This window comes from Kogia breviceps, chromosome 3, assembly GCF_026419965.1.
Source record: "Kogia breviceps isolate mKogBre1 chromosome 3, mKogBre1 haplotype 1, whole genome shotgun sequence".
In the NCBI taxonomy this organism is placed as follows: domain Eukaryota; kingdom Metazoa; phylum Chordata; class Mammalia; order Artiodactyla; family Physeteridae; genus Kogia; species Kogia breviceps.
The window spans coordinates 101,380,990-101,450,402 of NC_081312.1; the positions used below are offsets into that span (position 1 = coordinate 101,380,990).

Genomic DNA, 69,413 nt, shown 5'->3' on the forward strand with positions numbered 1-69,413 from the left:
GCACTTCCTCCAGCCCAATTCCTAGAGGCAGCGGCTGGGGCCTGCAGGGTCCAGTGCTGGCTGGGCTGAGGCTTCCATCCCCAGTTCAGCACAAATCCCATCAGTGGCCTTTCCTGAGCTGCCCACCCAGGTGCCAGGTACTGGGCTCAGCAGCCAGGGATCAGGGTGGGTGGGGGAGACCCAGGCCTGTCCCACGTGGGAGCTTGCCTCATCGTTTTCCCCCAACCATAGAAACATTCTGACCTACAGTGGGCCTCTTGGTCCTTTCCTCTGCAAAGCCGTAAGGCGTCCCATTGCTCCTATCCTTTCTCGGCTTCCCAAACCCTCTACTGATTGGGTCTAAGGCCTCCTCATTCCCCCACAGATTTTCCAGAGCCTAGAGTTCTAGCACAGGGTCAAAGGACACTGGCTGTCCTATGGGAAGCCCAGCAGTAGAGCAGCCCGGTCCAGAACATATTAGATTCTTAATAAAGTCACACACTACCAAAAAGCTATTTCAGCCCTATACCCCAGCCCTCCAAGAACCCTTGAGCCTGGTTCCTAATGCCAGGGGCTGGCAACAAGCCTCAACCACATGGCTGGGTCTTAAAACTGTGGGTGTGAACACAGCCTGTAGGGACTGGGCCTAGTAAGGAGCCACCCACCACCCCATCACCTCCAGACAGCTCAGGCCCAGCCTAGCCTGGTGACTGGAAACCCTCATTTGACCTTAGCTCTGCATCCTTTGCAGCCTGCCCAGGTCTCTCTCAGACCCACACTCTGAAGCTTCCAGTCAAAGGATGCCAGGACACCTCCAACTACTTGGGCAAGGCCTTGCCCTGTGTGTGGAGAGGTGGAACCAGGCAGGCTCCCCTGGGCTCAGAGATCTGAGGGGGTGTTGCCAGCAACTTTGGGAGACCCAGACTGGAAGAGAGAAGGAGGATGAGGGAGGGAGTGGAGAGGAGGGAAGAGGACAGGCCCCAGGGGTTCACCCTGAGCTGGGCACAATGAAGGATGCTGAAGACAGATAAAACATGAAAGGGACAGAGAAAATGGGGAAGGGGGGGAACACCTTTGGGGATGAACCCCTTCCTTCTCTCACCAGTCTAGAGGAAAGAAAAAATAGTGGCCACATGCCTGGTACTGTGCTGGGTACTTTTCATAAACCTCTTATTTCATCCTCCCAAATATACCACAAGAAAGGTATTATTACCCTCAAGTTACAGATGAAGACTGTAGCTCCGAGAGCCTAACAGGCTTCCCCGGGGAGCATCTGGAGGCCAGGCCAAGACCCCAGGTCTCCAGTCTCAGCAGAGATGGCTGGCAGGGCCGCAGCCCTGGCCTCAGCAGCCTGCGCAGAGGCCCAAGCTATGTTCAGAGCAGTTTATTCAAACAGAGCCTAACAGGAAACTTGGCTCCTCTGACTCACTCTGATTCGACCTTATTAAGAAACAAGAAAGAGCAGCAAGAGCCAGCATTGGGTAGGGTTTCACGCCAAGAGCTGGCTCCCAGGCAGAGGCCGGCTGAGCACAACAGGCTGTGCCCTGATCTCCCCACAGCTCCAAAGCCCTGAGGCAGCCCCTGTCCCCTGCCTGGCTCAAGAAGAAGGGTTCTGCCTTCTCCACTCTGCCAGTGGGGCTCCCCTACCTCACAGCCATCCTGTATCCTTCCTCTGTTCCTCCTCTTCCCTTCCCCTCCCTGCCTGGGGGTACCCTGAGGCCTGTTTCCACTGTTCCTCCTCCTCCTCTCCTGGCGCTGCTGCCCATCTGGCTGCGGGGAGGGCCCTACAGGACCCCAGGGATTCCAAGCAGCTGAGGCCAGCACTGCAGGGGGCAGGCGGGAGGGAGGGAAAACTTAACCCTCCTGGTCCCGGCCCTCAGCATCTGGTTCAATGTCCTGAACCAAACCAGTTGCTCTTTGCAGGATTCCTGTCTGGAGTCTGAGATCAAACCCCATACGGGGAGCTGAGGGGCTTGTGTTGAACGGCTGCTGGCTGGACTATGAGGGTAGACAGATGCACCGAGTCACCGGAAACAAGCCTCATCCTGAAGCACAGTGGGATGGGGGAACAAATGCCGGCTGGCAAGGATGAGGAGGCAGGGGTCCAGGGTGTGTGAGGAATGTCCACTCTGGCTGTCTCCTCCCAAGGTGGTCTCCAGGCATTTCCAAAGTAGAAGGGGAATCTGGAGAGACCAAAGTAAGGGCAGGTTCTTCCTCCTTAGTGTATAAGCACAAGAGGGAGATTTCTGTCTTCCAGTTCCCATGACCAAGGTTGGAGAAGGCAGTCCAGGGGAGGCATTCAGAGTGATTTCTTGGATGTCAAAGTGTTCAAACTTCTGAGGCCCCTCTTGTTTCTGCTGAGAGAATAGAGAACCTGCCAAAGCACTCTTGGGGACCATCTTGTCTAATCCTCCACTGATCAGATGTGACTGGATCAGAATGGGGAAAGGACTTGCCCAAGATCACCAGCAACCTAATCACAGCAACTGGACTAGTCCCATTCTCCTGAATCCCCCTTTCTGCTATGTGCTTACAGCACATAGTGCCTCCCAATGACGCCTACCCCATAGCAAAGACAGCCCCTGAGTTTCACTTTATCTATGTGCACACTCAGGTTATTTCTAGGTTATACAGGACAGAAACCACACAGTATGGGCAGGAAGTTGATCTCTCCCATGATTTCACAAGTTCTGTTCAGCACAGGGGCATACTTCCGTTCTACAGACTGGGAGAGTAAGGCCCAGGGATGTGCCAAGAGCGAAAAAGCTGAAGCTCCATGTGCTTTGTGCTCAGGCCCAATGAACTAAGGTACACCCGAGGTCCAGAATTAGAGAGTGGCTCAGCTGGGATTCAGCATCTTGCCCAAGAAGGCCCACCAACAGGGAGGGTGTCCAATCACTGGCTTTGGAGAATGGGAGCCCAGGAATCCTGGGGAGAGGCCGGAGTGGACACGAGTCAGGGGCTTATTCAAGCCCAAACAAGAAGCCAGTAAGGTGAGACCAAGGATGCTAGGTCCAAAGCAGAGAGAAATGGTCAGAGTGGTGCTGACACCTCAGCCCCGTTATGACTGCCAGGGCCCCACTCACCGGGCCTGAGTCCCCAGAGGCCCCCTCCTACTCCCTTCTTCATTCCCTTCCTCAGAGGCAGGTCTGGGGCTTGGCTGGGAGCTCAAGGGACTGAGGGAGCATGGCAGCTGTGGGACAGGCCACATAGCTAAAACCCGGCGGGCCATAGGGCCCCGCGGAGGAGGCCCCAGCAGGCGGACCAGGCTGCCCGAAACCTCCCTACGCTCCCAGCCTGTTGCTTATTCATTCAGAGTGGGAAAGCGCCAGCCCCGCGGCCAGCCAGTGCCGGGCTGGCCATGTAAGGCCCCCAGGCGGTCCTGCCTGCCCGGTGCCCTGCAGAGAGCCTCGTGCAGCCCTGGGCACCACCCCTGCCCTGCCCTGACCCCTTGGCCTCGAAATGCTGTCATCGGAGGAGCCGTCCCGCTCGGGACAAGGCCAGGATGGACAAAGCTAGAGCTGGGGCAGGCAAGGAGCCGTCCTGTCCTCGAGGCCGTGGGAGGAGAAGCACGCACAGGGGGCCACTCCTGAGAGCCTCTCAGTCCTCCAGGCCTCTGCAGAGGGGCCACCATGGCTCTGGCCCCAGCCGGTTGGCAGCTGGGGGCCCTGGTGTGGGGCGCCTGCGTCTGCGTCCTGGTGCACGGGCAGCAGGCGCAGCCAGGTCAGGGCTCAGACCAGGGACGCTGGCGGCAGCTGATCCAGTGGGAGAACAACGGGCAGGTGTACAGCCTGCTCAACTCGGGCTCAGAGTACGTGCCCGCGGGGACTCAGCGCTCCGAGGGTAACTCCCGGGTGCTGCTGGCGGGCGCCCCCCAGGCCCCGCATCGGCGCAGCCATGGGGGCCTCCGGCGTCGGCAGGCCCCGTCGCTGCCCCTGCCCGGGCGCATCGGCTCGGACACCGTGCGCGGCCAAGCGCGGCACCCATTCGGCTTCGGCCAGGTGCCCGACAACTGGCGCGAGGTGGCCGTCGGGGACAGCATGGCCATGGCCCGGGCCCGCACCTCCGTCTCCCAGCAACGGCACGGGGGCTCCGCCTCCTCGGCGTCGGCCTCGGCCTCGGCCTTCGCTACCACCTACCGCCAGCCGTCCTCCTTTCCGCAGCAGTTCTCCTATCCGCAGGCGCCCTTCGTCAGCCAGTACGAGACATACGACCCCGCGTCGCGGACCTACGACCAGGGCTACGTGTACTACCGCGGCGCGGGCGGCGGTCTGGGCGCAGGGACGGCGGCCGTGGCCTCGACGGGGGTCATCTACCCCTTCCAACCCCGGGCGCGCTACGAGGAGTACGGCGGCGGCGAGGAGCAGCCTGAGTACCCGCCGCAGGGCTTCTATCCGGCCCCGGAGAGGCCGTACGCGCCGCAGCCGCAGCCGCAGCCAGCCGACGGCCTGGACCGCCGCTACTCGCACAGCTTGTACAACGAGGGCACCGCGGGCCTCGAGCAGGCCTACCCCGACCCGGGCCCCGACGCCGCGCAGTCCAACGGTGGCGCCTATGGCGGCAACCCCCGCCTCGGCTGGTACCCGCCCTACGGCAACATGCCACCCGAGGCCTACAGCCCGCCGCGGGCCGTGGAGCCGCAGCCCCCCTTCCGCGTGCTGGAGCCTCCCTACCTGCCGGTGCGCAGCTCCGACGCGCCCCCGCCGGGTTCGGAGCGCAATGGCGCGCAGCAGGGCCGCCTGAGTGTGGGCAGCGTGTACCGGCCCAGCCAAAACGGTAGAGGTGAGTACGTCCCGGCGCCCAGGCCCTCCTCCATCCTTTACCGAAGGCCTCTCCCAGCTGCTAAGTAAGGACCCCCACCCTCCTCCCCATCAGCAGCTCCAGTGCTTCCCACCTCCCAGCCTTCACCCTCTCCACGCATCATCATCGGTGCCAGGATTTGGCCAGGCAGGCCGGGGCCTTGACTTGGGGGGTAGGGGGTGGAGGGACTCGACAGGCTTTGGAAAGAGACACCTTCCAGACCTGGCTTGGGTCATCTGAGGACAAAGTAAAGGAGCCCCTCTCCCCTCCTCTCCCTCATACCCATCAGGGCATGTCCTCCACTCTTGGAGGTGCCCCTCTGCCAGCCTCACAGGGTGAAGCAGGGAGCATCAGGGTGAGAAAGGCCTTAGGGGACGCCTCTGGAGGTGTGGCAAGTTCCCGGTCACTGGGCATCTGTGAGCTTGTCCTGAATGAACAGGAGGTTAGAAGAGAGATTCTGGGCTGACAGGAGTGCAGACTAGACAACCCAGAGTTCCTTCAGGGGCACACTGCAAGGCCCAGACTAGAGAGGCGAGGGGGCACCAGCCTGGGCACCGAAAAACTTACTAATCGAGATAAGTAATATTTTAATGCATTTTTAAACCAAAAATAATGCAAAAAAATGAACAAAATATTAAAATTTTAAATAGAATCTGTTATGGTGCCATGCCAAACTGTATTCAAGCCTGAGGCAAACTGAAAAATCAGCAATACTGATCGTCTTTATTTGAAATTTTGATGTTTTGTCCATCACAGATTTTTTTTTGTGTGTTAATTTTGATTTTTAAAAATATTGCCTGAAATGTTACTTCTCTTAGCTACTGAGTGTTTAGACACCCTCTTAAATTTTGCACCCCAGGCCAGGGCCTCAGTCACTTCACTCAGTTCACCCTAGTCCTGGCCCTGGGGGAGAGTCCCAGGAGGCAGCTGTGGACAGTGGTGCAGGGGGGCGTTGAAGATATGACCTAGTCTTGGGAAAGCCCAAGCCATCTACACACGAGGACTCAGTGGAAGGGGCAGCCTTCCTTCTTCAGATGAGCAACTCCACATATGCTGATAGCAGGCGGGCTACCTTGGCAAGGGCCCACTAGTGATCTGGCCAGGGCTGAACGGCCATTGGTCCTGCTGTCCTAGAACTCCCCTTCCTGCTTCTGTCTCTGCAAGTCCAAAGTCAGCTTTGGTCAAGGTTTTCCATTCAGTCCCCAATGCATATGTGTTCCACCCCAGCCTTGCCTCTTTCAGGCTGCAATTAATACCCTGATTCTTTACTCCTGACTCTCTGCTCCACAACAATGTTTCTGTGCCAGGTGCACCAGGTGAGGGCTGAGCACTGCAGGGCTCAGGGGCACAGGTAGTGCACACCCAGCCTTTGCTCCTCTGCCTCTGTCCGCACGGGGATGCTTCCTTGTCTCCAGCCATACTGACCTTGGGTGAGAGAGGCTGCCGCTGGGGTGCAGGGGTGGGGACTCCCATCTCTCTAGGGGCTGCTGGAGCCCAAGGCTAGGGGAGAGGAGTGTCCACACTGGCAGTACTCACTCCCTCACATTCAAGGCGTAGCACTCAAGTTGGGTGCTGAATCCCACTTTGAGAACCTGCAGGAGCTCAGGACAGGAGCTAGATGGAAGGCCCTTCTGTGATGTGATGAAGGATGCATCCTCCTGCCACTGTGGCCTCACCCGTATCTGATCCTCAGGGCTTGCAGCATCCCTGCTGCAGGGTGTGTTACAGCTCTGCATCAACTGCTCCCAGAGCTCCGTAGAGGAGAGCATGTTTTACCTATAGGCTAAAGTTTTTTGTTGGCTTTTCTTAGAATGCAAGACCGCAGAGTGGGGCTCAGCCAGAAGCGCTCCACCTCTGGGCAGAGGAGAAAACCGAGGCCTCAAATAGCACTGCTGGCAGAGCCAGGCCTTTTACTTGACATCTATGCCCCAAGCCAGTGGGTTTTCTAAGGTCCTTCTTTAGCCTCTCAGTTCTTAAGGTTCAGAGAGGGACTGGCCAGAGCAAGGCTATGTTTGGAGCGGGAGGTGCTTGGTGCTTAGCAGGGCCTCTGGCCATTGCCCCTGAGCCCCAGTGTTCAATTGGGATTAAAGACATTTCTCCCAGGAACGCAGTATACTAGATGCCAAGCTGAATCCAGGCCCTGCCCTGAGGAAGGAATAGAAAAGGGGACACCTCAGTGCTGTGATTGGGCAGGCACTGGGGGGATGGGTTAGGGGACCCAGGGGAGGGGCCTTCCCAGTGGGGGGGGCGCTAGGAACTCAGGGAGGACTTCCGAGAGGAGGAGGTGCCCAAGCATTGCCTCAAGCTGTCAGCACCCTCCAAGTGCCCCTTCCCTCGTCCTGGGGGGGAAGGTGTGTGGGGGGGCAGTGCAGGCTAAATCGGGGCTCACAGAGAGGCCAGAGAGGGAGCAGTACCTTCTCCCCCATCGCTTGTTCCCCTTCCCACCCTGCTAGGCTGGGATCATGGAAAATCCCGGTTTGGGGAAGGCCAAGCCTTGTGCTTGAGATCAGACCCCCAGGCCTGGTGTGGGAGTTCAGAGCGGATTCTCTGAGACTGACCTCATTCCTCCTGGCCGCACACCCAGGGGTCTGAGGCTGGGCGCTGGCAGCCTGCGTGCGTGTGGGCGTGGACGTGGACATGTCCTCTCAACACCAAACACGTGCGCACCACCCACGTCCTCCACGTTTGGGCAGTTTCCAAGCGCCTGTCCAGAGCCTGGTTTCTTCCTTGGGTGCCTGCACCCCCTTCCCTCCCACCCCGAGGAGGGGGGCTGCCCAAGGCCTCCTGCAGTACAGTTGTCTCTGAAACGTGTAACAGGAGGGAAGGCAAGGAAACAGAGGCCCAGGTCACATACCTGGTCTGCCTGTCACAGCAAATCCGTGCAGAGGCCTGGAGGGTGGCTGCCTGCTTCCCAGCCCCCTGCGCTATGCCCCTCCCTCTCGCAAGCCGGGCCCTCTTCTCCTAGCCTCCTTGTCCCTGTTCCTGCCTCCTCACAGCCTCAGCTTCTCTGAGCTGGTGGTATCGGTGCAGACTAAGATGACTTCTGGCCCTAGAAGACCATGGCTTTTCTCTCAGGGCCTCCCCCTTACACCCTCAGCCTGATTCACTGCCTCTGGCCACCCTATGAAGGTAACATGGAGCAGCCACCCTGGCTGTCCTCCCAGGGCATCTCTGATGGCTATGCCCACCTTGCCTGGCATGGGTCCTCCTTCCCTGTCCTCACACAACCAATCAGAGCTGTGACTGCCTCCTCCCTGGTTCCTTCCAGTCCATCCTACTCATGGGGCAGATACACCCTTGCATTGCTGACCATATTACTCTCCTGCTCAAGAAGGCTCTGTGGCTCCCAAAGCCTTCAGGACAAAATCTCAGTGCCTTAGCCTTTTGCACCAGAACCTGAGGCACCTCCTTCCTCTCTTCTCCTGCTTCTCCCTCTCTCGGGCCTCCACAGCCCCCATGAGGACAGTGCTGCTCCTAGGCCTAGGTGTTGCATGTCCCTGCACTCACACAGGGGTGTTTCTAGGGTACGTCCCTCTCCATCCAGCCTTCTGTACCCAAGAGGCCAGACGGGGCCCCTTAGTCCCTGAGAGCAGCCCTGGCTCCCTGCTGCACCCCCTACTTCCTGCCCCCCTGACTCAGGTTGCCCACCCACCTCCACAAGGCTTGGAGTAGATGCAGGGAAGGACAGAGCAGGCCTGGCCACCCAGAGCATCCAGAGTTAGAGCCCCCAGGCGAGGAGGATGATGACAACCTCAGCCATTGCAGAGGAGCACTTGCTGAGCTTTGTGGCTTGAATGTGCAATTTCATTCACCTGCACAGCCTCCTAGAGAGGTGGGGATTATGGTCCTCTGGTACAGATGAGAAAACTGAGACCTGGGGAGGTCTCACAGCTGGATACAGCCGAGCCAGAATTCAAACTGAGCCTGTCATCTCTGCATTGCACTGAGTTGACCCAGGAGGACCCTCACACCACCTGCAAGCCAGTTGGGGCAGGACTTGAGGCTGGACCTCAGTTCCCCGAGCCACCTCCAGAGGGATAATTCTGTTAGCATACGTTGGACATTTTATACATCATCTCTTAATTTCCACAGCAACCCCACCAGCCAGATGCTGTTATCCACCCCATTTCATAGATAAGGTGACAGGCTCATTTGCTGATTGTCACACGACCTCTTAGTAGTGAAACCAGAATTTAAGTCTGCCTGACTCCCCATCCTGAGTTCTTAACCCTCATGCATTATTTTTTTTTTCTAAATTTTCATGTATTAAGTCTTACCTTGCACATCCATTTGGTCATTCAGCAGATACTTGACTCCTTCCATGTTCTGGGCACTGGTTGCGACAGAGTGAGATGAAACAGAGAGAGTGCACAGCTTTGAGCACCTCCCCAGTGAGGTGTTAGCATGAAGCCTTGTCATTCCCACTCTATAGACTCCAGAACATTTGTTTAACAAGCACATCTACAGCACCTGACACTGTTCTTGGAGCTTTACAATTAGTCACTTAATCCTCATAACAACCCTCGGTATTGTTATTACCCCCATTTTGCAGATGAGGAAACTGAGGCCCTTGGAGGTTAAGCCCAAGGTTGCATAACTGGTAACTGGTGGAGGCAGAATCACAGCTCAGCATCCCTCCTTCCTTCCCAGAAGTTGTCTCAAGTTGCTCCTTCAGAAAGAAAGAAATGGAGTCTTCAGGCCGAGGAAGTTGGGGTAAAGGGTCAGACAGCTATGGAGATAGAGGGACCTGGGTCCTCTTGTTACTCCCGTTTGGCAATGGAAGGTCACTAGTGTCGGAACAAACAAGTCGTGTCCGGGGCAGCCTCATCGCAGGCAGATTTCCTGTCTCCTCTCGTATCATTTAGTTGCAAGGCCACATCCTCTCTCCCCTGTTCTCAAACTGGACCATCCCTGCAAGAAGAGACAGCTCCCATTTTAAATAATCATAATTGCAACTGATATTATTGAACGCTTAATATGCACCAGACACTATGCCAATCATTTTATTTTTATTTCCTTGTTTAGTACCCACAAGGGGGAGGGCCTCGTTTATCTCCTTGTTTAGCAAGCTTGTGAGGTAGATGATATTATACCCCCATTTTATAGAGGGGCAACTGAGGCTAGAGAAGTTCAGTAACTCATCCAAGGTCTCAGAATTCATCAGCAGCCAAGCTCGGACCCAGGCTGACTCTCTCCCCCACTGAACCATCCCAGCCTTCCCTCTGCTTCTGCACCTCAGGGAAGGGCATGTCTCCGCGTTCATTGTTTCTCTCAGGTCTGAACCCCCTAGGACACAAAAAGTTGGATTTTTTTTTGCCTTGAGTTCATAGGTCCCACAGAGCCTTTTGGGATGGTGGCTGAGCAGGGTGGGGAGTCCTTCGGGACTTACAGGCACCAAGCTACTGCCGCACTTGGCCGGGGAATTCTGGTCTTTCGCCTCCTCTCCTTCCTCTCTCCCCACCCCAGGGACCCCATCTCAATCTCCTCTCACCTCCAAAGGGGCACTTCTCCCTAGTAGTCCCAGCCCAAGTCCACCCCACTCCTGTCCAGCCAAGAGCACATGGAAAACTCCCCAGGGCAGTGGCTGGAATGGCAGGACAGGAAGGGCGGGAGGGGGGGGCATGGGGGGGGTGGGAAGGAGCGGGTGGTCCGCCCAGGCAGCCCACACCTGCTTCCAATTCTGTGCCCGGCATTCCTGCGGAGTAGCAATCCGCTTGGGAGGAGACCGGAAGGAGAGGCTGGGTCTCTTGCCTCCCTTGCCCTGCCCTAACAGCCTCCTCGCCACAGGCGGCTGGACCCAGAGGGCCTTTTTTGTCTGGATTCAGGGGGGCTGCACCTGGGTCCCTCTCCCCATTACTGATGGACACCCAGAAACTGGGCATTTAGGTATCACCTGAAAATGGGAAGAGGGTGTCAGAACACCAGAGCAGGAAGGTACACGAATGCAGAAGTCGAGGCCTGAGGGGCCTTTGCCACCAAAGTCTCAGGAGACAACCCACCCTTCCTCCCCTTTGTGGGCCAACTGGAACCATGGGTTTTCCAACCCCAAAGCTAATCCTTTTTCAAAAGAAAGGGCTTTTGGATCTGTCCCAGCCTCTGCCTGATAATGAAGGCTGTGCTCACACAGGCAGTGCCAGCAGACCCTTTGTTGGGTGCCAGTATTTGTGCTTGTGCTTGCTGAGGACGCACAGGTGCCAGGCCCTGAGCTGGGTACAGGGAATTCAGGGGCGCCCTGGACCCATCCCTCTTCTCACTGAAGTCTCAGCCCAGCAGCAAGAGACCAGTCAGGCAGGATGCCGCGGCCCAGACCCACTTCCATCTCACCCAACTTGCCAGCTCTCAGAACACGCTGTGCACCAGAGACCTGGTCCAGCAGCTGGTCAGCAAGCAAAGGACAATCCCACCCTCCCCTTCCCCCAGGGGCTCTCGCTTGGCTGAGGAGAGCAGATATCATCTCATGAGGAAATTCAACCATTCAACAAATATTCATGGAGTGCCTTACTTTGTGCTGATGCTGGTCTAGAGCTGGGTATTTATTAGTTTTAGAAAAGAGACAAAATCCTTGTCCTTGTGGATCTTGTATTTTCATGGGTAAACATAATAAGTAAATAATAGAAGGGGGTAAGTACTGTGGAAAAAATAGAGATAAGTCAGGGAGATCTGGAGTGTTGGGAGAGGTTGCAAAGGTAGTCAGGGTGGGCCTCATGAAGGTGACATTTGAGCAAAGACTTGAAGGAGGCAAATGAGTGATCCATGCAGCTATCTGCAGGTGGAGCATTCCAGACAGAAGAAACAGCCAGTGCAAAGGCCCCAAGGCAGGAATTCCTTGGGGTTTCAAGTGTGTTCCAGAGCAGCGTGGCATGGGTGTGGGTGCATTACGGGAGACAGGTCAGAGAGGCAACTGGGTCCAGACCATGGAGAGCCTTTAGGCCACTGTGAGGACTTTGGCTTTTACTGTCCATGCATTGGGGAGCTCCTACAGTGACATTTAAACAGGGTCTCTGACTGCTATGCTGGGAATGGACAGTGCGGGGGCAGGCAGGGGAAGTCTGAGAGGAGGCCGGTACAGAGATCTAGGCAGAGATATCGGTGGCTGGGCCAGGGGTAACAACGGAGGTGGTGGGCAGTCAGTTTCGGGATATATTTTGGAGGTAGAGCTGATGGGATTTCCTGATGGATTGGATGTGGGGTGGAAGAGAAAGAGAGGGGTCAGGCATAACAGAAAGGGTTATGTCCTGTGCAGTTGAAAGGATGAAGTTGCCATAAGCTGAGATGGGAAGGCCGTGGGCCGAGTGGGTTTTGTAAGAAAGATAAAAAGTTCAGGTCACTGTGAAGGGTCTGAGGGTCAGGGAGGGAACCCAGGAGACCGTACGATCCTCAGGGGCTTCTGGAGGTGGAGAGAGGGGCGCTAAGCAGGGCCTGCAAGGGTGGGATGGCCGGAAGGTAGGGGCTGTCTTCACACTGGGAAGAGTGTGAGTGAGTGAGGTGTGCAAGGACGTGGCAGAAGGCTTGAACAGAGAGGAAGGTAGCTTACCTCCTCAAAGGTGAGCGGCAGCCTCCTCCCAGCTCAGCCCCAGCTACTTCCTGGGCAGTTTGCTCAATTGAACAAACATACATCCCCTCCTCTGAGTCTGGTCCTGCCACTCAGAGAAGCAAGGCCATTGCTGCCCATGGACTGCCTCTCCCAGCCTGGTGGGGGCAGCAGGCCCGTGCTGGAAGAGGAAAGAGGGAGGAGCACCGGGTGGTGGCAGAGGAGGGCCTACAAGCTAGGCTTTGGGGCCTAAAGACTGTACCCGATAAGGGTGTGTGTGTGTGTGTGTGTGTGTGTGTGTGTGTGTGTGTGTGTGTGTGTGTGTGTGTGTGTGTGTGTATGTGTTTGTGTAGCAAGGAATTCCAGGACAAGGGCACTTTGGGGCCTAAAGACTGTACCCGATAAGGGTGTGTGTGTGTGTGTGTGTGTGTGTGTGTGTGTGTGTGTGTGTGTTTGTGTAGCAAGGAATTCCAGGACAAGGGCACTAGGGGTCAGAGGCAAGGGGCAGAAAATGTCAGTTGTGTTAGGAGCTGCCTGCTGATCCTTAGGGTTAAGAGATCTGGAAGGCCAGACCACAGAAGGCTTTAGCTGCCACTCTGAGAAGTGTGGGCTTGATTCCATAGGTGATGGGGAGCCAATGAAGGTTCTGGGCCAGGCTTTATGACCATCCTAGCTCCTTTGCCTGGGCTGTATTGCCCTTCATGGTGGACCGCAGCAGATCCTGCAGCCACCTTGCCTGCCTGCTCATCACTCAGATGTGGCACTGCCAGGCTGATGCTGACAATTTAATGTCCTGATTATTAGATAATAATTTCTCAGGACCCAGAGCGCTGGCTCCCGCCCTGGAGGCCCTCCCAGCTCATCTTTATTCAGGCCATGTTCTGTGAGCTTTCCGCTTTCCCCACCTAAGGTCTCCTCTGGAGTCTGGCCACTGGAGCCAAAATATCCCGCTCTGCGCATATTTCACAACCCACTGACCGGTTCCTGCTGGACATTGTTTATCCTCCAGCCCCAGGCTCAAGAGATTAGGGCTCTTTTGCATTCTATTTTCCTTCATCTGCTTCTTGTGAGCAGGAAGCCTGGGGAGGAAAGATTTCAAAGGAGACGAGGTTTAAGGAACCCACAGAAAAAGGGAAGCCAAAAGGAAAACAGGTGAGGTGTGGGCAAGTAGCAGGAATGTAACCTCAGACCCTCCACTCCGGGCAGCCGCCAGGAACTGCTGAGCAGAAGGGAACAGATTCCTCCTAAAGCAGGAAGGATTTAGGTCAGACGGTGGGAGAATTTCCTGGCAGCTAAAGTATCGTCTGCAGAGGTTGTGAGAGGTCTTGGGCTCTTGCCCAAGGATGGGGAATGGACTGAATAGCTCCTGAAAATATTTTAATCTCGAAGTGCTTATGGAGCCATCAAAACTGCACTCAAGGGGCAGTTAGTCTAATCTTCCCATCGTCCACATGGGAGACTGAGCCTAAGAAAGGGAAGGGACCTGGACAGTAGGGCGTTGGGCGAGATGGCAAAATTGTCTGCTGGAGTCTTTCCCACAAGAAGGCCCCGGCTGAGTCCTGCCAGGGAAGGGGAGGACAGTCCTCAGCTTCCCACGGGCAGGCATGTGGGCCAGCTGGCAGCTCCAGGCCCAGCCTGGGTGAGGTGGGAGGACATCGGCCCCGAAAGAGGCCTTGTGAAGGGGCCCTGGATTCCCCCACAGAGGAAGCTCCAGGGGCAGAGCAGGAATGCAGAGTGCGGGTGCTTGTCCCTCAGCTCTGTGTCTTCAGTGCCCTGGAGGGTCTGATGGGGCCCCCCAAGGCTGAAGGGCTTCCTCCAGACCAGAGGCTGCCTGCAGAATGGCCTTGGGAACCGATTCACTCACATCCAGCCCCTCCCCAGCCAAATAGCCTGGCTTTGGTCATCCCAGGGGTCTTTTCTACCCTCTGACTCAGTGTCCCCCAATTCCTGGTCCAGGCTCTGTGCAGCCTGAACCCCCGTGGTCAGCACGTTGCTTCCGGGGAAGAGTTCTCACAGAGGACCGGCCCCAGGCTCTAGGGCATGAGTCAGGTGGAGGACAATCAGTCTGCATAAATGGAAGCAGTGAGGCCTAGAGAGGGGCCAGGCCCACCCAGGTCCACGCAGAAGGTCTGTGACAGCAGGGTAAGAAGTCTGGCTCCTGCCTGCCTCCTGGGCATGGAAGGCAGGATGCTGATGGTGACCAGGCCTCCCTGGGTAGCCTGAGCAAGACCATCCACCCAGCCTTTGAGTGGTCGGCCCCATCCACAGGGGTCCATCCCTGGGAGACTGGCTAGATGGGCCATGGTGGTTGCATACTGTGGAATCCTACTAGCAATGACAAGCAATGAACTTGACATATCTTAAAAGTTTACATTGGAAATCAAGAAACAGAATGAGACTATAAGACAATGTCATTTATATACTCCAAGGATACAGACCCACTTCCAACACACTGCAGATTTTACACAGAGACACAGATACTCAAAGATATGTCTGAGGGTCAGGGTGAGGATAAAGGTTAAAAAAAATTAATTACAAGAGGGGCCTTGCATAGACCAGTTTAGTTTGTTAGTTTGCTCTGAAATGAGAATTATGATCAATTCAGTTCTCTGCATTTATGAAAACAGGAGTCTCTGGGAAAACTTCCCACTGGAACCTACGTTATAATGTCTCCAGTGCCGGGTCCAAGGGCTGGATGACTCCGTATATTCTGGATAAGAGATCCCAGCCCCCCAACACACAAAATTATATCCCACGACTGATGGTTCTCCCTGCCTTTGAGTAAGCTTTATCCTCTCTCCAGGATCTTCCTTTAAAATGCACACTCCTTGGGATGGTGGGGAGGGGAGGGGAGCACAGGTCTGGTTGTAACCGGACTTCACCCAACATTGGCCACCCTGCCTGGAGGGCCTGGCTGTACTACTCCACAAGCCAGAGACAGCAAACTGGTACCCTACATCCACAAGCCCCCACTCAAGCCTTCCCTCATCCTCCTTCCAACATCACACAACCCACCCACACACCCAAGCCCCTATGGAGGGGCTGAAAGCCCAAGCCTGCAGGCCTGGCTGCTGATGGAATGCCTCCTGGGAGAGCAGTGGAGAAGGAGGCATTGTTCCTTCCTGGGAAAACATACCAGCGGAGGGAGGGGGTCTGCTGTTCCCAGGGACCTCTGCAGGGATCCTGAAGGGGGTGGGGGGGACCCAGCCTGAACTCCCAAGGCTGCTCTCTTTTCCAGCAGCTTACCCCAGGGCAGTGAGGGTGTGACAGGGGTGGAGGGCGGGCCAGGGGGAGCTGATTAGGGGAGTCACAGGATTCCTGAGATGGTTAGAGATGCAGAACAAAGAACATAAAATAATGATCAGGGTGATTCCATTTAAGTTCTGGAAAAGGCATAACATCTAAAGTGACTTAAAAAAAGATCAGTGGTTACATGGGGAGGAGGGAGGGGGGATTTACTGGGAAGGGGCTGGAGGGAACCTTCAAGGATGGTGGAAATAATCCATAGCTTGACTGTGGTGGTAGCTGCACCATGTATACATTTGTCAAAACTTATCAAACTGTATGCCTAAAATCTTTGCATTTGACTGTATGTAAATTATAACTAAAAGAAATCATTTTTATAAAAATAATAACAGTTGGGACCTAAGAGCTCCTCCTGGGGCTTCCCTGACCTGCTGTGTGACTGTGGGCAAATTCATTGCCCTCTCTGAGCCTCCGTTCCCTCCAGCACCTCTGTGTGCCCTGGTGTCCTGAGGGAGACAGGGTGAGGAGCACGATCGTGGATGATTGGCACAGTAAAGTATGAAGCCATTAATCATTAAAGAAGCCTGCCTGACAGAGACTGACTGCCTAACGGTCAGTCAGCCCTAAAGCACGGTGGGTTGCCCCACTGAGGGGGTGAGTGGGGCCCAGGCCCTGCCCTCAGGGAGTGCATAGTCTGGAGGGGAGTAGACACAGGTAAATATGATAGAATCTAATTATAGATCAACACAGATCTAGTAGTGAGACAGAAGTGTGTGCAGCTTGGTATGTCACTGCCAATCAGGGAAGACTTCCTGGAGCAGGAGGCACCTGCCTGAACCTGAGATTTCTCCACAGTAAAAGGAAGATGGTCATCTTTGGCTCAGTATAGGGCCAGGATCAGGACTCAGTATGTGATCATAGCCGGGGTGCAGTCAGAGGCCAGGAGTGGTACCAGCCCTTGCTGGCCCTGAATACCCCTGGCCTCTTAGCTGGCTCTTCCAGCTTCCCTGGACTGCATAGCCAGCTCATGAAATGGCCTAGAGAGGAAGGGTCGGGCCAGAAAAGCTTTGTAGAGCCATCTGTGCAGTGTTTATTGAAACCGGGCCTGGGGTGGGGGGTGGTAGGCCATCTGGTGCCAAATGCTGGGTGTCATGAAGGTTCAGGCCCAGCTGACCCACCGCCACATGTTGCTGAGGGAAAGGCTCTCTGGTAATGGGAAAGGGGACCATTCCTGTCTTCTTCACCTCCCCCCTCCCCCCCCCAACAAGCTTCTAGGGACCAGAGGGTGAGAAACAGCTTGATACAGAGGTGGCCCTTGCTTTCAAGGCCTGAGGATCCCTTGGGAAATGACTGCAGGCATTCCTGGGGGCTTGAGTAATGGGGCCTAGGCTGGCCAGGACAGCCCCCATCAGCCAGGAGCCACCTCATCCTCACCCACCCTTGTGTTCCAAGCTTCCTCTTCATTCCGAGTAGGTGAGATCACACCGGCTGCTCCTGCATGAGGCCGGGGCCCCAGGGCGAGCAGGGGTAGGGTCTGGGAACCCCAGGCATGTGTTTGTGAGGGGTGGCGTGTAGCAGACACCTCTGGGAAAGGCTTAGAAGCCAGAGTTCCCCTCCTCTGCCTCATCTTCTGGACCTATAAGCTGACAAGAGGGTTTTGGCAGCAAGAAGGGGCTAGAAGCCTGTCTGCATGACTCAAGCCCCTTCACTGTGCCTGCCCCCCAAGAACAGAGGGCTTGAAAGAAGCTAAGAGGAACTTACAGCTTCATTTTATCATTTATCTGCCAGAATCCCTGCAGCCTGAGAGGGGAGTGTACATGGAGGTCCAGGCCCATTCCCGTTTAAGCTGGTGGCTGAGCTGAGATGGAGCCCAGGGCTCTGGAGTCCTGCCCGCCTCCCACCCCACCACGTGCCCCACCCCTTCCACACACCCAACATCAAGATCTTTCCTTCTTTATTCCATGTGGATAGGGTCTGGACACCTGAGTTCGGTTTCTGCTTATTCCTAATCATTCTCACTGGGACTAAGTTATGTACGGGGACGGGGTCGGGGTGGGAGGAAGAATGGACAGACCCCTGGCTCTAGCATAACCTGGGGAACAAGTGATCCAGGGGCTGGAGCAGACTCCAGACTTCCCCTGGGCACTGGGCCCTGGGCCCTGCAGGGCAGGGAGCCAGGCCCTCCTCAGATTGGAGGCCTGAGGCTGCAGACAGGGGAAGGTGTGGTCAGGTCTGGGGGCCAATGACAGGATGAAAGGAATCCTGAGAAGGGCGGGCTGGGTGCCCAGGCTGAGAATCCTGCCCTGTCAGCAGCCTGCTGTGGGGACATGTTTTCCTGTGAGCCCCTCCCTTCCTCATCACCCCCACTTCTGTCAACCACCGTTCACCTGGCTCTGCCCAGGAGCCTTCTGGGACCCACTTGGGGTCAGAAGCCCAGGGTTCTCTCTTGGCGGTTCACAAAGAATGCCAGCTGCAGGGGTGAGAGGAGCAGAGGGTGTCTGGGGTCTGGTGAGCAGAGGCCTGGGAAATAAGGACACCAGGGGGAGTGTCTCTGCCAGAAAATTACTTGGTTCATTCAGACCTCCCTCCAGACGCTTGTTCATGCTACTCCCCCTGCCGAGAATACCCTTTTGTCTTCTCCTGCTCTCCAAATTCCACCCAGTCTCCCAGATCTGGCTCATGTCCCAGGAGACTCAGCTGTCCCAACAGCATGGAATTCCAGAGGTGAGCCCCTGCTCCCTGACCTCCCTGACCCCACACCTGAGCCTAGGGAGAACGGTTCAAATCACACACCTTGCTCACATTGGGAGGCTTCCAGGAGGAAGTGACAGCCTGTGTACAGGAAGGAGAACAGCACAGGTCATTTGGGGTTGGGGAGGTCTCTGGGCTTTAAACCTGACCAGCCTGACCTTCCTCAATGCCAACTATTACTCCCTCCCCCCTCTCTCCCTCTCCCCACTCCAGGTCTCCCTGACTTGGTCCCGGACCCCAACTACGTGCAAGCATCCACTTACGTCCAGAGAGCCCATCTGTACTCCCTGCGCTGTGCTGCAGAGGAGAAGTGTCTGGCCAGGTAAGGAGATGAGGATGAAGCGTGGACAGTCCCCAGGAGTCACCCAGGACCTGTGTTCATGGCGGCCAGGCTGCCCGCAGGTTGCACGACCCTGGCCTCTTCATCGGTGGGCCTTGCCTGCCCCAAGGCAGTCAGGTGGGGAAGGGAATGAGAGTGATCCAGCATTTCTGTATACATCACTATATGAGGAACTTAATGGTATTTAATCTTCACACCAGCCCCAAAGGTCTGTGTTGCCCTGTCAGTAACTGAGGAGCAGTGAGAGGAACTAAAACCTTCAGATCTGAGGTGTCTCATGAGAAGGTTCCTCGTGGGGAGCCCAGGGGAGTCTTATAGACGCCTTCAGGATAGAGGGCAGGATTATGGAGCCATCTCCACAGAGGACAGGTGTGGGTTGTCCAGCAGGGGCTGTGGGCATGGGTGACAATGAGGCCTCAGTTATGTGTTGCACTAGAGAGAAGGGAAGGACACCAGTTTACTTGAACCCGGGAGGTGAGCACAGCCAACTCTCCATTATTCCTGGGTTATTCTGCCTCCTGCAGAGCTTGCCTCTGAATTTATTGACAGGGAATGTTCTGTTCAAATATGTATGCTTTGGGGACATCTCCCTGTGCTAAAAGAACTAGTTAAAGATTATATTGACCTACTTCTTTTGTTGACATCTGTCTATGTTGAAATGTCCTATTTTTCTTAATTATTTGCTTTTTTTAAACATTTGAACTCTATTTACTTTCACTTTTGAGTATCTGGGAAGCCCTTTAGAATCTCAACATTTTCTCACTAATGAAACCTCATTCACTGCCACTCAGAATAGCTGACCACAAATTGTTATCCATCTGTAACAAGATAAGGAGCTTGCACTGGAATGTAACTCAACTCACTGCTTCCTTCATCGAGAAAGTCTTGCTTCAAAAAAAAGAAGTATCAACTGAACTAAACAGTGTGGTTCGTGATGTAGTTGGTTTACATGCTGGTGCAAGTTCCTTATCTCACAACAGACTGGCGACAGACAGTGTGTGAACTGGCACCAGTCCAGGGACCACACGTGAGTTCCACTCAGTTGGCCTGCCCACTCAGGTCTTGTCCCTGGAGAGAGAGCATAACGTACTGCTCCTGCTACAGTTCCTCCAGTGGGGAGGAGCTCAGCCTCCATGGCCGTCCATTGAGGCTGAGTTTTAAGGAGTTTGAGTCAAAACCAAACTGTTATTCCATTTTCATGGAATACCCCGTGTGCCCACACCTGAGCTCCCAGATGGGCTGGGGCTCCATCCCAGGGCTATCCTGGTCTAGCTGGAGAAAGTGGCCTCTTACCCAGAACCAAGTGACAGGGAGTGGAAGGAGAGCTAGAAGGAGCAGTTGGCAGGCTGGAACTGTGGGCGGCCAGAGGAGGGAGAGGTTGGCAAGGGCTGAGGCATCAGCGGAGGTTGGGTGTGGGATACAGACCTAGAAAATGCAGCAGAACTGAAGCCTTGGAGCAGCAGAGCCCTCGGAGATTATCAAAAGTGTGGACTGCAGACCGGTGCCAGTTCACAGACAGCAGGCAGAACTCAGATGAGGGAAGGGACTTGCTCCAAGTCTCACCACAAGTTTGTGGCCAAGCTGGGCCTAGAACCCAGACCCTAATGGTTTCCCACGGTGTGCTGAGCCCAACAGAGGGGTAGGACTTAACTGAACAGAGGGAAGGAGGATGTTTTGTTCCAACACAGACAAAGACAGATTCCAAGCCTCCTTCAGACAAGGCCAAGGGCCTTACGTCCTGGCAGACAGGAGCCTACACTGCCTGTTGTCCAGACATCCTCTCAGAGAGAGCTAATCCCCATAACTGGCCACCTCCTGCTCTAGCCTTAGGGCCCAGACCTTAATGATTGCCAGGGAAGTGCCCCTGAGTCTGGCCAAGACAGCTGTCCACAGTCCACTGAAGAGGAAGGAGCCTTCAGCTAGCCCTCGTTCCTACCTATGGGATGTGTGATGTGTGTCCCCTCACTGCTGCCCTTCAGTTTTCTCTCTTTTTCCTTCTCTCCTCACAAGGCCCATCTCAGTTGGCAGTTGGGGGTCAGCAAGTGAATTATGAACAGGCAATCTACACCAGACCAGTGCTTCCTGAGCAAAAAAGGGCAGGTCGCTGGCCCTGAAACCACACAATCAGGGAAAGGTGGCCTACTCACACTGACCCAGCTCAGGATGTGTATGGTATCAGGGTGTGTTGTAGGCAGCACTGTTAGATCTCACAGGCAGTCACGAGTCCTCTAAGTGGGGCAATCAAGGCAGACTTCCTGGAGGAGAGGACCCCAGTTGGGTCTAGGAGGCTGGGCGAGTTCTGGGTCAAGTAAACGGCACAGGCAAAAGTACAGATTAGTGAAAGAGTTAAGTCTGTTTGGGAAACAGTGTTTGAAGCTGGAACCCAGGTGTAAGGGGAGGGAGAAGGTCAGAATCTCCTGAATAGGGCTATTTTATAAAAGCCCTCTGAAGATTTTGATTTGCCCCCACCCTCAGGGGCTGTCCCCAGCTGAGAGTCACCTGCAGGCATCAGGGACCCTCAGAGGGTCATTATCAGGCCAAATGCTGCTTTAGAAAGACTCCTCTGGCAGCTGCCAGCCACATGGCAAAGGCCAGAAAGGAGGGGATGGCCCGCAGAGAGGAGCAGAGGCCTGAGCCTTGGCTGCAGGGCAGGGGTCAGATGTGAGAATCTTCAGGAACAAGCCGACCTATGCTGGGTGTTTGCGTCTGGTACCCAAGCCCACTCTGGTCTCCCCGCCTGTCCCCACAGCACAGCCTATGCCCCTGAGGCCACCGACTACGACGTGCGGGTGCTGCTGCGTTTCCCCCAGCGCGTGAAGAACCAGGGCACCGCAGACTTCCTTCCGAACCGGCCGCGGCACACCTGGGAGTGGCACAGCTGCCACCAGTGAGTGGGCTGCCTGGCCCGCCCCCTCTTCTGGGCCAGGGCCCTGGGCCTGAGTGTCCCTCCCCAGGAGGACTCCGGAGGGGCAGTGCTGGTGGGAGGGCCCCGTGAGTTGTTTTCTGCCAAGGATCCATCACTGGGGCAAGGATTTCTCAGAGGAGCCTTAGCAAAAGCCACAATGGAAGATGGGACACAGAAGGATCAGTCTTGATAGGGGACGGAAGTATCTAGAATACAGGGCATCACCCAAGGGAGGCCGGTACAGGTGGGAGCCCAAGAGGAAGTGAGGGGTCCTGAGGAGGTGCCCTCCTAGGGTGACTGGCTCGGTGAGGACACCAGAGATGCTGCCTGTGGGACACAGTGACCAAGGAGCCCCAGGAGCCCTCAGGAGGTGGTGTCACAGCAGGGTCACCTGGGCCCATCTCAGGAGGGGAACAGGCTGGGAAGCCAGCGGTGACTAGGCCCTCTTCTCCCTCTTCTCCTGCCCCCAGGCACTACCACAGCATGGACGAGTTCAGCCACTACGACCTGCTGGACGCAGTCACAGGCAAGAAGGTAGCCGAGGGCCACAAGGCCAGCTTCTGCCTGGAGGACAGCACCTGCGACTTCGGCAACCTCAAGCGCTACGCGTGCACCTCTCACACGCAGGTTGGGCTGGAGAGGCAGGGCAGGGGCTCTGAAGGACGGAGGACGGAGGGGAAGCCCGCCAGGGATGGGGGCGCTGAGCCAAGCTAAAGACGGGCTAATGCCAAGGCTCCTGGCCGCTCAGCTCAGAGAGTGCAGGTCTTCTTGCCAGTCCTGAAGCCACCAGAGAGCCCCTCGGGGACTACCCTCCACCTCCATTCCCAGGGGTGTCTGCTCATGGAAGGAGAGGAACATTCCAACGAATTCTGGCTGGCATGATATTCCATTTGCCTGGCTGTCCACCCAAATCCATCTTTCTGTCCAAACATCCAGAGAGTGTCCCATCTATCCTGCCTGTCTCTCCATCCATTCCTCCATCTGTCTCTCCCAGGCATCCCCCCACCTTCATTTCATCCCTCCATCTGACTATTAATATCTATCATCTCTCTGGTCCATCCACCCAGTGGGCTTAGGACGGGGCAGACCCACTCTGAGCAGCTACCCCGGGCCAGGGTCAGGATGAATCACAGAGGAAGGAGGGCCCCAGGCTGCTGAAGTGGGCATGGGGTGGCTCTGAGGAGTGCACAGCATCCCCAACCTCTCTTCCTGTCCCTTTTCCTAGGGCCTAAGCCCAGGCTGCTATGACACATACAATGCAGACATCGACTGCCAGTGGATTGACATAACCGATGTGCAGCCCGGGAACTACATCCTCAAGGTGGGGCCCCTGGTTGGAGGCACTCCTCCAACCTGATGCTCACCCTCGGTGTCCCCGCCTCTGACATAAGCTTCACCCTCTGGGCATATCAGCTGATGATGTCCCTGAGGTCTGCACTTCCCACCTGAAGGTTTTAGCCTCAGGCAGACACAGCCTCTTCCCATAAAAACACCGAGGAACCTTCAGCCCAAGTGTGGTGATCCTAGAGGAGGTGGTGACTCTGTCTTCCCTGGGTGGCGGAGGACTTGGAGAGCCATGGGGTCCATTCCCCTATCTGTGGGCAGGGCCGGCTGTGTGTCATCTGGGAGAGGACACTGCCCTCCCTGAGAGAGACCCTCAGCTCCTCATAGGACGCCTGCAAAGCCAAGGGCACTTGTGACCCATAGTTCCTTCTGGCCTGAACCCCTCCTCCATGTACACTCACTCCAGTGCCCCATCCCTTGCGGAGACAAGGAGAAGAGCACGGTAAGGACACACAGCCCAACATGGAACATCCATGCAGGCTGAGCGGGGGCCGGGTCATCACGACCTCACCTGGGGAAGACAAATCTAAGCCTCCTCTTTGCAGGGGCAAAGCGAGGGTGGGGCTCACTCTACGAGGCCCCCTGGGCCCACTGCTCTATGCTGGAGTAAAGGAAGAGCAGAGAAGGTGGGCCTGGGAGGTGGCTTTAACCTGCATGAGGACGGGCTGCTGGGTGGCTGCATTCAGAACACGGCAACCTGGAAGCAGCTGGTTGCGCCCCGTCCTGAGCACTTCTCAGTGGGCTCGGTGGGGCCTCACCCAAGGGCCAAGATTGTCAAGGGTATTCTTTTCCTTCCCTTATTATCCACTCTCAACAAACTTGTACAAAGGCCTTTCTGAGTTCTAGGTTCCGAAGATTCAAGACACATAAGTAATGCACGGTTCCTGCCCCTAAGGAATGTAACTTAAATATAACATCATTTCCTCTCTTCTTAAATGTTCTGCAAATAAGGCTGGGTGTAGCCCACCCCAGCAAAGCCCTCCCCTATCAATCCAGCATTTAAAGGATTTCCTTGTGTCCAGACAGCTCCTTTTCAGACAGGTTATGCTTGGGTCATCATCTCAATGAGTGTCAGGTGCCTTGGGCTCCAGGGCAGGAGATGCTACCTGGCGTCAGACAGGCCTTCCACGGGTCATCTAGACAGCCATGCGAGGTGGAATGGGTGCAAGCCTTGGAGTCAGGGAGACCGGGCATGGGATCCCTGCTCGGCCCCTCACTCACTGCTGGGCTTCCTGGGGCAGTGGCTCTGAATGCCCCATGCGGGGCCCCCTGGCCTGGGCTCTGACTCAGGGGAAACCTATCTTCCAAGAAGGATGATCCAGTGATGCTTCCTTTGACTATGAGCTGTCTCTCCATTCCTCTCTCTGTCTCTCTGCATCTTCCCCCGTCTCTCCATCCGTATGTCTCTGTCTCTGTGTCTCTTGGTCTCTCATGGTCTTTCTCCATCTCCCTGTCTCCCTCTCTGGCTCCTCTGTGTCTGCCTGTCTGCCTCTCCAGCTTCCCTGGTGACCAAGTGAAGCACAGCCTCATGACCAGATCCCTTTTCCTTCTGTTCCTTTCCTTATTCAGGTGCATGTGAATCCAAAGTACATTGTTTTGGAGTCTGACTTCACCAACAATGTGGTGAGATGCAACATCCACTATACAGGTCGCTATGTTTCTACAACAAACTGCAAAATTGTCCAGTAAGTGCTCTTCCCCCAACTCTCTGTACCCCAGCTCCTCTCCTACCTGAGCAGGCAGGGCCATGTGAAACACGTAGGATACCTGCCCTGTGGGTCACCTTGATGGCTGCACACAGCTGCGGCTGGACCAGCCCCCAGGCTGAGCGGGAGGAGCCTTGTCCGTGCCCACCCCAAGCGGAGTGCTCAGGCTGCGGGCATTGGTCCGGGGCGTGGCTCCTGATCTCTCCTCAAGTGGAGACCAGCAGCAGGCAGCGCCGTTGGGTGGAGGTGCATGGGCTCTGCATTCCTAGTTCTGTGACTCCCTCACTCTGTGACATCGGGCACTTCACCTCACCTCTCTGAACTACTTTTCTCTTCAACACTTCCCACGCCGACTTGTGAGGAGGATTTAAAGGCCTGACATCTGTGTGTGTTTCAGGACCCTTCACACTGGTGCTCAATGAATGGCAGCTGTGTGATCGTTAGTGTCCGTATCAGGTGGATTGAATGAAACAGTCTCAGATTAGAACTGATTCTGGTTGGAATCACTTCTAACAGTCATCAGTCTCTGGGCCCAGATGTGGAGGGAGTTGATAAACTCCCAGGCCTTTGGCACGTGGTGCCTCAGCTGTTGCTGCCCCGGACTGGCTGTCCTCAGCCTCTCTCCTGATTCCTCACATGAAGTACTTTGCAGTGGGACCCCCAGCTTACGAACTCATTAAAAACCCCATCCCACTCCATGTGAATTTTAAATGCTTGATCAGGTCAAAGCAACTCTTTTGCATTTAAACAATAAAGAAAAAAAGAGTAGTCTCCTAGAGCTTTAGTCCATCAGCTGAGGAACAAATGTCAGGGATTCCAAGGCCCAGAGAACCATCTTTCCCCAAACATGTCTGCTTGTTAATGGTCGATAGGTATGAGAGGTTTAGGCTAACACCAGGGTCAGGGCTCAGTGTGTGACCAGGATTAAAGCTCAGCATGAGACCAGGGTCAGGGCTTAGCATGTGGCCAAGCTCAGAGCTTGGTGTGGGAGGGCTCAGTTGTGTTTAGAGATAGCCCTTGCACCCTTGGCTGCTATCACTAAGCTAATTTTCACAGCCCTCCACCACACTGTGAGAACAGTAGCCTCTGGTTCAATTCAGAGATTAGGTTCCTCATTCGCAGAATTAGATCAGAATTATCCAGGTCACAGAGTATGTTTGAAACAACTGACTCCCGCCCCATCCCTGGCAACTTAGCCCTTCAGCAGGTCTGGGTTTGCAGCACCTTCTTGCTCCTCAGGGCTTGTCTTGTTCAGCCATTAAAAATCCAGGAGTCACCTAAACTGTAGAGGTTTTCTGGGAAGCAATTCTAGGGAAGGAGAAGGAGGGCAGGAGGAAGGGAGGCAGGGCATACAAGGGCTGAGGGGTGCAAGGGAGGTGGGAAGCCTACATGCCCTCTTGTCCCCCCTGCTGCTGGGAAAGGTACATCCAAATAGCCTCCCACTTCCCCAGGTGGCACCATGAGCTGGGCCCCTCAGCAGGGCGGACAGAGAAGTTGCCCTGCACCCCCCTCCAGCTACCCTGGGGCCTGTGGGCGCAGGGCATGCCGAGGCCCTTCCTCCCGAGCCCTTTACATAAGTGCTTGGAGAGGCTTAGGTCTCATTAGTGCGTCTCCTCGACCCTGACCACAGGCGGGCAGCTGGGCCAGCGCACAGGAAGCCGGACAGAGCATTTCCAGAAAGGCCACGGGACTGACGCCTGTGGGTTTCAATCATGTTTCTGAAGAGGAAAAAGGAGGCCTTTTTTTTTTTTTTTTTTTCAAAAGTACTGAGTTAGAGAAAACAAGAAAGTATTTCCAGACAGTAGCAGCTCTGCTAATAGCCTAGAAAAGAATCTGGAACTCAGGGCATGGGGAGGGGTGATGCCAAGACTGTGCCCTGCATGGGAGTCCATGAAACCCCTCTTTTTGGAGCCCCTTTTCCTGATCCCAGATTACTGACGGAAATGGAGGCCCGTGCCTGCCCTCCCACTTGGGATCCAGGCTGTGGAAGGGAAGCACTCAGCTAGGGAGGCAGTGGGAGCCTTGCTGACAGTTGAGCGAGGGGCCCACGCCTCAGCCTGCCTTTGACCTGCTCTCTTTCTTTCCTTAGATCCTGATCTAGGAGAGGGTGTGCAGATGGCCAACCTCCCCACCTCCCAAAGCAGGCCCTGCTCCCCAGGCAGCCTCCTGCCAGGACAAGCCCGGCCCAAGGGGCCCAGCCACCAGCCACAGGCAGGGGCAGCTGGACGCTGGGAGCATCCTTCCCTGCCCGCCTCAGGGAGCGAACGTGGACCAAAACCACAGGGATTCCGGATGCCAGGCCCAATTGTGTACTTAACTTTCCCCTACAACGTGATTTTGTTGGTTGTTGGTTTTTATTTTTTATATTTTGGCCATACCACAGAGCAAGATTGCCCAGGCCTGGGCTGAATAAAACAAGGTTTTTCTACTCTGTGGTTCTGCACGTAGCCTGCCAGCTGGGTTGGCCAAAGCTAGGTTGGGCTCAGAGGACATCCTTGGGCTTTGTCCTTCCCTAGCAGAATGTGGAAAGGGCAGCCACCACCGTCTGAGGACCACAGCTTGACCAAGAGGGCATCAAACCCACTGTGGAAACCCCACAGGGTTTATCTCAGGGCCCAGCCTGCTGTGTGGGAAGAAGCCCACATCCTGCTGGGGGAGGGGCCCTGGGTATCTCACCCTCCACCACCACCCACCCTGCAGCCTCCCACTCCCACCCCCCCTGCTCACTCACACAGTCACCCACTCCACCTGCCGCTTGCTCCCTTACTCTCCTATTGAGCACCTACTGAATGCCAGGCCTGTGGCGGGACTGAGCACACACAGGAGAATCAGACACATTTCCTGCTCACAGTGGGGCGGGTGCACCCACCAGTGTGAACCCCATACCTAGTGAGACAGCCCCTGGGGGCAACCGTGGAGCCTTCATCTGGGAGGCAGAGTCTCCCAGGAAGGGAAGGGAGAAGAGTTTACTTGGGAGAGGCTGATGGGGTGGTGGCCCTCTAGCCCCTGTCCTGGTAGTGGTACCCCGAGCTCCTGGACACTGGATCAGGGCAGGGAGAAGCAGAAGGGAGGCACCTCCCCTGTTCCTTCCCCTCCCAGAAGCCCTCAGGACAACTTTGCACCCACCTGACTCCTGCCAGCTCCCTTCCTTCCCAGGGGAGTAACACTAGTGAGAAAGGGAGAGAAACTTGGTCCAAGAACCAGGGCTCTGGGTTCCAGGGCCAGTTCCCCTGCTCACTGTGTGAGCTTTGTGACTTTGGGCAAGGCATACTACACCTCTGGGCCTCAGTTTCCCCATCAGTAAGACAGGAATGCTCTCCTGCCTGGCCCACATGCTGACCTGGAGAGCCGGTGAGCTACTCCTGCAGAGGCAGGTACTGGGTGAGCTGCAGGGTGTTGGACCCACCCCTCCACATCACCGTGGTCTCCCCAGCCTGTTGCACTCAGCACTCAAGAGTCCTCCAAGGAGAAGGGGGGCCCCCCTTTTGGCTCTCACACTATTCATGCCTCAGGGTCCCTGGCAGCAAGTAGGTACTCTGCTAGGGTGGAGAGGGAGGGCTTCTTGGAGCCATGCTGTGCCTCCAGAAGGACCTGACCCCAGCCTACTGGAGCCCCTGGGCCACTCACCAGCCCAGGCAGGGGATGAAGTGGAATGTGGCTACAGCCCCTCTAGCCTTCCCTCACTGAGTCTGTCCTGGCATGGGGTGAGTGCTGTGGCTCTGGCACTCTCCATCTGGGCCCGGGTGGCAGGACTGAGAAGGGGTGCGGGCAGAAGCCTGTCATCCAGAGGTCACCGTTCTGCTGCACCCTGCACCCATGTGTGCCTCAGAGATGCTGTCCTGATTCCAGCCCCACCCCTCTCCTTTCTAGGTGGCCCCAGGAGGGAAGGGGAGGGCTGAGACAAGGTCACCAAACTCCAGACTGTCTACCTATGAGGTAGAGCCAAAAGTCCCCAGTTCCCAGGTCAGAAAGCTGAAGCCTAGAATGGGAGCCTATCCCACTGAGGCCACAGGCTTCAGCAGATGCTCAAGGGAGGCTCCTGGGGAGGCACCGTGCTCTTGGTTTGGGGAGGAGGTGCTCTGGCTCTGGAAGGGCTAGAGGGTGTGGATGAATGAGACCACAGCAGGAGGAACAGAAGGGGAGGAGGAGCAAACCACCTTTGTGCCTGAACCAAAAAAGGGTTGTTCCTTGGAAGCCATCTTCCAAGAAAACAGTATGGGGCTTTCCTGGGCGGCAGGGGGCTGGGTGCCAAAGAGGCTCTCTCTTGGTCCACAGCAGTGCCTGTGCGCCCAGCCCCTCCGCTCTGTATGGGAGGTCCCTCAGCCTGCTTCCACAGCACCTGCACCGGCCCCGCACCTGCACCGGCCCCACACCTGATGCCCACCCTTAGGGCCAGCCTCCTGAGGAAGGTTCCTGCTTGCCCTGCTGATTCAGGCTGAGTGAGGTTAACAACATCTGCCCTTCCAGCTTGGGGCAGGGAGATCACGCCCCAGCTCCCACCGGTCATCTCCCCTTCATGGTCAAGATACCAAGGCCGTCCTCCAAAGCCTCTGAGCCCTGCTGGTCATGCCCAGGGATGGGGCCTCCCCAGCTGCTCCTCCCTGTGGGTGCATCAGGTACACACCCAACCACAGCATTTGTTGGGAAACCCTGCACGCCTCCCCACCAACCCCTGCCGTCCCCCAGATTTAGTCTTACAGGCAGTGTCTGCGGGCAGGGTTGGCACCAGCTGGCCAAGGAGAATGAGAGGCAGTGCCCACACCCTGGAAACCTCACTGAAATCCAGGGATTTGTGTGAGGAGAGCAGCCAGAACCCGGGACCCAAGGGTGCATCTGACACACATCACCCTGGAAATAGCAGCAGAACTTTCTAAGAGTGAGAAAGTCCTGAAAAAGCTTTAACAAAGAAACTCAAGGTATGGAAGGCAGGGGAAGCAGGCATGAATTTTGGTTCCCATATGCCCTGGCTATGTGAAATCACTTATTTTTTTAAAATTTCTAAATAAAATTTAATCCACTTTGAGCCTCTGGCTACCAGGTGGGAAATTCAATGTCCTGAGTAATTTTACTCCCACCCTGGAGGCCTCAAAAGGCCCAGAACATCAGAGAGGGGCCCTGCGGTCTTCAGTCCCATCTACTCACTGCATGCAGGCTCGTTGACTGAACCCCCGAGGGCGGGTGTCTCCACTTCCTGCAAAGCTTGGGCACAAGGACACCCAAGTAGTGTGTCCCTCAAAGTTCATACCTGCTCAGGGCACCACCAGGAGCAGGACATCCTCCTTGCTACTAGCAGAGCCATGGCCCCCATCTCCCAAGTCTGGGGGAAGCTGTCTCGACCTCTTTCCTCTGCCTGCTTCCACCACAACCTCCCTAACTCCTCACTCCTTTCCTCCTCCTAGTTGGGGCAACCTTCCATCACCCCACAGTGTGCCTTGGCTCACCAAAGCCACCTCAGATCTGGCCCTTGGCGTGGGGAAGCACAAGTACCTCCTGGGGGTGGAGGGAGAAAAAGAGCCAGCAGGAGAATACCACTAATGATGATGATGATGATGTTTAACTTCTTGAACAGTTAGCCATGTGCCAGACTCTGCCCTAAATGCTATACAAAGGTTATCCTATTTAATCCTCACAATGACCCTATGAGGAAGGCACTGTTATTATTCCCATTTTGCAGATGGGGAAGCTGAGGCATAGAGAGTCATGTAACTTGCCCCAGTTCCCTCAGCTAGTAAATAAGAGAGCCAGGGTTCAAACGCAGGCAAATTTCTGGAGACAGGGGTGTGGCTTCCACAGGATCCTCAAAGGCATCTGAAACCAGACAAAAAGCCACATGCCGGTGCTTTGAAGCACAGCCAGGTCACTGTTCAAACTTTCATCTCCTTCCTCCTCAGCTCTCTGGATTCATGACTCCTGGAAACAGCAGCTCAAAAAGTGGCTGGGCAAGGAGAAGCATAATTCCTCCTAGAAGTAGTGGAATTCATATTTAGATTGTTCTTTATGGGAAGAAGCAAATTAAAATAGACAGCCCATCAACTGGTCTAATCAAGAAAAATAATACAGAATGTAAGGTTGGAAAGGAAATATTAACACAGCTATGGAGATGACTTTTGTTAATGTACTTTTAAAAAATATTTATTTATTTGGCTGCGTCGGGTCTTAGTTGCGGCACGCGGGATCTTATTTGCCCCGCGGCATGTGGGATCTTATTTCACCGACCAGGGATCGAACCCGTGTTCCCTGCATTGGAAGATGGATTCTTAACCACTGGATCACCAGGGGAGTCCCTGACTTTTGAAATTTAAGAGGATAGTACATACATTCTCCATGCTTATTAATTAGTGTTTCAACATTAAATAAAAATATTCTAGGAATATATTTGTAAATTGCCAAAATGGACTCAGTGAGTGAAACACCTATAACTACAGAAGAAATTTTACGGGTCATCTCTAAAATAGATCCGAGATGTAGAGCGTATTCGCATGAATTCTTTCAAACTGGAAAAACAGGTCATTTCTACTTCTCTATTTAAACTTTTCCCAAGCATATGGAGGAAATGATAGATGGATTTTATGCTTCTGAATTGATTTTACGAAGCTCACGTAATCTTGACACTCAAATCCGACAAAGATAAGCATACTACCCTACCCACCTTCATGATGATAAACACAGACCAGTTTTACTTTGGCAATTGATATAAAACCCTGGATAAAAGGCCAGCGAATGGAACCCTGTATTATGGTGTTGCTTAATGCAGTCAGCGTTGCCCACAACTGTCCAGCACCCAGTGTTTGGCATGCTTTCCCGTGCCCCAGATCTGTGCTGGGGCAAAACTGGACCCGATATTTGGATCCAGGCAATTTGGACACAACATCCCCTTTTTATGGTCCTAAGTGCCCCTCTCAGGAAGCAGAGAAAATAAAATGGAGCAGGTGTGCAAAGCTTGCAAAAATACAAATTCAAGGTTACAGCTTGAATAATTGCCACTTGTTGGAAACTCGCGGTCTGCTAGAATACTCCTGTTAGGTTGATAATTTGTCATTTCTTTTCCTTTTTGAGAAGTTCTTAAGTGTTTGTTTGTTTTTAAATGTTACATTCTCTGCTTTCTCCCTGCTGGGCTTGGCAACGTCTGATTAAATAGTAAGTCCTGGTGGAATTCCCTCTTTGCTGTATCAATATGCATACCCCCAAAAAACTTGGGGACAGTGACTGTGGGAACCTGGGCAACAGAACCCTGGGTCCAAGGGGCTTGATCCAGCTGGCAGTGCACCCCTGGCAGACAAGAGAGGTGGGTCCTTGGCCTCTGTCTGGGGTCCCAGTAGCCTGGGAGTTTCTCAACCAGCAAATAGGACTGTCACTGCCCCTGGAGGCCACCAGATAGGGCAGGACTCTATTTCCAGAATATGTGACATCAAAGGCCATCTTATTTCTTTTTTTTTAGAAATATGATTTCTTTAGGATAATTTTTTTAAATTACTTTATTTATTCATTTATTTTTGGCTGCGTTGGGTCTTTGTTGCTGCACACAGGCTTTCTCTAGTTGCAGCGAGCAGGGGCTACTCTTCGTTGTGCTGTGCGGGCTTCTCATTGCCATGGCTTCTCTTGTCGTGGAGCACAGGCTCTAGGTGCACGGGCTTCAGCAGTTGTGGCTCGCGGGCCCTAGAGCGCAGTCTCGGTAGTTGTGGCGCAGGGGCTTAGTTGCTCCGCGGCATGTGGGATCTTCTCAGACCAGGGATCGAACCCGCGTCCCTTGCTTTGGCAGGCAGATTCTTAACCACTGTGCCACCGGGGAAGCCCCAGGCCATCTTATTTCTGATTCACAGCTATTGTCTCTTTCACTTTTGAAATATAATTCAGGCATTTTAAGGAATAATCCGTATCCAGTAAAATTCACCCATTTTAGGCATACATTTTGACGAGTTTTGACAAGTATGTGCAGTCGTAGAAAACCCCCCACGATCAAGATGTAAAATATTCCATCACCTTAAGTTTTCTTATGCCTCTTTGTAGTCAATTTTCTACCCTCACCCACCATCCCCTGGCAACCATTAATCTGCTCTCTGTCCCACCAGTTTTGTCTTTTCCAGAATCTCATATAAATGGAATCATTCAGTATGTGGCCTTTTGTATCTGTTTTCTTTCTCTTAACATAATGCTTTTGAAACTCCTCCATGTTGTTGTATGTATCAATAGTTTGTTCCTTTTTATTGCTAAGTAGTATTCCACTGTGTGGACCACAATTTGTTTTCCCATTTATCAGAAGATATCTCTTTGGGTTGTTTCCGGTTTGGGGCCATTATGAAAAAAAACTGCTGTCAATATTCACCTACAGGTCTTTGAGTGGACATACATTTTCATTTTTCTTGGGTAAATACCTAGGAATTAGGTTCTTAGTCATATAAGTGTTATGTTTAACTGTACAAGAAACTGCCAAACTGTTTTCCAAAGTGGCTATTGCTCCACAAAGTGGCTATTGCCAGCACTTCGTATTGTGTGTGTGTGTTTTTAAACCATTTTAGTAAGTATGTAGTGGTATTTCATTGTGGTTTTAATTTTCATTTCCCTAATGATTAATCATGTTAAGCATCTGTTCACATACATATTTTCCATCATATCTCATGCTTGATTTAGTTTCTGTTCAAATCCTGTGCCCATTTTTAATTGACTTGTCTGTCATTATAGAGTTGGAAGAGTTCTTTATCTATTCCGGATACAAATCCTTTATCAGTTATATGTTTTGCAAATATTTTTTTCCCAATCTGTGGTTTGTATTTTCATTTTCTTACCAGTACCTTTGGAAGAGCAGAAGTTTTTGATTGTGGTGAAAGCCAATATAATCATGTTTTTTATTTCTTTTATGGATTGTACTGTTTATCTTATCTAAGAAATCTCTACCTAAAGTCATATTTTCTTCTATTGTTAATATAAAGCATGTAATGCTATAATTTCCCTCTAAGTGCTGCTTTAAATTTTGATATGTTGTGTTTTCACTTTCATTTAATTAAAATGTTTCTAATTACTCTCATGGTTTTTTCTTCTTTGAATCATGAGTTATTTAAAAACGTTGTTTAATTTGCAACTATTTGGGGGTTTTCCAGATATCTTTTGGTTATTGATTTATAGTTTAATTTTAATATGATGAGAGAACTTGCGTGATTTTTATTATTTTTAATTTGTTGAGACTTGTTTTATAGCTCAGCATATGGTCTAACTTGATGCAGTTCCGTAGGCCTTGAAAAGAATGTGTATCCTGCTGTTGTTGGGTGGAGTCAATCCTATAAACGTCATTCGGATTAAGTTGGTTAATAGTGTTATTCAAGTTATCCATAGCCAGGCTGATTTTCTGTTTAGTCACTCGTTCTATCAAATATTGAGAGACAAGTGGATTTGCCTATTTCTCCTTTCAGTTCTATCAGTCGTACTTGTATGTATCCTGATGGTCTGTTCTCCAGTGCATATACTTTGAAGTTGTTTTTCTTCTTGATGAACTTGACCTCTTTATCATTATGTATTGCCCCTCTTTATTCCTGGAAATATTCTCTGTTCCGTAGTCTACTTTGTCTCGTGTTGATATGGACACTTGAGCTTTGGATCAGTGCACGTCTTTGTTTCATTCTTTAACTTTTAACTAGCTCTTTATATTTAAGATGGGTCTCTTGTACACAGCCTTGGGTTCTGGAGAGTTTTTCCTCCCCGCTGTTTGCCTTCACAGGTCCCTGCCTGCCTCCACCTCGGAGCGGGTCCCTCTACATGCTCTTGCTCGCCCCCTGATGGTAGACCGCTGTTGCTCTCTCTCGGTCCTCCTGGCCCAGCCTCACTGAGCCTGCGCACCTGAGTCTCTGAGGGTGGGCCTTGGCAGTGTTCCTGACCGTCGTCTGTTGGTCTTGGACAGGAGAACCTTTCCTGCCCCTCCCACAGGGACAAGTGGGTGCGTTGACTTACCCTTACCCCAGAAGCAGTGGATCTTAGTTTCTGCCTCTCTTTCAGCAGCCCTGGGACCAAGTTGGCTGTGGCCTGCCCTGGCCCCCCTCTCACACAGTGGCTTTGAGAGAACTTCCTTCAGGAAGAAGGTGAGGTTGTGAGGCTGCCCTCCAGCAGCAGCCAGTCACCTCTTCCACGTCTGTGGCACCAAGGGGGTCTCTTCCCTCTCCCACTACTGCTCTGCCTCCAATCCTCCTCCTGGGAAAGAGCTGGGAGGTGGGGAAAACTCCCCACCCCCATACATGCTCTCCCCAAGGCAAAACCTTGGGGCTCTTTGGAATTCAGTTCTCTTGGTTGTCTATGATGACCTAAGTTCTCTGATGGGTTTTAAAAATTATAGTTTTGCAAATTACCTGGCTTCTTCTTCTTGTCAGAAGGGGAGTAACATTTTCTTGTGGCATTCTACATCCTAAGAGGAAGCAAAACTCCTCTTTCACTTCTAGGTGCAAATAATCAAAGGGGTTTCTGTACACTAAGTGCCCTCTGAGTGATTCCTATCGCTTTCTCAGGCGACATTTGTGGTGTATATCTCACGAGTTTTTTTTATTTCCCCACGGTTTGGGTTGCATTTGCTGTCACTTGTGTAGCTGACTGACATTTACTGAGCCCTTACTATGTTCCAGCACTAAGTGCATTAGCCCATTTCAAACCACCCCTCTCTTTTTCTCTCACGCCCACATCCAATCTATCAGGTGATCCTTTGGCTCTATCCTTAAAATATACCCAGTTCAAAACTAAAAACAGACTTAACAAGGGCCCAGCCACATGCCAGAGAAATGAAGACTTATTTTCAGGAGCTTGTACACAATTGTTCACAGCAGCTTTACTTGTAATAGCCCAAACCTGGAAATTACCCAGACGTCCTTCAGAGGGGCAAAGGTGAAACCAACTGTGGTGCATCCACACTGTAGAATAGCACTCGGCAATAAAGGGGTGAACTTCTGACACAGGCAACACCCAGGAAGCATCTCCAGGAAATTGTGCTGAGTGAAAAAAACAACCTCAAAAGAATACATACTGCATGATTCCATTTATGCAACAATCCTGAGTAACATAATCACAGAGATAGAGTGCAGATTAGTGGCTGTCAGGGTTAGTAACAGGAAGGAGGGGTGTGGCTATAAAGGGGTGACACCAGGGATCTCATGGTGATGGTACCATCGAGCATCTTGATTGCTGTGGTGGTTATTCCAGGCTACACACGTGACAAAATTGTGTAGAGCTACACACACACACACACACAAACACACACAAATAAGCGCACGTATAACCAGTGAAATCTGAGTAAACTTGACTGATTATGCCAATGTCAGTTCCTTGGTTTTGATGCGGTTCTGTGGTTATATGAGATGCTAGGATGGCTGGGAGAGGGGCACATGGGACTTCTCTGTGCATTTCTTTGCAACTGCTAGTGAATCTATAATTTCAAAATAAAAATAATAAAACATGCATAACTATAATCCAACCCCTTCTAATTGCCTGCCCTACTACCAGTCTGGTCCAAGCCACTATCATCTCTTGCCTGGATTATTACAACGGCCTCTTAATGGGTCTCCCTATTTTACATACAGTCTGTTCTCAACAGAGCAGCTTTTATAATGTAAGGCAGTTTCTGTCATTTGTGGAAATAAATGAAGACCAGCCAAATGAGAAAAGCAAAGGCTATTTTTCCGGAGCTTGCAAGGGAGTCAGCCACTATCGCTCTGTTTGGGCAGAGACTCAAAGACAGGAAGAGGAGTGGAAAGCTCTATAGTGGAAAACAGGGAAGGCTTCAGGTGTGCCCTAACTGGAGACTGCGAGACCCAGGAGCCTGAGGCGGGCTGACCAGAAGGAGACAGCCTATGTGATTGGTTAGGGATGCATATTTGGCTTTCTCTGGTTGGTCCCAATTTGGAAGCAGGGACAAAAATTAGTGAAGCTGTGAGTTATTAATCGAGTCCTGACCATTGGAGGCTGATTGCTACGGAAGTTATTGTTTTGCTTCCTGGATTGTCACTAGAGATATAGCAGGCTGGCTTCCTGCAAGTCTGACTTCTGGCAGGCTGGCTTTCTGGGCTGACTGTTGCATATAAGGGGTTGGTTTCCTGGCAGGTTGCTGCAGGTTGCGGATCAGAGTTGTTTTTATATGTGGTCTGGCCCTGGTCTGTTTGTACAGTCAGTCCCCCACGTTTCCTCTCCTAGAATTCTCCACCAGCACCCCACTGCACAGAGTCCTTACAATGGCTACAAGGCTCCACAGGAACTGGCCCCATTTTCACCTGTAGCCTCATCTCCCACTCTCCCCCGCTGTCCACTCCAGGCACGCTGGCCTCCGTGCTGTTCCAAAACATGCCAGGCCCTCTCCCAAGGTACCGGTGGCCTTCTAACATAGTGTATGACTTTTTAAAAAAAATAATGTATATTTAGGCGAAGCGGCAGTGATCAGGGGAGCTGGTATCAACATAAGCGGCCCTCCGGAACCTTCATCCTTTGTGCCAGAGTCGCAGACTGGGCTTTTAAGGTGCCAAAGCTGAGTTTGGATAATGGAGGCTGTTTTCAGTTCTTCTCAGCCCAGTATACCGATCAGCATGGGTGTAAAAATCAGTTCCGGATGAGCAGGCCCTCATGCGGTACCCATGTCCTTTCTTATTCTTAATGCTTGTTGTTTATGTCTGGCTCTCCAAACTAGAATGTAAATCCCACAAGGATAGGCATCTTGGTTTATTCGTTCACTACTATGCCAACACCTATGACACTGCCTTGTCTAGCACAGAGTGAGTGCCCAATACAATTTTTTAGAATGAATGATTAAAAGAATAGGGGATTATGCATGTGTGCAGATATATTTAATGACATCAACTAATTCTTATTGGGTGCTTGGAGTTTATTGGGCATTGTGCTTAATGCTTTCATATATTATCCCATTTTTATTCTTTATAGCTCTCCTATAGGGTAGGTATTATCAGGGCCACTTAATTGTTCAGGTAAGGTAGTCCCAAGGGACACAATGCCCAGAGTTCCAGAGCTTCTCAGGAACCTACATAAATGATTATAACCTGAGAAAAGTCTGACTCCAAAATGCAAAAACTACAGAATAACCCAAATTAATTAATAAGTGTTTAATCAAATGTCTACAAACTGTCATCAATTGTTAATTTATGTCATTAATTCTGTGTCAATTTAATTATTAAATGTAATGTTCATAAGAATTTCATTCTATTTGAAAATAATTTGTAGATTAGATTTTTTTAAACTCTGCGAGTACTTCCAGAATGCAAACGAATGCCCACAGAGTGCTGAGAACTTGCAGATAATTATACTGTGAATGAATTACTCTTAGCCAAATAATTTCCAAGGCAAACTTACAAAAATCACTTAATATTATTTTACAGTAACATATTATATTTAATGTAGCAATTCTGTGCATTTTAATAATTGATTTGGGGGAGGAACCTCCAAAACTAATAGCACCTTATCCTAGGAAGGTCTTAAAATGGCCTTTGATATAATTAGCCCCATTTTGCAGATTTAGCTCCATGATCTGCAGTTTCCTGGTTATGCTGGTCAACCTCCCCCAATTCTCCTGGCCAAATTCTCACACTTTCCTGTCCCTCACTTCCCTCCCTAACCCCATCACCACTCAGCCCGCCCTGGGCCTGGGTGCACAAAGGGATGTGTGTATGTGTGAACGTGTATGGGAACAGTCAGGCAAGGTGAGCATCTCCTAGGCCTGCACCTCAGGCTCTGGTTCTGCTCTGCACTTTTTCTCCACAGTGGCAACTCCTCTGTCCCCAAGATCCTTCCCAGTCCTTGAAAGCACATCTGGAAAGAGAAAACCAGCCATCTCCCAAACTGCCACAAGATGGTGCCACAAGCTCATGACTGGGCTTCTGTGAGCTCCCTTCAAGGAGAGGAAACTCAGACCAGGAGGACAAGCCACCCGGGACACCACTTGAGTGCCCTCCTCACAAGCATCTTCTGCTCATCAGGGGTGACTCTAGCCCCTCCAGGGTGATTCTCAGGGCCCTGTTCTGGGCCCTATGACAGGCACAGTGGTTTGGCTCCTACTTCCTCTTGCTGTCCCTGTCTCCCTGTTGTTTTGTCTCTCCTTGTTCTTCTTCCAGCCTCCCTCTCTATCTTTCCCTCTCAGTCTCTCCCTCGTCTCTTGCCTCTCCCTATCCCCACCTGTCTCCCTCTGTCCCCTGTCTCTCTCTCTCTACCTCCATCTTCCTCGGTAAATCTAATGCTGCTTCATCTTATTCAACAAGTCTATTTTAAAAACCAGCTGCCGGGACTTCCCTGGTCATCCAGTGGTTAAGAACCCGCCTTCCAATGCAGAAAATGTGGGTTCAATCCCTGGTCGGGGAACTAAGATATCACATGCCGTGGGGCAACTAAGCCCGCGCGCCGCAACTTCTGAGCCCGCAAGCTGCAATCTACAGCGCCCTGGAGCCTGCGTGCCACAACTGGAGAGAGAAAACCCACGCGCCACAACTAGAGAGTAGCCCATGCGCCACAACGAAAGATCCCACATGCCTCAACTAAGACCCAATGCAGCCAAAAAAAAAAAAAGGAAAAAGAGAGAAATAACTATTAAAAAATAAAAATAAAAACCAGTTGCTGGTGGCCATTATGTGGCGGACACTGTGCCAGGCTCTGGAAAGTCAATGACAGCACACTGGACTCACAGTCCAGGGGAAGAGGCTCCGAGCAGAGGACTGTGCTGGGCAAGGCAAGTCCCTTTTATCCTCAGCCTCCTCCCTTTCCTCTCTGTTCTTTTCCCATCTTCTCTCCTTTCCTCTCTCTCTTTCCAGCCTCTCTCCTGGATGAGTGGCAGAGAATCTGGGGCAGCAGATGGGGAACGTGCCCCTCTCTGTCTGCCCCTACACAGTCCACACCCATCCCAATACAGTGGAGTCGGGCTTAGCAGAGCAACACAAAGCCCCAGGATCTTGAGACCCCCTTTATGCTAAGACATGCCCACCACCCCATGGCCCTCACTGATGCAGAGGGAGAGTCATGGGCTAGGAGCTATGAGACATAGGTTCTGGGGCCAGCCATGCCACAATCCCTCTGGGAAGGCTTTCTTTGGGCCTTGGTCTTCCCATCTGTGGACCCATCATTTCCTGCTCCCTTCCAGCTCTGCACCCTAGTTCTCCAGGACTGTCCCTACCTGGCCACCTTCTAGGCTCACCTTGCACTCCCAGCTTCTCTTTGTCAGTCTTGAAGACATTGGCCTGTGGCCATCACTAAACGACTTGCTGTCCTAGCTGGGGAGCTGGACTCCACTTGGCCTAGGATGGGAATCAAGAACCACTCACCAGGATGAGCCAGAAAACTTCTCCTTCCAGCTACCCCTCCAACACACAAATCTCCCCGAGTCCCCACCCCCTCAACACTCTCATTTCATGGTTTTTGGCTTGGAGGCCCCACCGAAAGGCTAACCCTGTGAGGCCTGTGTGAATGACCCAATGACTAAGATTTTACCACTAGCACTTCTTTCCCTTGAAATTGTTAGTTAATAAATATCCCAGAGCGGCACCCCTACCCCACCCTGTCCCTATGTGCTAGGCTGTGCGTGGGGGAGGGGTGGGGTTTGCCCCCATCCTTATTTCCTCCCTTCTTTCTCCAGGGTTCAGGGAGGTGTCAGTCTTCGTCCACAGCTAATCCCTCCATCAGGGCTCAGGATACCATTCTCTTCTCTTCCTCTAGTCTCCCTTTCTCTCTCCCTACTGGATCTTTCCCCTCAGCATAATACCCTCTCACTTCCACCTTAAAAATACCCACCTCTATGCTAACCAATGCAATTACACAAGAGAAAGCATTTTAAAGCACTGAAATGAGGTGACGTTTGCAGGTGATTATATATTGAAGATGAAGTACTATGAATAAAAATCGTTAGTAAGAATTAAGTTAGTACCGTACAGAATTCCTACAGAGCAGTAAATTGCATTCTGCTCAGATAATATCATGAAAGGAAAGACCTTATTTATAGTATCAGAAAAGGTAAAGTACCTGGGAATAAGCTTGATAAGAAATGTTCAAGACCAATATGAACACTGTAAAACTTCTGAAGAACATTTTTAAAAAGACATAAAAACATGCCAAGTTCACAGATAGGAAGAGTATCATAAAGATTGCAATTTTTTGAGTTACTTCACACATTTAACATGATCTCAATAAAGATATAAACAATTTGTTTTAACTAGACTGGGTAATTCTAAAGTTTATTTTTAAAAAAACAAAAGAAGAAGAATAGGCAGGAAGAATTTTTTTTTCTTTTTCTTCTCTTTTCTTTTTTAATTTGGCCGGGCTGCATGGCTTGCAGGATCTTACTTCCCCTACCAGGGATTGAACCCACACACTCTGCAGTGAAAGTGCGGAGTCCTAACCACTGGACCACCAGGGAATTCCCAGGAAGAATTTCTTAAGAAGCATTAAAAAGAATTAATCTTACAGATATTACACATTTTATGAAGCCTCAATCATTAAAACCATGTGGCCCCAGTGCATGGACAAACATTGGTCCAGTGGAACACAACAGAAAACCCAGATATGGACCCCAAGACAAACAGAAATACATGGCATGGAAAAAAAAATGTGATTCTATATTTTATATTTTATGCTCATTTAAATCCCAAGTAGGTCAAACAGCTACATGTAAAAAATAAAATAATGAGAGTACATGGAATTCCTTTATGATCTCAGAATGGAAGTTTTTCTTATGACTTAAAACCTAAAAGCCATAAAATAAAATATATATCATTTAAAATACATTTGTCAAATTTCATGGAAAAGTATCATAAGCAAAGTCAAAATACAAACAACAAATTGGGTTAAAAAATTTTACAACTCATATAAAAAACAGCTAATCTCCCTAGCATTTAAAGAGCTCCCAGGTGTCAAAACAAAACTAGAAACAACCAACACTAAAAAAATGGACAAAGTAGATGAAATAACAGGTCACAGAAAAAGAAACACAATGGCTCTTAAACATATTACAAAATATTCAACTTCACACAAAATAAGAGAAATGAAAAAATTTAAGTTTCGAGGTAATTCAATGGGGAAAATATATCTTTTCAACAAGAAGTGCTAGAATAATTGGATACCCATGCGGGGAGGGGGGGGCAACACCTCAGCCTTTTATCTCATACCATACACAAAAAGTAACTCAAAATGGATCACAAGCCTAAAAGTAATAGCTGAATCTATAAACTTTTAGATTTTAGAAGAAAACATAGGGGAAAATCTTCAAGACCGTGAGCAAAGATGAGCAAAGACTTCCAGGAAATGACACAAAACCTCTAACCAGTGGAAAGTTACAGGGTTTCCCTGGTGGCGCAGTTGAGCCCTGGTGTGGGAAGATCTCACATGCTGCAGGGCAACTAAGCCATGTGCCACAACTGCTGAGCCTGCACTCTAGAGCCTGCAAGCCACAACCACTGAAGCTTGCACACCTAGAGCCCGCGCATCGCAGCAAGAGAAGCCCCCACTCGCTGCAACTAGAGAAAGCCTGCGTGCACCAATGAAGACCCAACGCAGCCAAAAATAAATAAAATAAATAAATATAGGAAAAAAAAAAACCTGGATAAAAAAAAGTTGTAGACTGGGCTTTATCAAAATTAAAATCTACAGCTTTTCAAGATAAAGCACTAAGAAGTTAGAAAGGCAAGCTACAGACTGAGAGAAAATATTCCAAATATGTGCTAAAAAACATGTATCCAGGATTTACTAAGAAGTCTTAAAGCTAATATGAATCTATACTGATAAGATAACAGACACTTCACAAAAGAAGACATATGCCCAATAAGCACCCAAAAGGAGGCTCAAAGTCATCAGTCACACCCAGTGAAAAAGACTGACAGCACCAAGTGTTGGCACGACTATCTTGGAATTGGTTTGTTAGTTTCTTGACCCAGAAATTCTACTCCTATTTACCCAAATGAAAACATATACCCATACAAAGACTTGTACACAGACAGATGTTCAGAGGAGCTCTGATAATCAAAACTGAAAACTACTCAAATGTCCATGAACAGATGAATATATAAATTGTACATCTATCCATACAACAGAATATCACTGACAATAAAAAAGAACAAACTACAAATACACATAATAACACAGATGATTCAAAAACACTAAAGGGAAAGAAGTTAGAGAAGGGTACACACGGTATAGTTTCACTTGTATGAAACTCTAGAAAAGTGAAATTTAATCAACAGTTACAGAAAGCAGATCAGTGGTGACCTGGACCTGGGGGGGCGGGGGCGGGGACAGTGAGGCTTGAATGGGAAAGGACACAAGGGAACTACGTGAGTTGATGGAAATGTTCTATATCTTGATTGCGGTAGCTGGTGGTTACATGGTGTTCACATTTGTCAAAACACATCAGGCACATTTAAAATGAGTGCATTTTATCATATCATACTTTAAAAAGTAAATGCTGGAGAAAGACAGCAAAAACCCTGTGCTTTTGCTGGGACTGAAAATCCAAGTATTAAAAAGCAATAAACAATTGAACAACTTTAAAAAATTACACTGAGATGCAATTTTTCACTTACTAGACTGTCAAGAAATCCAAAAGTTTTGGGGCTTCCCTGGTGGTGCAGTGGCTGAGAGTCCACCTGCCGATGCAGGGGACACGGGTTCATGCCCCAGTCAGGGAAGATTCCACATGCCGCGGAGCGGCTGGGCCCGTGAGCCATGGCCGCTGAGCCTGCGTGTCTGGAGCCTGTGCTCCGCAACGGGAGAGGCCACAACAGAGAGAGGCCCTTGTACTGCAAAAAAAAAAAAAAAAATCCAAAAGTTTAAAAACACATTGTGTTGCCATGGCTATGAGGAAAAACAGACTCTCACTCACTGATAATGGGAGTGTAAATTAGAATAACCCCCAGAGATGGCATTTGGGCAATATTAAATTAGAAACGCTTTGACCTAGCAATTTCCTTTCTAGGACTTTATCCCACAGATGAACTTCAACCACAGGTGAAATAGCATATGTGAAAGATTATTACTGCAAGATTGTTTGAAATAGCAAAACACACAAAAAATCTGAATGTCCATCAAAGCAAACCAGGTTAAATAAACTATGATAACCCATTCAATGGAATCCTATGTAACTACAAAACTGAATAGGGAAAGTCTAGGTGTGCTAATATGGAAAGATCCTCAACTGTAAGGTTAAGTGAACAAATCAACATTGTATTTGCTATGCTGCCATTTCTGTAAAAAAACCAAAAAACAACCAACCCCCATCCAGAGAATAATATATTTGGATTTTCTTGTAAATGTATTTTTTTTAAAACCTCAACTTCTGGAAGAATAACCAAGAAACAAATACCATGGGATATCTGTTTGAAAATATGTGGATGGAATCAGGAGTGTGAGGGACAATTTTCATAGCATGCCTTTTTAAAATTCTCTATTCAAAATTAAATACTTATTTAAAAATAACATCAGAATAATACATTATATATCAATATAGCATAATAATATAACTATTCATCAGGTTAGCTTGAGGAAAACAAATATAGGAAGTGCCTAGTGCACTACAGGGGCATCCTTGGCACAGCATCAGTTACTACTGTTACCTGCTTCCCCCAAAATCCCTGCATACATCCCCCTTCAGACTTTAGGTTCCAGTTTCCCAAATTGCCTCTTCCTGTGCTCTCACAGGGACTTTCCGCTCTGCCGAGTGTCTTTCCCCCATTTTCTTTCTTCTCTCATTTCCATGTAGCTGTGAGTCTCAGGCATCAGCTCCTCAGGAGGCCTTCTTTGATGGACACACTCTCCCTCCCTCCCCACACCCCTGCCCCATTAGGTGCCCCTCGTCCCCCACTGGGGACTACAAAGTCTGCTGGGTCCTCTGAAACTCAGAGGCCTTGAACCTGTGGGCTCCCTTTCCTGGAGTGCTGGCCTCACCAAGGACTGAGTTCCCCTCGACAGGAAGGTATTAACCACTGGCAGCAGGCTTTGTTCTCCACCCACACAGACATCTAGAAAAGTTTGTTTTCCCTGTGATGCTGATCCTCCAACAGCCACCAAGAAAATTGGAGTTTTGGTTTCCCTTAGGCTTTCATGCGGAAGATGCCTGGGCTTCCCCCTCTTCCCCCTGAGGCACTGTGTGCAGTAGCGATGGATGGCTCGGGCACGAAGCTCACGGTCCAGCAGGGAGGACAGGCACTTACACAAGAACAGTGACAGACACAGTGGGGAACAGGCACAACGACAGCGCCAAAGTAGAGGGGGAGCCCAGGCCAAGCAGAGATCATGCCCCACCAGGGCTCATGGGCAGCGGGAGTATGGCCGGTGGGGGTTGGAGGGAAGGCTTTTGAACAGGCAGCCCTGGCTGGGCAGCCTCCAGGAGTGGAGAGAGGGACAGAGCAGGGGCAGCAACCTGGGGCTCTGGCCCTCCAGGAAGGGGCCCTGGGGCTGAAACCTGAACCCAGTGGTGGTTTGGTCTACGCTGGGAGGACCTACAAGAGGCCAAGGCGGGCACTGGCAGGAACAAAAGGGCAAACCGGATGGAGCCTGGTGCCAAGGCAGCTGGAGAGGGCCCTGAGGGGGAAGGCCTGGTGCCAGATCACAGCCAGAGGCTGCTTCTCAAAGAGGAGCCTCAAATTTCTGTGTTTTTTTTTTTTTTAACAAGTCTCTCCAGGATGTGAGATTCATCATTTCTTAGAACCCAAGATGTCTAAGGCCCCCCTTCTCTGGGGTCCCTGAGGTTTGGGCCAGAACAGTAGGGAAACAGTGACCAGGGGTATAACAGGAGGGGCAGCTGATAGCAGCTCCTACCCTTCTCTTGAATGTGATATGAGCCCCCAGCCCTGCCTTCATTAGGTTGTTTGCCAGACCAGCTCTGTCACACCCACACCCCCGCTTTCCTGCCAAACCTCTACCCTGACTATAAAGAGGTACAGAGTGCCCTGCCCCTGCCTGCTTTGAGACCCTTGGCAGGAAGCGGAACTGTGGGTGATTGAAGAGCACTGTCAGGGCTTGTGTCACCCTTCAGGGCCTGGGCCCCAGTCCAGCAGCAGGGGCATCACCTCAGAGACCCTCGACCCACCTCCATTACCCCTATTTCTCTCCAAATACATTGTAAACATCACATTTATTTGAGGTTTTCAAACCTCCAAAAAGCACAGGAACAGCAGGGCTCTCCTTCATGCTGCCCTGGGCTCCAATCTGTCAGGCATGCAACCGAACTGCGAGATGAGTCAAGACATCTTCAAGAGCAGGGCCGGGGAGGAGCCAGCCCCACTCTTTCCTGTCCCCATCCCCACAGCCTGGGCCTGGACTGCAATCAGCAGGGAGGACCCAGCCAATCCCCAGATCCCTCCCACTGCAGGGACCTCTTCTCCGTGGCCACCTTCCCTCTCCCTCCTCCAGCCTCTCTGACCCTACTTCTGGAGCTTGGAGCCTGAGCTGCATGCATTGATCCCTCACACTGGGACCAAACCAGCTGCTGTCAGGCTGTTTCTGTCAGCCCTGGCTCTCCAGTCAGGTAGCCAGCAGAGCACAGCAGGCCTGGCTCTCCTGTCATCACGCTGTGTACCCAGCTCAGACCGGGTACTCGGCAGGGGACCAGGATCAGCAAAGGCTTGTCCAGAGAACCACTGTGGGTGAGAAGGGCAGGGCCGCCTGACTCAGCCTTTCCCAGTCTCCAGGGTCTCCCAGCCTCCACTCATTGGCTCTTGCTGGGCCTGAAACTTCTCAGGGCCTCAACAATCCAAGATGCAGTGTCAATGACTCCTCCTCCAAGATGCCCCCCTGGCTTGGTGCCAGGCTTGGGGCTGGGCTATGGACAGTCAGCCAAACCTGCTACTTCAAGGCCCTGAGGACAGCCTCCAGCTTCATGGCCACGGCCAGGTCGCCCTTCACCTTCAGCCGCCCGCTCATGTAGGCCCCCAGGGGCCGCAGCTCCCTGCACAACAGGGCCTGCAGGTCCTCCTCAGCCATCTCCACCACCACATCAGGGATGGCATCAGGCACCCCACGTCCCACCCTCCCTTGCCCTGTGGGGAGAAAGAAAACTGAGCATTAGTAGGGGGACGACTATGCTGAGGGGGTAGAAGAGGTTAGCATGTCCCACTGGGAGGGGTGGAAATAGCGGTTAAGCGTTCAAGTTCTAATACCCTGGGTTCAAGTCTCATTGGCTGTGTGACCACTCAGAGCCTCAGTTTCCAAATTGGTGAAATGGGGATGATGATAATCCCTAAATCATACGCTGATGATGAGAAGTAGGTGAGATAACGCACAAAACATGCTCAGCGCTGAGCCTGCCATGAACAGGACTGCAACGTGTGTGGGGGCTCTTGGTACAGGAAGCTCGGCCATCTGAGTTGTCCTGCTGACGAGGACAGGGCAGGGAGACTGAGGCCTGGATAGTCACTGTCTGCAAATGGCATCTGAGCCCCTGATTGCTATGGGTTTGCCCTAAACTGCCGGCAGGAGCAGGGCCCAGTCTGAAAAAGGACCATGGGTGGTAGGGGCTACGAGCAACCCAGGTGGGAAGGAAGAGAGCAGGGAGGGCAGCTGCACCTGTAGTGAGGTCCAAGAAGTAGATGCTCTGGGTGCCACTGGGCAGGACGACATTGAACTGGTAGCAGGCCCCGACCTGGCTGACCAGGGCCTCACACAGGAAGGGCTTCAGAGCCGTCAGCAGCCCCTCGGCCACTGGCTGCTTGGGGCTGGACCCGACACCACCATGAGGGGCAGGCGGCTCAACCTCGTTCACCATATCCAAGGTATCTGCTGGGGGCGGCCAAGGGGATTGGGGAGGGAGGCAGAGAGAAGGAGGTCAATGTGCTGCCAAGGTCAACGTGTGGCCTCCGTACCTTCACGGCAGTTCCCTCTTACACCCTCTTCAGGCCCACGTTCAGTTTCCTCCTCAGTTTCCTAAGAAGCTGCCCTTGAGTTTTTAGCCATAACCCCAAATCCCATTTCTAAGCTACTCCAGCCTTGAATCCAAAACTCTTTTCTGGATGCTGTTGCTTCCTCCCGTGGAGGCTCCCAAAGGCCTCCACACACTCAGACACCTGGACTCTTCTCACTGCCTTAGCTCTGGTCAGCTCTAGAATCGGGGTGGCCTCAACAGCTGCACGGGGTGTGCACTGCACAAGCTGCTTGGTTAAGGGAACAAGTAGCAAAGTTCAGTCTGTGCTGGACACCAAGCTGAGCGCCCTGGGGAGCACCCTCACTCTTTCCCCGAGGCTCCTTACCTGGCTCAGGGAGTGGGGCACCTCCTGCCACTGAAGACATGCCTCCTCCCAGGAAGTGGAGGGCCAGCTGCTGCAGGGTGCTGTCCAGGCTGGGCCCAGCTGGACTGTCCTGGGGCAGCTGGAGCACGGCCTCCACTGCCAGCTCCACGCGGTCCACCTCCAGCCCCCAGGCCCTGGTCACATCATTGATCTCCAGCTGGAGGATGGTGTGGGGAGAAATGGCACTCATTTAACAAACCTTTCCAGAGCACGTTCTTTAGGCAGGCTGGTATGGCCACGGTGGCACATGAGGCTCCAAGCCTGCCCTTGAGAAGTTCCCAGCCTGGGACGGAGGCAGAGGGCAATTACAACCCAGCTGTGGGAAGCTGGTAGTGAGCAATTAGGAGAGGGTGTGGGGCAGGGAGGAGGGGGTGATGCCAGGTGAAGGGGCATCAAAGGAGGACCCTTCCAGGCAATGGGAACAGCAGGTGCAAAAATGCAGAAAGGAGCACCTCGAATGTTCGGGGAACTGTGAGGAACCACAGTTCCACCTAGCTGGACCCTCAATTGTGGCCTGGGACATCAGAGACAGCCGAGGGCTCAGAGGAGGCTGCTCCCGCTCACTTGGATTTATTCTGAGGCACAAGGAGTCCCGGAGATGAGTTTAGCAGGCAAGTGACAGAGCAGTCTTGCTTGTTGCAAAGATTCTCTTGGCTGCTATGTGGACACTGGATTGGAGGGGCTGAGGTTAGAGGCCTGGAGACCAGGTAGGACGTTGTTTCAAACTGCAGGCAAAAGTGATGCAGAAGCGGTGTCAGGCAGAGAGGCGGCTGTGAGCCGAGACACACCAGGGGAGGGGCACAACTCTGTAAACTCTATTAAGCTACAGAAGGACACTAGAGAAACAGAACCGCTGGACTTGTCGGCTGCCCGGATGTGCGAAAACAAGGAGGGCGGTGAGGATTTGGAGGAGTCACATTTCTAGTATGGCTTCCTGCACGGATCATGAATGCGGGCGTTTATCCAGAGAGCATACACAGAGGAAGACACAGATTTGGGGGTGGGTAGGGAAGGAATGGTGACTTTTTAAACACGTTAAGCTTGAGGTGTCTACAGGATGGCCAACCGCAATTGGATAAGTGGGGCCAGGAAGCCGGGCAGAGTGGGACTGGATCTTTGTGTTGAGAATAATTTGTGTCTAGAGTTAGCAGAAAGCCCCAGGTGGGTAAGCTCTACTGGGAGGTCACAGGTGAGAAGAGACCACGGAGGGAAACCTGGAAACAGAAGGGCAGGAGAACAGGGAGTAACCAGGAGTGTGGAATAATGGAAGCCCGAGGAAGCAGAGGATCCAAGAATAAGAGAAGGATGGGTCCATGGAGTCGAAGTCTGCCTCCAGGTGAAGTAAGGGAAGGACTGAGAAGTGTCCCTATGCTAGCAAGAGGGAGGTCACCATGAGGTCGGCAGGGACGTCAGTCTTAGGAGCATGGGGGGGGAGCCTAGATTAAGGACAGGAGTGGGGGAAGGAAAGGGGAGAGAGGGGTTAAGAGCTAGAGGGGGTCTGGGACAAAGGGAGAACATGTGTCCTGGCAAAAAGGCAGGAAGAGGCTGAATTGAGGGAGGGAGCCAAGTCCTGGACCCAGAGCACTGCCCTGTGCAGAGGAAGCAGATGCTTCCGGTGAGACAAGAAAACAGCACAGATGTAGATTAGTTTGAAGGGGTGATGCTGGAGGAAGCTGAAAGAGTTCTCACCCTAGAATGTTTTCTCCTGAGGCAGAGGGATGGGTGGGGTGGCAATGGGGGAGGCTGGGCTGGGGCAGTGAGGGGTGAAGCGGCTGGCCTGGAGCAGCTAAGGAGGGCCCAGCAAATGAGAGGTGGGGAGCGTGCAATCCCTCTAGAGGAAAAGTACGCAGAAGTGGGGGCGTGGTGAGAATGAGAGACGTATGCCTGAAACAGGCCTTAGGGAGGTGTGCTGGATTTCCTGAGATTTCATTTTAACCAGGCACTGACCCCACTTTACCAGGAGCCAACTGAATCTGGGCAATGGCCCTACATGACTCTAATGTCCTGGTATGGGACTCACTCCCTCAGATGGCCTCTCTTGGCTTTGCTGCACCAAAGCCATGTGCAACAAGGCTGAGAACAATTTTCTCTTTCTAAAGGTAGATCAAAACGGAATGTGGTTTCATGAAAAAAAATTATCAAATTGTGATCTGAGTTGTATAAGACTGAGCACTGGATTGGGGGATGCGGGGGCAGGTGATCTGGCTTTGGTCCAGCTCTGCCTTGACCAAAGCTCTTAGGGGCAAGTCAAATAATTTCTGAGCCTTAGTTTCCTTCCTCCAAAGGAAAACAATAATACCAGCCTTTGCGGCAAAATGTAAAGCAGAGATACACTGAGGCAGGCAAAATGCTACGCATATGAGAGCTTCTCTTGGGAATTTCACCCAGTTGATTTATTTCCTGAAGGGACTGTGACCTCCAGGACTGGCATTACCCCACTCCCCTTCCTGTCCTCTAACTCTGGGGAAAGCAGATCTTGGGGGAACGAGGGGAAACTTCACCCACGGTCCCCCGCCAGGACGTGGGAGAAAGCACAAGGTGAACGTGAGGAGCAGGGGACATGCCTTCACATGTGTATTTCAACCCCATCTTGTCACAGGAGGGATTTGAGGTGAATTCCAGTGTAATTGCTCACACTCAGAGAAGAGGCAGGAAAAAGGTCCAAATGTCCTCATGTCCCTTTGTTCTCTTCAGAACAAAGAACACAAATCCACAAAAATGCACATGCTGCCTTGGGGAGCATGGAATTCCCCTGAAGGTGACTGGGCCAGGAAGGCCCCTGCTCCTTTCACCTACCTGCCTGCCCCACGATGCTGCTTAGTGCCCCTGAGGCCCAGTGTTGTCATGGCAATGCCTGCAGAGCAGTGAAGAGTAAAACCTCAGGCAGTCGGGACAGGTTTTCTGCCTGGGACAAGAATTTCTGTCAGGCCACTCCCTCCCCTGTCCCAGCCCCTTCACCTCTCAGGGATAGATTTGCCCAAGATCGCTATGGTCTGTGCCATCTTCTGTTCCTCAACTCACAGTCCCACCCAGACCACTGACTCTTCAAAAAGTTGTTACACTCTTGGGACATAAGGCAAACTGAGGCCCAGAGTGATCTGGCGCTCTGCTAAAGTGCCCTGGAAGGCAGAGCTGGGCCGAGGTGCCAGCCACCGAACTCTGCCCTGTGCGGAGCTGCCTACCAGGAGCTGGTCGCTGATCTTGAGCTTCTCCATCTGGATCTCCCGCAGAGGCTTCTTGAGCAGAGCCTTGGTCATGGCATTCTGGGCCGTCATGCGTGTGGCTGTGTTCAGGTCCTTCACTGTCATCACCGACAGTACCGGGTCCCAGATGCGGAACTGGACGTCAGCCCCCACAGACAGCACAGCCCCATCCTTAGAGGCCAACTGTTGGGGGAGGCCATGAAAGAGGGGCTGGGGGCGCAGGGAGGGCAGGCCCACTGAGACCACCCAACTTGACCCACTCGCCTGGTCACTAGCTCCTCAAGAGCAAAATGGTATCCCCAAGTGTGTGGGCTTAGGTATATGGATCAAGGATGTCCTCCCAGCCCCCTCCCCCTTTTTCTGGTATCTTCGTCATTCCTCACCCCTAATGGCTACTCACAGGCCAATACACCCAGCATAAGACCCCACTCCCTCTGTCCACGGGAGCCAAGAAGCCCCTCACCTTGCAAGGAGGGACACTGAAGGCTCGTGTCCTCAGATCCACCCTCTGAAAGGAGTCAATGCAGGGCAGGAGCAGAACCATACCGGGTCCTTGAGGAGTGCGGATCCGGCCCAGTCGAAACACGATCATGCGCTCATAGGTGGGCACGATCTGTCCACAGGAGCAAGGCAAAGGGTTGAAAGCACTGAGCTGCTGCTGGCAATGATGTCTCCCCAGGTCCCTCCCTCACCTCTCTCCCTCTGGCCTTGTTCAGTGTCAGGTATCCTGAGCTCTGTCTTTCGATGAAAAAACCAAAGCTCTGAGAGGTTAACTGACATTCTCAAAAATCACAAAGCCCCCCAAGTGAAACACGCAAGATCTGAACGCAGTTCTGAATGACTCCAAAAGCCATGCTCTCAACTGCCATACTGTACTGACTTGATCCTCAGTGAAACCTTTCACCTGTGTGATCTGAAGCTAGACATGACTCAAACCAGGAAACTGTCTGCCCTTGTCTTAGTTAAGGGAAAAACTGGGCTGCTCTAATAGCAGCCCTGAGCAAAGGGCTTTGCCAACTTCAGGTTCCTGGAGTCCTCAAACAAGGAAATATGTCCAAATTGAGAAATGAAGGCTCAGAGAGGCAGTGACTTGCCCAAGGTCACGTGATATTTGTTTCAGTGGCAGTTTGGGGGCTAGGATTTAGGACCTTCTAAGGACTCCCTTCGAGACCACACCAAACCCCAAGCTTTCTAGAGACACTGGCTGTTGCCTGAAGCTGCACGAGGGTAGGCTTCCACCTCTCAGGTGCAATCCTCAACTCTAGCTCACCCTTGCCCATCTGCACCATCCCTTGTTGAAAATGACACCTGAATTCCTATTACTCATCACCTACTGGGTCAGCTTGAGTGTTTTTCATTTCTAATTTAGCCTAACCCAAACGGAGGAAGATATTTGTGTGCACCTTAAAGCCAGTGTTCAGACCCCCAAACTTGGGAGTTTGGGAAGACTTGTTTCTGCCACTTATTAGCTCCCAGTATGACTTTGGACAAGTCTGAACTTCAGTTTCCTCATCTGAAAGGTGAGAATGAACAATTCTTATCCAGCCTATTTCACAGAGCTGTGATAATATTTAGGGGAAGGGGGCAGAGGATGGGGAATTCACCCACCAGTGCCAAAGTTCTCAACATGGCCCAACCATTCTTGGGGCTGACCCAGCCAGACTTACCTTCAGGGCAAACCAACCAGAAATGGGGAAGGTGATCAGCAGCAGCAAGAACCCCAGGAAACTGATGAGGCCATGGCAGAGGCAGGAAGGCCAGCTCTGAGGTGCATCTGGGGACAAGAGAGCAAATGTAGTCAAGGAATGCCGACTGGGTCTGGCAGGACAGCTGCTGGCTGAGTGAACTCATTCAAGTGTACCTTTTGCCCACCTCCCCTTTCAGTGGCTCCTTCCTTTTCAGGGCTAAGATGTTCTTTCCTAGCTCACAGCTCTTCACTCCACTTTAGTGCCGTGCCCTAAGGACCATCAAATACTTGCCTTGCCTAATACTACTCCCGTATCTTTGGGCAGGTGCTAGTTAAGGACTATTCCTTCCTCCCATACACCAAAACTAATCTGTCCCAAGTCCCACCCTCACAAGGCCTATTCTCTGCTAGACATCAGTCAGCGGAGTTGAGAAGGCAATCACTCAATGCTCTCCTCACTGGGCTGAGCAGGAGTCAATCCTTTTGTCTGATTTATATTGCCTCCGATAGCTGGCAAAGCCAGGAGTACCTGGGCATCTGTAAACACACGCTGGGTTGAACTGAATGATACTAGCATAACACCTCCTCTACTATCAGCCCCAGAAGTGTGCTTTCAAGGAGTCCTTTTGGAGACAGCCTAAGGCTATCTGGTGAGGGGAGAAAGCATAACTCCAGGTGGCATCACTGGACCTTAGCTTAAAGGGATAAAGCATCAGTTGCTCTTCAACAGATGCCAGAGATGAGGGCAAAGATGTTCTTTCCTAGCTCACAATTCTTCACCCCCCTTTAATGCCCTCTGGGCCATGCCTCGCTTGAAGCAGCCTCAGGTGAGAGGTGGGGGATGGAGAACTAGGAAAATGAGATTCATCTGAACCACAGGTCCCTGCCCCCATGAACCAGAAGCCCAGAATGGGAGTGAAAGCTGAGAAAGCCCCAGAATCTGGGAGAGGTTATTTTCTGCTCTCTTTCCTCTCCTAACCCCGAACAGAAAGCAGACAGGAGCCTCGGCTCCACACTTCCAGGAACCCTATACTTCTGGGCTCTCTGGGCCCCAGAATGCTAAATCTCCTTTCCTGCCTCGTTCTGACCCATGTGGCCCCTGCAGGAAAGGAACCCTTGGATAGGGGCAGCTGTCATTAGAGGAGGATCACAGAGGGGCCACATCCTCTGGGGTTTTGGTTGTTAGGTTGTGGCATGTGGGATCTGGCCTATGGGCCAAGGGAATTACTCAAGGATTTGGAGCAAGACAGGGCCTGGAAGACATGACAGGCACCTGAGGGCCTGCTTATCTCCACCAGGAAACAGGGAGATGCTCAAGCTCAGGGAGTCTAGAGGTGCCCCCTGAGGTGAAGATTCTGCCATTTCTCTGCAGCCAAGTGCCCTTGGCGTGCTGGTGACCTTAGTTTCTTTCTAGGCAAAATGGAACCCTGAAACCTCTGGGCTGATAAAAAGCCGAGGAGAAACGAGGTGGGGCGAGGCTTCTTGGAGGATGAGAGAGCTCTGGGGCTGCAGCCCCGTAGCCCTAGGAGGGCTGGATCAGCAGTAGCGTCCCAGCGCCTGATTCAAGCCCTTCTCCACATTGTGGAGACCCCCTCTCGGTCCCTCCTCTTAGGATGTGAGAGCGCAAGACCGGCTGACTCCCGACAGGCGGAGAGTTCGGCCCAGGGGTGCCAGCCGATCTCTCCCGGGTCCGCTGTGCTGGGCGGCCACTCACCGGCCCCCGGCCCCACGCCGCCCGGCTCCGGGGACAAGCAACCCTTCTGCGAGCCCAAGAAGCCGAAGCTCGACTGCTGGAAACGGTCAAAGTCCCCCAAGGGCAGCGCCCGGTACCCAGACCTGCCGAGCATGACTCCTAACGGGCATACGCCCCGCGCCCCAGCACGGTACGGAGCCTGACCAGCCGGCCGCTACACTGCCCCGCCCCTGCTGGCCGCCGTTCCCGGTTTCGCTTGCGCTGCCATGGGCGGTGGCCCTGGCGCAGGAAAAGGAGGCAGGCCGGGCTCGGCTCTCACTGTCGCACAGCGCCCCCTGCGCTGGGAGGATCGAAATGCGGCCTCGGGGCAGGGAGGGAGGGTAGTCTGTGTTCCTGGAAGCCCGGAGGAGTCCATCCTCCCACACCCTGCTCCCACTAGGCCTTAGAAAAGGAGCAGGAAGAGAAGTTGAGCTTTGTAAGGGGTTTTCAGGAGCTGAATCTTCCCCAGAAGCAAGGAAATGCTACCAGCCTTCTCAGCATAAACTCAAAAACTAGGGACGGATTTCGGGAAGGTTGTCCTTATGTGGAATTAGGTTTTCTCCAAGGCATGATAAACAAATTATTCCCCTTTGAGTCCCCCCAGCCCAGCAAGCAGGGCCTGGCACAGAGTGGATCTCAGTGCTTATCTGTTGAATGAAGGAGCAGCCAGGTCATTGTGGGTCAAGGCGGAGCAGGAGGGCCTGAACTTGGGCACAAAAGGAAAGAAATTTCATGTGCAGACCTTAGGGAGCATGGCAAACTAAGGAAGGGAGGGGATTGCACAGCGCTAACCCAGGGCAGCCTTCCAGAGCATCACAGAGGTGAGATCCTCAGTCTTGCAGTTGCAGAAACAGCATGCCCCTGATCCAGGTACCCAGAGGTAACCTGTCTCTCCGTGGCTTGAGAAAACCCAAATGCAAATGGTGAATTTACTCTGAGAAGCATTCATTTCCAACAAGGTGTTGGGCAGGCTGTCTTCCAAAGCAGGCAAAGAAATTAATAAAGCGTTCCTTGTCTCACACATGCCAGCCCTCAGGCCCCTCAGTCCACTTCCAGGTCCCTTCTGCAGATGGCTGCTTACCATCTTTGGCTTTTACTGGTTTGATGGCCTGATTCTAAACCCCTGGGGGCACTGATCAAGCTGCAGGGTAGGGTAGGCTCCTGAGGCTTTGCACTGTCCCTGGGAAGTTAGTTCTCCCCGCACCCCCACCCCAGACTATAAACTTTACAAGAGATAGGCCCCGTTACCATCCCTCTAGACTGGTCCCGGACTGAGCACAAAATGGGTACACGGGAGTCAGCACAATGACTGGGAGGCTTTGAAGTTTGAAGACAGTGGTATTGGCCCAGTGATGCCACCTGGAGTTGTGCTTTCTCCCCTCACCAGCTTGGAGCTGGGCTTCTCCTTTGGCCAAGAGCTAACTTGCTCTCTCCTCATTTTTTTTTTTTTAATAAATAAATTTATTTATTTATTTATTTTTGGCTGCGTTGGGTCTTTGTTGCTGTGCGCGGGCTTTCTCTAGTTGCGGCAAGCGGGGGCTACTCTTCGTTGCGGTGCGCTGGCTTCTCATTGCTGTGGCTTCTCTTGTTCCAGAGCACAGGCTCTAGGCGCGCGGGCTTTAGTAGTTGTGGCACATGGGCTTAGCTGCTACGTGGCATGTGGGATCTTACCAGAGCAGGGCTCGAACCCCTGTCCCCTGCATTGGCAGGAGGATTCTTAACCACTGCGTCTCTCCTCACTCTTCTCATACCTGCCCACCAACTCTTCCCATTCCCTCCCCACTCCCTACTGCCTCAGATTCACCAGCCCTTCCAACTGTCACACAAGGCATCATCTTGTTCCCCTCATCTCCACTCAGTGTCCTCCTAGTGTCTCTGACTCAGGTCTCTCCCCACATCCCACGGCCACTATCCTAGACCAGGCCACCTGCCCCTAGGTTGTCAGAATGACTGTCCCAATATACACTACAGATCATGTTGTTCCTCGTTTCCAAACCCTTCACCGACTCTCTATTGCCCACAGTACTTAATCCATCTGCTTAGCTATCACCTTGCTCCAGCCCACTTCTGGGCCGACATTACTCATGGGTCCCCTCTTAAATCTGAAAAGAACCAAAACTGAAACTGAAAAATTGTTGTTTTTTCTCAAAACTAGTTTCCAAACAACCTCTCCTGTTTCAAACCTCCATGCCTTTGCATGTGCTGTTATCTCTGCTTAAAGTGTCCCTCCAATTTCTGAATCCCTGGTGAATTCTCACCATTCCTTCATGTCCCAGCTGAGGGATCTCCTTTCCAGCCAGTTTCAATACTGTGTGAAAATCTCCTTTTGGGGGCCTGCTACTCCATTAGACCTGGGGTTCTTCCAAAGTAGGAGCCACGTGTGGCTCATCTCTGCGGCTCCGGCTCAAAGCTGTGCCAGTGTGAGATGAATCAATGTTTCAAAACCGAGGGCGGGGGCTGCCTCCTTCCTGGTCAGCTCTGACACTGCCCAGTTGTGCGTCTACTCCTCTCCTCCCTCTCCCTCCTCCCTGCTCGGGGCGAGTCTTCAGAACCCACAGTCGACTTCTCCTTCCCTAGAACCGCCCACAGCTAGTGTTTCACTTCCTCTCGGGAGGCGGATCCTCGGAGGTCCCTCCCCTTTCGGACGCTTCGGGAGTTCAGACGTCAGGCGCAAGCCTCTGGTTCAGCTTCTCCCGCCCTTAAACAGCAAAACCGAGAATCGAAACTGCGCTGGATACCATGCAACAGGAGGCTGCACCCGCCCGATCTCCGGGGCCCCAGCAGGACCCCGGACTTCCCCACGACCCCACCATTCCTCCCCCGGAGTCCCTCTCCGAAGGCCACGAGCCCAGCCAGAGCCCCACAGAGGTACTAGTACTGCGTTTGGGGAGATGGGGTTCAGGCTTTGTTGATTTTGGTTGGGGGAGATGTGGGGAGGGACAGGGGAACTTGGCCAAGCACCTTAAAGAGTGACACAAAGAAGGAAGACCAGGTATGAGTTACTGACCTTCTTGGTTTGGGGTAGTGATCACGGAAAGTAGAAAATGGGACGAGGATAAGTTAGAGGGGGCCTCTTTGGGCTGCGATTCTCCACGAGCAGGGGAGTAAGATGCTGAGGGTCAGTGGCACCCGGGTCCGGACTCATCCACCCCCACGCTGGGACCTGCCTCTTATCCCCTGCCTCAGACGTCCCCTGCCTCAGACGAAGGACCACCTATTAGGGAGAGTAGTAGCCTTATTGCACCAGCCTGGGAATCCCCAACATGTCCCAGGTGTGGAAAAACAAGAACCCTAGTTCCCAGATCAGAAAGTGGGAGAGAGGTGTTTTGGCTAAGGCCTCAGAGTTCCTGTGGTCTCTCCTTTAGGAAGCTTCTTGGATCCTTTTCTTGGAGCACCCTGCTCCCCTAACCCCCATCCCCAAGGGGTTTATTAGGGGTTTATTAGTCTTCTCCTGCACAAACTCCCTAGCCACCCCCGACCCCTAAAGGAACTACTTAAATCAGTTGCTGTATGTTCTTCCAGGCCCTTTTTATAGTCCTTCATGACAGTACAAATAGCACCGTATTGCAGTAACTTTCATTATTTGCATTTACACCTAGGAATAATATTAACAATACTAGTTAACATTTATGAGTATTTCTCATGGGCCAGGTACTGTATTAAGCACTTTTTTGTGGTAAAATGTTATCAAATATATATATTATGTATGTTTTCTCCATTTCTAAGTGTACAATTCAGTGGCATTAAATATATTCACAATGTTGTGTAGCCATCACCACCGTCTACTTACAGAATTTTTTTATCTAAACAAAGTCTGTACCCTTTAAACAATAACTCCCCATTCCCCTCTTCCCCCAGTGGCTGGTAACCTCTAATCTACTTTCTCTGTGAATTTGCCTAGTCTAGATATCTTCTATAAGTGGATTCCTACAATATTTGTCTCTTTGTCTCTGCATGATCTTACTTAGCATAATGTCTTCAAGGTTCGTTCATGTTGTAGCATGTGTCAGAATTTCCTTTTTAAGGCTGAATAATATTCCATTTTGTGTATATACCACATTTTGTTTATCCATTCATCTGTTCATGGACACTTGGGTCGTTTCCACCTTTTGGCTATTGTGAATAATGCTGTGTACAGAATGAGTGTATAAGTATCTGGGTACTTGTTTTCATTTCTTTTGGGTATATGTCTAGATGTGGAATTGCTGGATCATACGGTAGTTCTATGTTTAACTTTCTGAGGAAACATCAAAGTGTATTAAGCACTTTATGTGAGGTTATATGATATACACTTAGTGAGTCTCATTTTTAAACTTAAGTTCCTTGAAGGCAGGAATTTGTCCTATACATCCTTTTATCTCAGGGCCTAGTACTGTGTCTTAGGAGAAGTAGATGCTCAGTAAATTGTGGAGTGAGAGTAGGAAGGCCTGAGTAAGTGGAGGATTGGGGTACTAATGAGCCTGGGTTTTGCATCATCCAATGACAGCCTGGTATGGAATAGGAAGTCCCACTCTGAGCCTGCAGCCATAGGGGCGGGTGTCCATTGGGCGGGGACTCCTGGGACTTCAGATCTCACCTCCCTCTCTGATCCCCCAGCAAGCCATGGAGGAAGAGTTCCAGTTCTTGTGCTGCCAGGGCTGCCGGGCAGAAGCCAAGTGCCCCAAGCTGCTGCCTTGTCTGCACACGCTGTGTTCAGGATGCCTGGAGGAGCCAGGCATGCAGTGCCCCATCTGCCAGGCGCCCTGGCCCCTAGGCCCTGATGTGCAAGCCTTGGACAACGTCTTCTTTGAAAGCTTGCAGCGGCGCCTGTTGGTGTACCGGCAAATCGTGGGTGCCCAGGCACTTTGCACCCGCTGCAAAGAGCCGGCCGACTACTGGTGCTTTGAGTGCGAGCAGCTCCTCTGCGCCAAGTGCATCGAGGCGCACCAGTGGTTCCTCAAGCACGAGGCCCGGCCACTGGCGGAAGTCCGCAGCCAGTCGGCGCGGGAGTTTCTGGATGGCACGCGCAAGTCCAACAACATCTTCTGTTCCAACCCTAACCACCGCAACCCTACGCTGACCAGGTGAGCAGGCCTGCCCAGGGTGGGGTGAAGCATCTAAGAGCGAGGTAGAGGGTGCGGGAAGCAGGGATCCAAAGTCTCACAGCCGGGAACGTGAGTCAAGGAGCTTCTAACGTCTTGCAACTCAAAATAAGGTCCACAGACCAGCAGCATCAATAGCGATGACCGCAATTTATGCTGTCCCGTGCGAATGGATGGATAGCAGTACTTTCCAATTTCCCCTTGTAAGAAATAATGCTGCAGAATCATCTTTTCACCCATATCCAGTCATTTCTTCAGGATAAATTTTTAGAAATGCCATTTCTAGGTGAAGGGTTATGAAAGTTTTACATTTCGATACATGTTGCCAAACTGCCCTTTAGAAAGTCTCATAGTAGAATTTTCCAGAAGCACTGCCATGGAGTCTCAGTATAGCTGGATTCTAGGATGAGATGTGGGTAGTTTCTGTCTGAAAAGTCGAAACCGGAGCACTGCACTTCCTGGGAGTGTCTGTATGAGAAAAAAAAAAAAAAAGTCATGTCCAATACTAATGATTTTTACTAAACAGCGCAGGATTTTAATTCAGGATTTTTTGGATAGATTATACATTTATATGGTGCAAAAAATTACAAACAAAATTTCCAGAGAGGACAAAGTCTCCATTCCACTCTGTCCGCCATCTGCCTAATACCCATCACTTCTCCCTCCCCCATCCACGTTTAACCATGGTTACCAGTTCTGAATGTTTCCAGAGTTTGTGAATATACACACAGGTAGGAGTATATAGTCTTATATGTCTTATTTTTCCCCCTTTAAGCAAAAGGGTAGCATATCTATGTGAACTTTTAATACCCCCCTCCCATAGATAACTTGTATAAGATTGTTGGGGATCTGCTTGCAAAGTGAAAGTATTCTTTGCCCACTGGGGGCACACTCAGACAGAGCTCCATTCCTGCTACACTGACTGTGGCTTGCTTACTTCCTGCTTGGAGATTTACCAGCTGTACTACCAGATTCCTCCACAGCTGATACTATTGTTTAAATTTGGATTTCTTTGTTTATTGTTAAGGTTGAGGTCTAGTGACTTTTCATATGTTTGTTGGCCATTGAGCTTCTTCATTTGTGAATTGCCTCCTGAGGTCCTTTGCTTGTTTGTTTACTTTTAGAAATTAGTCTTTAATTGTAAGAGCTTGTTATAGTGCAGATATTTTTCCTGTGTTGCCCTTTGCCATTCATTCAATATGAGGTGTTGTGTTTAAGTTTTTAGTTCTATGTAGTCCAATCCATCAATCTCTTCCTTTATGGTATCTGGCTTTGATCATCCTAGGAAAGATTTTTCCCATGCCAATGTTGAAAATATTTACTTATACTCTATTTTAATAATTTGTTTTTATAGTTAAATTTTTCATTCTCATGGAATTTATTTTTGTGTGTGGTATAGGGTAAGAACCCTTGCTTTCCATTTCTCTCCAAATGGAAAGCCAGTTCTGTCAACAACTTTTATTGAATAATTCACTCTTTTTGTTTGTTTTTTCCCATTTTTAAAAATCAAAGTATAGTTGATGTACAATATTCTATGTTACAGGTGTACAATATAGTGATTCACAATTTTTAAAGGTTATACTTCATTTATAGTTATTATAAAATATTGGCTATATTCCATATAGCCATATCCTTGTACATATACAAGGATATGTACAACATATCCTTGTAGCTTATGAATAATCCACTCTTGCTTTGATCTGAAATGCCCTTTTAATCTTGTACTAAATGTCCATGTAGTCATGAATATGTTTGTAAATCTCTGTTCTGCACCAAACTATTCTTATGCTAATCCTTACTACTGTAAGGAGTTCTGTAGGTTTATATTTGATGGGGTGAATTCCCATTCTTCTTCAAAAATAATTTTGCTCTCATAATTTGTACAGTTGCTTTTGCTCTTGCAATTCATGCAGTTTCAGAACTTACATATTCATTGAGATTTTGACTGAGATGACATTAAATCTTGGAAGAATTGTCCTCATCTCTGGTTATATCTTTGGATTTCATAGTTTTATTCACAAACATCTTGAACTTTTAAATTATAGTTAAATTTATAATATGTAATAAAATTATGAATGGAATCTTTTCCCATTATAATTTCTCACTGGTTATCATTAACATTCACTAATGCTATTAATTTATGTGTATTTATATTACATCTAGCCATCTTATTGGGCTCTTTTATTCTTGTAAGTTTTTTAGTTGATTTTTTGGATTTTCTAGGTAAACAGTCATATCACCTACAAATAATAAAAACTTTTTTCTTTCCAGTATTTATACATATTACCTCTTTGTAGCTTTGTTTCATTGGATTGACCAGAACTGCCAGGACAGTATTGAATAATGTGAAGCAGTGGTTAGAAAAGGCAACTTTGTCTTGTACCTATCTTTCATGAGAGTTTCTTATGTTTTCTTGTTTAGTATGATGCTTGTTATTGATTTCCTTAGGTGACTTTAAAAAATTACATTAAGAAAATTGCCTCCCACTTCTAGTTTTCTAAGAGTTTTGTTGTTGCTATTATTTTGTTTTATTTTTAACTAACGAATAGATGTTCTTTTGGACTCTGAAGATGTCCTTTCACCTTTTAATATGATGAATTAATAGGTTTCTTTATGTTGAACCATTTTTTAATTCCTGGGAGGAAAAAGTCTATTTGGTCATGATATACTATTATTTTAATTTCTAGCTAGATTCCATTTAGTACTGTTTTATTTAGGCTATTATCTATATTTATAAATGTGATCAAATTTTATGAATATGTATGATTTCCTTGTCAAGTTTTCTTATTCATTTGATAAGACAACTCTTTCAATGAGTTTGCAGGCTTTTTTGAACATGATAATATGTATAAGTTGCTTAGCATAGTGCCTGGCACATATTAAATACTCAATAAATGTTAAAATGCTACTCTGATAATTTCGCTGCTGTAGACTACTTTAAAGAACATAGCAATTCAAGCTTATAGAAGTTTCTTGAAAAACTATCTGATACAGGTACCTTTTTTGAAGAGTAGGTTTTTTCCCCCTTTTTTTTGGAATGTTTTCTAGTTCATCCTATCTTTTATAATTTAAAAATCTCCTCTATACCTGTAATTGTGTCCCCTTTCTTATTTCTAATGTTGTATATTTATGGTTATTTTAGTGATCTTTTCAAAGCACTAGCTTTTTGGTCTTTCCTTTTATTGCTTACTGATATTAATGTTCTCCTTTTTTCTAATTAATCATTTTGTTTTTATCATCATTATCTTTCTTCTACTTGTCTCTCATTATTCATCATCTAACTGAACATTTAATTCATTTATTTGTTATCCTTATTGTTTAATACGTTCTCCTGTGAGTATGATATTGGCTGCCTCCCGTAACTTTGATGTAGTGTAATCATAGTCAATCATTTCTCAAATATCTATAATTTCAGTCTTTTATCTTTTTAAACATTTTTTCTTTGATGTTTGGAGGAGGGAGTTTTCTAAAATTTTCAAGTGGCTTGTGATGTTTGATTTAAATATTTGATGTTAATTTCTACAGTATGGTCACCTAGTATTTGAGTTATATCTGGGACTATACTGATGTTTTCTTTGGAGCCTTGGACCATATTCCATGGACTAGCATATTCCTAGGATTTTATTAAAATGTGCATTCTTTCTAGAGATATATATATCTCTCCTCTTTCTATTCTGGTTTAAATTTTTAACAAACATATTAGAACGTGTGTGTGTGTGTGTATGTGTATCTCTCACCATCAAGAGTAGATTACAACTGTTCTTCCAGATAAGATAAAACTTTTAGCATACTTTTTCTTCTTCCCTCTTTCTCTTCCCACATTCAGATACAGTTGAAATAACATGAAATTTTAGTTCTAGATTATTACCAAATTTTATGTCTTTTGTATTCTAAGCATCCTTTTTTGACAGTTATTAAGTGTCATCATCACATTATAACCCACTTGTTATCTATAATCTTAGATTTTAATTAGTTTCATTGCTCACAATATTTTTTTCTATAACATATCTTCCTCTTTCTTCAATTATTTAATGTTATTAATTTCCCATTTGGCTGGAATACTTCAAGTAATTTTTTTTTGGTTGCTTTTCAGAGTTTACCTTCTGGAATCTTGATTGCCTTAACTTGCATGTCCTTCATTTGCTGTCACATTTATTTTTTAATTTATTTTTTATTTTTATTTTTGGCCATGCCACGCAGCTTGTGGGATTTTAGTTCCCTGACTAGGGATCAAACCTGGACCCTCAGCAGTGAGAGCACGGAGTCCTAACCACTGGACCACCAGGGAGTTCTCTGCTGTCACATTTAAAGGAAAATTTAGCTAGGTGTAAAATTCTGAGGTCACAATCACAAATCTTTCATCTTGGAGTATATACACATTGCTTCATAAATTTGTGGCCTCCAGTGCTGCAGATGAGAAATTTAATTATTATCTAATTATTTTTCCCCTGTGGGTAATCTGTTTTTGTTTGCTAAGGATTTTTATATAATTTTTCTTTATTCTTGAAAATGATTGATCAAGCTATAGGTGTTTTCTTTTTTCAATAATCCTCTCTGACATTGTTGAACTGAGAATTCAAGACTTTCTTCAACTCAAAGAAATTGTCTTCTACTTTTTTATATATTGATTTCTGTTCATTTGCTTATTTTTTCTTTTTATAACTTGTTTTTTTGTGTGTGTGGCTTTTTTTAAATTAACTTTTTATTGGAGTATAGTTGATTTACAATGTTGTGTTAGTTTCTGCTGTACAGCAAAGTGAATCAGTTATACATATACATATATCCATTCTTTTTTAGATTCTTTTCCCATATAGGTCATTACAGAGTATTGAGTAGTGTTCCCTGTGCTATACAGGAGGTCCTTATTAGTTATCTATTTTACGTATTGTACTGTGTATATGTCAATCCCAATCTCCCAATTATCCCTCCTCCCCCACTTTCCCCCATAACCCTTCCCCCACTTTCCCCCATAATCCTTAAGTTTGTGTCTTACATCTCTGTTACATCTCTCTGACTCTGTTTCTACTTTGTAAATAAGTTCATTTGTATCATTTTTTTTAGATTCCACATATAAGTGAGATCATATGATACTTATCTTTCTCTGCCTGACTTATTTCACTCAGTATGACAGTCTCTAGGTCCATCCATGGTGCTGCAACAATTGCAATCATGTTTTTTTAATTGCCAAACAAGGTCAGTGTTCTCAGGATGCTTTTTCTTGTCAGCCTGTTCTTGTTTTCTCAGTGTATATTCTTAAATCTCCCTGAAAAACAAACTTAGAATTTTTAGGTTTATGTTTCCTATATTACCCTTTTTTTCAGTGTGAGCCAGGAATCAGTTTGGTCCCCATTTTGGCTGCTGATTCTCTTTATAGGTCTTGTGGTTCTGTGTTGTCTGCTCACATGTAAATGTGGATATCTAGATTGCACAGTCTTAGTAGCTGATAAGGGCTGGCAGCAATTGTATAAACCACAGTTTACATCTCCTACCCTGCGGTGGCGATGGGGCCTCTCCCAGAGCCCCAGATGGTGGTAGTTTACAGAGTGCTTCACCTCTAGTATGGGGGGTGGATTTCTCCACAGTGGGCACGGTACAAGGGGCAAGGAGGTCCAGCCAGCAAGAGGACAGGATTCTTTTCCCTTGAGCATGGCAGATGGCTTCAAAAACCTGATAGTATTGCTTAAAAATCGTACACACACAGTCACAATTCACAGTTGTTTCACAATCTACCAGTGGTTACTAGAAAAACTCAACTTGTTTCTTCTGCACAAAACCTCAGTGTCATAAATAACTCACAACTTCCTGCAGGTTACAAGTCAGTAATAAACCATTCCATCCTTTGACATTGAGCTGACTTAGGGCTCACACTGGGGAGCAGCATCAGAAGTGGCTTTAAACTTTCAAACTCAGCCTGGGAGTGGCCTCCCTGGGGCCATTGGCATTTGATCACCATGCCTGTGGAGTCCATTCTTTCAGCCCACATTCCTACTATGTAGCAAGCCCTCTCCTAGGTGCTAGGGTATAAGTACAAACAGATACAGCCCTGGCCCTCTGAGGTCACAGTCTGGTGGAGGAACCAGATCTGCAGTTAACAATCGAGGCTGCACAGTGCTTCAAGGAAGCCTGCTCACCATTGTCACTCTGTGCTGATAGTCGCCCTTAGGACAGTGTGATAAGACACCGTCCTCTCTCTCATATTTTCCCTTGCCAGATGGCTGACATCCCGTGTGTGCTCAGTTATTTAAGGGCAGAAGGAAGAAGGAAGGCAGGCACCAGGCATGTGATCTCAGAAAAGGCCACCTGCCCAGCCTGGATTGGCTGGGGATGGCAGCTTCCAAGGAGGTGTCACACTTAGCCTGGCCTGTAAGGAAGCGGAAAGGGGAGGGAGCATGTACAAAGGCAGAGGCACCAGCAAGTCTGCTGCATTTCAGGAACTGCAAGTAAAGGCTGTGCACGAGGGCTAAGGGTGAGCTAGTGTTAAACATGGGAGAGTTGGAGGAGTTCGGACTCTATCCTACAATATCCGGGACAAAGAATGTTCTCAGTTTGCTCCGTTTTCCTGCAGTTTACTCTTGTACCAGTGAGTATCCTGTAGAACACAGTGTGAATGGACCTTTGGGGACTCTGTTGGAAACCCACTGGTGTTATTAAGGCAGAGAGTGGGATGATGTTCAGATCCTCTTTCTGCACTCTGGTACTTGGATTGAAGTGGGCAAGTTTAGGAGCAAGGAGACCAGGATTTTTTTTCTTTGGATGCATGCTTATTTACATTTTACCCTATTCCATAAAGAATTTGAGATTTACCACCTTTACTGTTGGATATATGACCCAAGCGGAACTGAAGCAAAGAACCTGGACCTGGGGAAAGGGAGCCACATTAGGAGGCTGAGCCATGGTGCAGGTGGGGGTGAGGCCTGCAAGAATGCAGAGGTGGCAGCATGGGGAGAAGGCCAGAGTCTCACACGGCCATGGCCTGCCTGACTTGGAGGTCAAGGTGGCTGCCAGCCTTTTCATCACATGTGCTGGGGAGCGCTGGGGAGTGCCTTGCAGCCAAGGGTAATGGGGGTTTAGGACTGTCGTTGGAGCTGAGACCCATGTTGGGGTGTCAGATCCCAAAGCTTGGCTGGATGGGGTAGGGGAATTAATCCAGGACCATCAAAACTTGTAGTGGGAAGAGGTTTAGTTACAGTTGAGTGGGGAATACGAAAGACCTGTTATTCAAGTTTGAGACATATGATGAGATCATAAACTGGGAAAAGAGCTCTCCCAAGACCAGAAGTTGGAATGATTGGCAACAGGTGGGGAGAGGCATCCTGGGCAGCCCAGGGGAGGGTTCAGGGCAGAGGTAGACATCATGCAGTGGTGGCAGGAACCAGAGTGCAGGGGACAGGCTTAAAACCAGCCTTGAGTGACGCTCCCTGATCCCTTGGTACCTGGGCAGTGCCTTTCAATAGGAAACTGAAACTTTTTCCAATACGGTCAGAGAATGGGCTCTTCTGGTTGAATTTGACCTCTTCTTAACACAATAAAGCACCTTCCTGTATTTTGAGGTGTTTTTTCCTGTGTTGTTACCTTAATTCCTAGACCCTCCTATAAGATTATTGAGGAAGAGAGAATTGTTGCAAGAGGCCCAAACATTAATGGGAGCTCATCCCCAAATAGGAGATCTTATCCAAGCCAGGGCCAGGACAGGACGCAGGATTTCCTGACTGCAGACTCTGCAAAGTCTGTCCTGGTGCTGCCGGCCTCCACATACAGGTAGTTTTCAATTAACAACCCGGCCAAGTTGCAAAAAAAGAGTTCTACAAGTTGCTTGTCTGGAGCTCAGAGTGTATGTTCCCTTACAATTACCTTATTCAAAGGAAGCATGCTATTTCAGCAATGTTAAATTTAATTTTCCTTGACTTTGATGAAAGAAAAAGATACTAAAGTAAAATTAGACTTGCTAAACTTCAAAGAAATATTTCTTCATCCTAAAATATTTCCTAAAAGACCTCTCTAAGATTAAGCAAAAAAATTACTAAGGCATCAAGAGGCTGGAGTCATTATAGTTTGTTTTTAATGAATTGCATCCATTTTAGACAGTAACAAAGTCTTTGCCGTGAAAGATCAGGACGGTCCACTCCCATGTTTGTAGTCTTGGTTCCATGTCACAATGGCTCTAATGCACAGCACTGGTCCTTTCACTTTAACACCACTTTTCATGGATTCTTTGTTTTGATTCAGCTCTTGGTTGGATGGATGTTGGCAATCAGCAGTTTTTCTCAAGAAGGACTTCTGTGTTCTGACGTCTTAGAGTGTCTTGGTGTTGAGAATGTCTGTCAGTTGCTTTTATGCATGCATGACATCTTGGCTGGGTGGAATATACCTGGTCATGGTCTTTCCTTTAGAGCTTTGTAGACTTTGCTGCATTATCTTCCAGCATCAGACATCCACCAGGAGAGGCCTGAGGCCAAATTTATTTGCTTTTTCTGTCTCGATGCCTAAAGATATTTTTCATTCTCTAAGTTTATCAATTTAACCAAGCTGTCTTGGTGTGGAACATATTGTATCAAATTATTCTGAAACCCGCTTGCTCCTTTAGTTTAAAAATTCTGTTTATTTCAATGAAATTTTCTTACATAACCCCTCCTCTTTCTTCCTCTTCCTTTCCTTCTCATTTTCCTCTTGCTCTATTACCATTAGTATTACAGTTTTTAATTTATGATTTTATTTTTTTTCTGATTAGTAATCTTAAGAGTATTACCACAGTTTCGGGGAAACTTAAATATTTAGTGAGTATTGAATGAGTAACAAAGATCAGAACCACAGTATACACTCAGAGTTACATAAAATCATTTTATACCTATTTTAATAAAAGTACTTCTGGAGAATATCAAAATTGTTTGTGTCACATAAGGAGTTACTGCTTGTTTCCTATGTCACCAGATTCTGTTAACATTTAATGATTAACTTGATAGTCATTGAATTTTGTAACAAATGCCTGCTTTGGCATTTTTTAAAAAATAAGTTTGTTTATTTAATTTTTTTATTTTTGGCTGTGTTGGGTCTTCATTGCTGTGTGTGGGCTTTCTCTAGTTGCGGCGAGCGGGGGCTACTCTTCGTTGCGGTGTGCAGGCTTTTCATTGCGGTGGCTTCTCTTGTGGAGCACTGGCTCTAGGTGCGTGGGCTTTAGTAGTTGTGGCACGTGGGCTCACTAGTTGTGGCTCACCGGCTCTAGAGCACAGGCTCAGGAGTTGTGGCACATGGGCTTAGTTGCTCCACGACATGTGGGATCTTCCCGGACCAAGGATCGAACCTGTGTCCCCTGCATTGGCAGGCAGATTCTCAGCCACTGCACCACCAGGGAAGCCCACTTTGGCATGTTTTACAGTTTGGATTTGTTCTGCCAAAGCTGTTAGAGTTGGGGAGGTATTTTGAGATAGGTACAACTAAATAGAAGAGCTGTCTGTTTATACCATATGTTATTTAAAACAGTATTAAGTTATTGTTACCTTAATATCCAATAGCATTTTTCTTATTTATGGCTTTAGTTAATTGATTGTTTCAGCTATTTCCATCTCTTTTGCTGTTTTATTTATTGAAATTAGGTTGGATTTAAATGAAATAGCTTAATCAGATTAATAAGTAATCACTGTACTTATCTATGTGATAGACTTTGCTTTGTCCTCTTGCAACATTTACTGGCATGTAAATCCAAATTGTGTTCATGTTCACTAATATCCAATACTATATAATTATAGTGCATTATTATAAAACTCAGTGAATTTGCCCAAGTGATCTAACTCTGTTCAAAAATTGAATCTCCTTCATTAACATATTACTTATGTGTTACTTAAGATATTTCTTGCACTTGATAATATTCTGACTGTACTTCCAAGGGGCA

General features: G+C 50.1%; 3 protein-coding genes across 16 annotated transcripts in view; 2 read left to right on the plus strand and 1 right to left on the minus strand.

Moving 5' to 3' along the window:
- The first annotated feature begins 2,686 nt into the window (after positions 1–2,686).
- LOXL1 (lysyl oxidase like 1) lies at positions 2,687–27,030 on the plus strand. Of its 2 annotated transcripts, XM_059058647.2 has the most exons (7): positions 2,687–4,761; positions 18,521–18,629; positions 21,397–21,534; positions 22,023–22,179; positions 22,778–22,873; positions 24,466–24,581; positions 26,692–27,030. In XM_059058647.2, exons 1-7 carry the CDS (start codon positions 3,612–3,614, stop codon positions 26,696–26,698), a joined length of 1,773 nt encoding a protein of 590 aa, XP_058914630.1. In that variant the 5' UTR covers positions 2,687–3,611; the 3' UTR covers positions 26,699–27,030. The 2 variants fall into 2 exon arrangements, with proteins under 2 accessions (XP_058914630.1, XP_066885467.1); XM_067029366.1 differs by lacking the exon at positions 22,778–22,873.
- A 15,521-nt stretch (positions 27,031–42,551) lies between these two features.
- STOML1 (stomatin like 1) lies at positions 42,552–54,711 on the minus strand. 6 transcript variants are annotated; one of them, XM_067029368.1, is made up of 7 exons: positions 54,429–54,679; positions 52,695–52,801; positions 51,491–51,640; positions 51,007–51,210; positions 47,786–47,981; positions 47,106–47,318; positions 42,552–43,342 (listed from the first exon to the last, which is right to left on the minus strand). In XM_067029368.1, exons 1-7 carry the CDS (start codon positions 54,559–54,561, stop codon positions 43,224–43,226), a joined length of 1,122 nt encoding a protein of 373 aa, XP_066885469.1. In that variant the 5' UTR covers positions 54,562–54,679; the 3' UTR covers positions 42,552–43,223. The 6 variants fall into 6 exon arrangements, with proteins under 6 accessions (XP_066885469.1, XP_066885470.1, XP_058914648.1 ...); XM_067029369.1 differs by having other exon boundaries at positions 42,756–43,342; positions 47,106–47,315; XM_059058665.2 differs by lacking the exon at positions 42,552–43,342 and adding an exon at positions 45,657–46,579 and having other exon boundaries at positions 54,429–54,711.
- A 2,331-nt stretch (positions 54,712–57,042) lies between these two features.
- PML (PML nuclear body scaffold) overlaps positions 57,043–69,413 on the plus strand; it is a 43,748-nt gene continuing 31,377 nt past the window's right edge. For 4 of the 8 annotated variants that reach the window (XM_059058629.2, XM_059058632.2, XM_059058630.2 and 1 more), the window contains exons 1-2: positions 57,043–57,314; positions 59,043–59,509. In XM_059058629.2, coding sequence (XP_058914612.1) covers positions 57,186–57,314; positions 59,043–59,509 — 596 coding nt within the window. In that variant the 5' untranslated portion in view covers positions 57,043–57,185. The remainder of the gene's footprint in view (positions 57,315–59,042; positions 59,510–69,413) is intronic. The other 4 variants (XR_010839709.1, XM_059058641.2, XM_067029337.1 and 1 more) reach the window with 2 other exon arrangements.

What these genes read in the sequence shown, in the direction of transcription:
- LOXL1 (XM_059058647.2), top strand. Translation starts at nt 3,612, where the DNA reads ATGGCTCTGGCCCCAGCCGGTTGGCAGCTGGGGGCCCTGGTGTGGGGC. An exon ending in GAGTGGCACAGCTGCCACCA is followed by an intron (nt 21,535 to 22,022) that starts GTGAGTGGGCTG and finishes TCCTGCCCCCAG; the next exon opens with GCACTACCACAGCATGGACG. An exon ending in CCGGGAACTACATCCTCAAG is followed by an intron (nt 22,874 to 24,465) that starts GTGGGGCCCCTG and finishes TTCCTTATTCAG; the next exon opens with GTGCATGTGAATCCAAAGTA.
- STOML1 (XM_059058662.2), bottom strand. Translation starts at nt 54,561, where the DNA reads ATGCTCGGCAGGTCTGGGTACCGGGCGCTGCCCTTGGGGGACTTTGAC. An exon ending in CTGGTTGGTTTGCCCTGAAG is followed by an intron (nt 51,641 to 52,694) that starts GTAAGTCTGGCT and finishes TCCTGTGGACAG; the next exon opens with ATCGTGCCCACCTATGAGCG. An exon ending in AGATCAGCGACCAGCTCCTG is followed by an intron (nt 47,982 to 51,006) that starts GTAGGCAGCTCC and finishes ACCATCCTCCAG; the next exon opens with CTGGAGATCAATGATGTGAC.